This window comes from Pinus tabuliformis, chromosome 6 (assembly GCF_031772625.1).
Source record: "Pinus tabuliformis cultivar Carrire ecotype Pingquan chromosome 6, CPIR1, whole genome shotgun sequence".
Classification (NCBI taxonomy): Eukaryota; Viridiplantae; Streptophyta; class Pinopsida; order Pinales; family Pinaceae; genus Pinus; species Pinus tabuliformis.
In genome coordinates, this window is record NC_142292.1 from 73,257,609 (window position 1) to 73,329,697 (window position 72,089).

Sequence of the window (72,089 nt, forward strand, 5' to 3'; positions counted from 1 at the left end):
ATTAAAGGCAGCAAACGAGCAAATGATGAAAACAAAAGATGAGCAAATCGCTCAATTGTCATCGCAGCTCGAAAAGATAAAGGGCGCTCAACAGGTGGGTGAATTCAGAGCAGAAGCAGTGCAAATAAACAGTGCATTAATATCCCAAATTAGGCTCCTATGTCAACAAATCGCTCAGGCAGAGCCATTGTGTGAGCTAACAACATCCATAAATCAGCAGGTAGAAAAGGCCAGGAATGAATTAGACCAGGCTGAAGAGATCATAACCGGATATCTTGACTGGCAAGATTCTGATCAAGGAAGGGAAGCAAATTTGCCCAAGATTTCAGAAACATATAAAGACATACTTTTCACAGAATGGCACACTCAGGTGATGAAAGCAGAAAGGGCAGCTTCAAGATGTAAATCAACTTCCAGCAATCTGGTTGATCTAGTTAACAACACTCTCTACTTAGCAAATATGATTTCCCAATGTACACCAGGAAAGATAACAACAACAAATACATTGGAACAATCGTGCTATCTTGATTTAGAGGAGAAAGGGAGATTAATCGCTGGGATTAATAGTTTAACTATGGATGCATACTGGCTCTTCCTGGTAAAGCCGCATACACAGAGAGCCGCCCTTAAGTGTTTAACAGATGCAATCGGGTGTATAATTCCCGATATTCAGGATGCCACCTATGCCGCCCAGCTCAATTCGCGCCTCAAAAAACCTCCTGAAGTAGAGCCAATGCTTGCGATAAGTCAGCTTAGATTCAAAGGAAAGCAGCCGACTTGATGAATCATGCTCCCGCTTGCCAGATCGCATGGCAAAAATAGGATCAAAATTTATTGATGCCAATTAAGTAGGATTTCTGTTTATTAGATATTTAGATTAGTTTAGTATTTATAGACCCTTTCATTGTTTTGGAAAGGGTCGTAAAGTTTTGTAACAGACTTAAAAGACTGAAGTTTGCACTACTGTGCTTCAGTCAATATTCTTTTATGAAACCAGACCAGTTGTTCTTAATTTGACAAGGAAGCTTCTTTATGCAATTGTGCACTATTGTCTTTGTTAAGGATGTTTTTGCGTTGAAGGAAGAACTACAAATAACGATTGATATTTGGGAGTGTCAAAGCGGCTCATATGGTATTTCTATCTATGTCTGAATTCATTCCTGTTATGTGAATTGTTATTTGATTATTCTTGCTATTGTTGATTATATGCATGCGCTGTAACAACAGATCTTTATTCATTCCACTATTGGATGTTTTATGATGTGCCTTTTCTTTAAATCATGTATATGTCAATGATATAAATGATAAAGTGTGGTAATATCGCCTTAATTGCTTTGCTTAACTATTTAGGCATAGCAATCATGAACAGAATAACGTTCATGTCTGTCAAATGGAGTCATCTATATGCCCGTTTATAGATACGGATCATCAAGCGCTGCACTTTAAAAGCTCAATAAGTCCCCGGGATAGATCATAGTTATTATATTCTTGTCAATAGTTTTAGTTATTCGCTCATCGCTAGCGTAGTTTATAATCATCCATCCATCCCGTTTATCTATTTCTGGGAAACTGGTCCCATTATCCCCAGTCGGAGCCACTATTCCAAACGGAAAAGGAGCTGTACTAAGGTCCGGACCGGGTGGTTATCCCCGATGTTGTTGCAGCGATTTTCGAGGCATCAACATTTTTGGCGCTAGAAGGAGGGCCATCAACTGTGAATGGCACATAAGTCAAAACCTATAAGCCATTCTAAGAGTAATTCTCCCTCCGAATCCCCTCGATCTTCCCATTTGCATACTGGTTCGCCGGTATCCAAACAAGAAGAAGGGGAATCAACTACCACTGCTCAAACCCATCATACTCCAGAACAATTAAGTCTTGAATCACCTGAAGTCCAGTCTCTTATCCACAAACTTCAGAGCTTCTCGATTTCGCCACAGAAATCTGAGGTATCACAAAGCAGTGCGACTTCGCAGTTCAATTTAACTCATCCTCTCACCAGACTTCAGAGCGAAAAACTCGGTATTGAACCCACTGAGTTCCCTTTACCCAAAAGGAAAAAGGTGAAGAAAATTACTGAAGGATCTGATAGTGAAGAGCTTTCATCCACATCCTCCATTGCATCTTCCCCTCTGCAAAGTCAACCACCCACTCCCCCATTACATATTGTTGTTCACCAGGGATTAGAAGCCTCAACATCCCAACCTGCTCACTCCTCAGCATTATTTCCTTCCCATACATCTGGAATTCCAACAGTAGTATCAACCACTGTTGCTATTATAATGGCAGATCCATGGACAAGGCCAGGTGCAGTCAACATGCCTGCACCATTGCATCCTTTACCAGATGCTCCTGAAAAATGGCTACCTAAATTTAACCCAGATGACGGGACCCAGGCTGAAGAACACATTAATAATTTTATGCTAGCAATCAACTTGAAAGGAGTAACAGAACAAGATGTTGTTGTTAGACTCTTCCCTTACACCTTGCAAGGATCAGCAAGATCCTGGTATTTTTCTTTACCCTCTGGTTCCATTACCAGTTGGAACACTTTCCAAGAGCAGTTTCTTACCAAATATGGAGATGATAGGTCTTTGGCTACTTTAATAAACGACCTCTCCAATCTGAGAATAGAGCATAGGGAACCAATAAAGGAATTTAATGCTAGATTCAATAAACTCCTGAATAAAATCCCTACTGCCTCCAAACCAAGCGAACAAATTCGGAGCGAATGGTATATAACAGCTTCGCCTGCCAATATAGCCATCTTTGTAGATAGAGCAGGGAAACCTACCTTAGCCGAAAATATGAAAGAAGCGCTTGCTGTGGAAAAGCGCATAAATGCTCTAGAAAAGAAAGCTGCTTTGGAAGACAGAAAAGCCAAAAAAGTCTCATTCAAAGAGGATTCCAAGAAGAAAACCCCAAAAGACCCATATGACATGGAGGGTTTGCAAAAGGTCCTGAAAACTTTTTCTAACGAAATGGTTGAAATAAAGAAACAGGTGGCCGAAACCTCAAACAAAAGACCATTTAGGACTTATAAGAAAACTGAACCAAAGCCACCGAATGTCATATCTAACGCAGATTCAGAGCAAGAAGAAGAGGAAGAGGAAACAACCTCACAAACTGATGATGAAGAAGAAGTAGCTGAATGCCACGGAATGTGGGATTTTATACTCCCCAACTCTGATACCGATAATGAAGAAGAATCCTTCCCGGTTACTACTAGAAGTAAAAGTACTTCTGAACCTGCCCAGGCAACTTCAAAGAAAAGGAGTGCAGGTGCTACCACAACAAAGGAAAAATTTCCTCCAAAGAAATCACCTATAGTAGTTCCCCAAAACCAGCCTTCGACTTCTAATTCTCCTTCAACATCTAAAACATTAGTGGTATCCGATTCAATGGAAGACAACATTGTTGATGACATGAAGAAAACTAAAGCAAACATAACTATGTTTGAACTTAGTAAATTAAAGCATCAGCAAAAATTACTTCTTAAAGAATTGAATGATGTTCCCTCTACACCCCTTCCCAGTGCAAAAGCTGCTAATCATTTAGGCCAACCTCCTCCAGGTATGGTTGAAGCTACCGATTCAGTTCTGATTGGAGATAGATCAAATTCTCATACTCCACCCTTCCTTCTAACCTATGAGATCTATAACAGAAACCTACACAACTGTTTAATTGACTCAAGGGCATCATCTAACATAATGCCAGCTTCAGTTTGCTCTAAACTGAACATTGAACCCCAGAAGTCTACTATTCATATTGTACAGTTGGACAGGACCAAAGTGCAGGTTGTGGGAGAAATTAATTTCGTAACTATTAGGTTGTCTGTTGATCCCAGAGTAGTACAAAGGATTGACATCCTAATAGCCGATATACCTGAATTTTACGGTTTAATTCTGAGTAGGGATTGGTCCGAAAAATTGCATGGGTATATTTCCACTGATTGGTCACATATGTGGCTTCCCTACAAGGGCAAGCCAAATCAAATAAGGATCGATCGAGAGAAACACATGACCCACACAATTACTGAATTTGAGCAAGAAAACCAACCTGTAGCGTTCAACAACAACATTTTGGGGAATTATTCGTCAGAGTCATTCTTTGGCAACTTTGTTGCCCAACCATCTCCTTTTTCAGTCAATCATTTTACATCTCAGATTGAAAATTTTTCACAAACTGATAAGTCTAGATGTTTCAATGATGTTGAGAAAACTGTAAATACTTTTGTTAATACCTCTTTATTTTGGTCTTTATATTTTGATGGCTCTAAGTCCAGCGAGGGCTCAGGAGCAGGTTGCATTTTGGTTAGTCCACAAGGAGAAAATACAATGCTGTCTTGTAGGTTAGAATTTGAATGCACTAACAACACAGCCGAATATGAAGCTTTAGTCCAGGGATTATATAAAGCAATCGGCCTTAAAGTGCAATATCTAAAAGTATTCAGCGATTCTGAAATTATTTTTAAACAGGTGAGGAATGCAATTCATTGTCTTTCAAATCACCTCAAGCATTATCAATCGCTAGTACAAGATCTTACTTCACACTTTTCAGCATTTAACATTTCCTCCATTCCTAGGTCGCAAAACTCGGCAGCCGACCTACTAGCCAATGTAGCTTCCAAGCTTCTACCTTCTGAAGACTACAGCCTTGATAGATTTTCCGTAGAATTACTTTTTAGGCCTTCAATTCCTGACAATGTCACTAATTGGAGAGTATTTAACCATGATGAGGATATTTTACAATTTCTAACTTCTGAAAAGTCCTATGACGATCAAATTATTGAGGAAAATGACCATGTTCTACAAATGAAAGAAACACCTCAGGAAAATTCAATTCCTAAACCAGTGGTAAAGCTAGAAGATCTTTATGATATCAAAGACAGGTTTAAACCTATAATTAATGCAAAGCTCCAAAGTTCTACCCTTAGGTTTGAATTGATAAATCTAGGTACTGACCATGCTCCTCAAAATATTAATTTAGGATTAGGACTTTCCTTGGAAGAGAAGGAGGCATTCATTAAACTGTTAAGAAAAAACAAACAGGTCTTTGCTTGGAAGTATGATGATTTGAAGAAATATGATACATCCATTATCCAGCATACCATTCCTATGCTTCCTGATCAGAAACCGATTCAGCAGAAGTTAAGAAAAATACATCCAAATTTAGAGAGCCAGATAAAGTCGGAACTTAACAAACTCTTGAAAGCCAAGATTATTTTTCTTGTCCGACACTCAAACTGGGTCTCTAATATGGTGCCAGTCAGAAAGAAAAATGGCGACATTCGAATTTGTATTGATTTCAGAAATTTAAACAAAGCGAGCTTGAAAGACAATTTCCCATTACCTACTATGGAGCAAATACTCCAATCAGTAGCAGGCTCTGAATTGATGTCTTTTCTTGATGGATTCTCAGGATATAACCAAGTTCTGGTTCATCCTGATGACCAACTTAAAACCACATTCAGATTAAAATGGGGAACATATGCGTATTAGAAAATGCCTTTCGGACTTATAAATGCAGGAGCGACATTCCAAAGAGCTATGGATATAGCTTTTAGAGGGTTGATTAATAGAACAGTAGTCGTCTATCTAGACGATATTACTGTATTCTCTAAGAAGATGTATAATCATTTGCATGATCTAAATCAAATCTTTCAGCGTTGCAAAAGATATGGTATTTCTCTTAACCCTAAAAAGTCTTTCTTTGCTCTTGATCAAGGAAAACTCTTAGGTTTTATTGTATCCAAAGATGGCATTTATATCGATCCTGATCGGATCAAAGAAATCTCTGAAATCCCTTTCCCACACAATAAAAAGTCGATGCAGTCATTTTTAGGCCAGATCAATTTTGTTAAAAGATTTGTTCCAGATTTTTCTCAAATTATTTTGCCACTTCAAACAATGATCAAGAAGAATTCAGTCTTTAAGTGGGGATCAGCAGAAAAGCAAGCTTTTGATATAATCAAGCAATCAATAATCAATGCCCCAGCCTTGAATACTCCAAATTTTTCTAATCATTTTACATTGTATACCATTGCATCCGATGTGTCTTATGCTGCAGTACTCACGCAACTAAATGAACACAATTTGGAAGCACCCATTTCGTTCTTCAGCTCAAATCTTCAGGGTGCTGAATTGAATTACTCCGATGTAGAAAAACAAGCCTTTGCTGTATTTAAAGCAGTCAAGCATTATAGACCCTTCCTTTTGAAAACCCACACAAAAGTGATAGTTCCTTTCCCGGCAGTTAGGCAACTATTAATCCAAAAAGAGCTGGGTGAAAAAAGGGCAAATTGGGTCACAGCGCTTCAAGAGTATGACTTAGAAATTAGGCCAGCAAAGATTGTTAGGGGCCAAGGTTTTTGCAGGATATTGGCAGGAGCATCCAACATTCCAGAATCAAGCGATACAGATCAAACTCAAGAAATCAATCAGATAAGTGTTACTGATTCTGGATCTCAATATGCAGATTTAATCTTTTATTTAAAGAATGGTTATGCACCTCCAAATTTGTCTTACAAAAACAAAAGGGCCATTAGGTTAAAAGCGAAGAATTTTACAATTATTGATGATGTGCTTTTTAAAAAGAATTATGATTCTGTTTTATTAAGATGCCTTGAGAAACCTGAAGCCCAAAAGGTTTTGCAGGAGTTACATGATGGACCAGCAGGAGGACATTTTGGAGCTGACACAACAGCTCACAAGATTCTTCATGCTGGATATTATTGGCCCACTCTATTTAGAGATGCCCACGAGTATGTAAGGAAATGCCTCAATTGCCAAACTTCTAGTGGAAGACAACGAAAATTGGCTTTCCCTTTGCAACCAGTCAACATTGAACAACCATTTGAGCAATGGGGATTGGATATCATTGGGGAAATTAATCCACCTTCTTCCAAACAGCATAAGTATATCCTTACTGCTACCGATTATTTTACTAAGTGGGTGGAGGCAATCCCTTTGAAGGCAGCAAATTCTGAAGCAATCATTGAATTTATAGATCAATTCATCATTACCAAGTTTGGTGTCCCAAATGCTCTTGTTTTTTATAATGCTTCTTATTTCTCAGGCAATGTTATGTTCGATTTCGCTATTAAAAGAGGATTTAAGTTAAAGTATTCTGCTAATTACTATCCCCAAGGTAATGGTTTAGCGGAGTCTACTAATAAGAATCTGATCAAAATCATTAAGTGAACTATCGAACAAAATCATAAAAACTGGCACAAATCTTTAGTGTTTGCATTATGGGCTGATAGGATAACACAAAAGGCTTCTATTGGAACTTCTCTGTTTAATCTTGTATATGGAAGAGAAGCAATACTACCCACAAATCTTGTTATTCCTTCTTTAGCCCTAGTGCAGTTTATTGAGGAAAGTCCTTCCTCTTCTATTCAGTTTAGACATGACCAAATTCTAAAATTAGAGGAGGAAAGAGAAAAAGCCAAGGTTATCCATGCCAAACATCAGCAAGTCATCAAAGCAGCTTTTGATTCAGTCTCATCCAGTTCAAAACAATTCCAAGTCGGTGATTTAGTTCTGAAATGGGACAAAGCCCATGAGGACAAGGGCAAACACTCCAAGTTCCAGAAATTGTGGCTTGGACCATTTCAGATCTGTGAGAAGATAGGCCATTCAACCTTTATATTGCAATATTTATCAGGTTTGAGAGATTCTCTCCCTGTTAATGGCCTTATCTTGAAGAAATTCTTTAATTGAGGAGGTAACCCCTTCTCCTTTCATTTTGGTAGGATTTTATAGTTTGTAGGATTTTTAGAAAATAAGGTTGTGAGATATCTCCCATTGACCTTTTGCTGTGTTTGAAAAAGTTGTCCCACAGAACTAGTATGAATATTTGCTTTTAAATAAATAGAACTTTTAACCAAAAAGGATAATTTCTAGGAAATTAGATATCATTGTATTCTGAAACCACAGTTCAAGTTTTGTCAACTCCTCTCAAAGCATAGAAGTATTGTAAATCATTTTCTGTTTTCAAATTGGTCTCAAAAGGTTATCAATATCAAGATAGAAGTCAATCCAATTTCAGCATCTTCAACTCTTACCCTGTCATCCATTTACTCTTAAGGAGAAGATTGTTCATCCCATTCACTAAAGTTTATGATTATTCAGAGTGTAATTCTAAAATATAAGATATTAAAGATAAGAGGTCTTATCACAAACCTGCTTACTATATTCATAGGGAAATAGTTTATCTGACATTACCAATACTGCAAACCAAAACAGGGTAATGGCTTGAAATTACAAGACAAGGGGTCTCATCACGAGCCAGCTTGTTCAGTTAGACTACTACCAGTGAATGGCATTGTCAATAGCTGGCCACCAAACCAGGACAATGGCTTTTTATCTTATTAACAATAGAAAAGGAAATGAAATACAAAATATGAAAACATATTTTGAATTCATTCTGTTAATCACACTCTTAATTGGATGGGACAATGGACAATCACATGGTTAAAAGGTATCCCTGTCGAAACTATAGATGTTTGCTGGCAGGAGAGGCTCTACCTATGACAGATGAGTTTACTATAAAAGCTGATTTGGAAAGGTTTTCTATTTTATCATTATAAACCAATAAAGGCCTATTTTAAACTTAGAATGTATTTATTTTCTTAAAAAAGAGGAAGTCAACAAAATAGTTTCATTTTACTCAGAATGCATAGAAATCTAGTTATATTAGAATTTTCCCCTTTGATTGAAACTCTATTCTGAAAAAGCTTAAGTATTTCTATAATTTCCAGAGATAACTGGTTCTTCCAGCGAATCGCCAATTGTTGTGCTCTACAACAACCCCCCATGTCATATTATTATTCTTTTTATTTATTATCATATGAAATGGGTCCCTTTAGAAGTTAGTTGGTATCAATACTTCATTATTTCGAAAAAAACGATAATCAAATGAAATCATTATATAAAACCCATAAAATGGAATAAAGCAAATCTTTGTCATTGCGATAAAGCGATCGCAAGATCACATATCGCAATGACATAAGGAATGCAAGTAAGCGGCACATTAATCTCCGCCGATGCGATATCGCAATCGGCAATCGGCGATACTTTATGCAGGTTTTAAAGCACCCACATGCCATTAGTTCCGATGCGATATGCTATCGGCGATCGGTGTTCGGCGATATTCTATAAAACATTCTTGATGCGCCCAAAGTGATCCACCCCGATGCGATGCGATATCGCAATCAGGGATCGGCAATATCCAATGCACAATAAAAAAGGCGCTCAGGTCATACCCCCGACGCGATGCGATATCGCTATCGGCAATCGGAGGTTGTGAATAGTGTCAATACAAGAAGGTTTAAGGTTGTCCCAATGCCCGATTGCGATAAAGCACAGATTTCAATAAGAAGTCGTTAAGTGATGGGATATCACGGTTCATTCATATTTAAAGCTTGATCGGTTAAGCAATCATTCACCTGCGCTCAACCGCCAAAATTCCCACTGCACGCTTAAATGAATCATTCGGCCTATTAACGATATAATGGGCATTTAAGGGATGACAGGTTTTAAACGGCCAATTAATGTGATCATAAGTCCTAAAATCTTCCCATGGATTGTGTCCGCGCCCATTTTAAAGGCTAATCCCTTATTACGCATCTGTCCATGTTTTCTCATCACTTGTAAGTTTTCAAAGCTATTTCTCTGTATTACGTATATTTGCGCCGCTGTGCAGAATTCATCCATAGAAGGAAGCTCAAATAAGATGGGGAAGAAATCTAAGAAGACCGCAGGCGCTTTCACTACACCAGCAGCAGGACAAGCTCTTGTGGACAAGAAGAAGGGCTTAATATCCGATACTACATGCACGGGTCTCACTAGAGTTACTTGGCAAGGCACTTACAACCTAATTGAAGCCGAAGAACCAGAAAAGACAGTAACAGAAGCTACTGCAGATCCTACTCGGAAGTCTGACTGTACTCTCAAGGATTTAGCCGACTCTTTCCTTCACAGAATAGCGGCCAGGGAGCAAATTCTCCCATACACGGACGTAGTGCGGTGGGCGATTCAAGAAATCCCAATCTTGGATAGAACTTTCAGCACTAGAGATGGAAGAATCTTTGGATCGTTCAGGCCGGATGATCTAAGGCAAATGTATCATTTGCCCGAACCGGAGAAGATATATAATAAAGCATTCCTGGAGAAGTTTGCAAGCGAAAATGAAGTTGAATCCGAACCCATCCGGGATTGGAGACAAAACCCAGCCAAACACAAACACGAATCTTCCGGTAAGTACTCGGTTGATTCTCTTGCTTCTCCTTATTGCTACGCGGGAATAATGATGTGTAGATTATGGGGATTGCATGACTCTGCTAATTTTACCATAGAGATGGTTCCTATAATGGAGGCAGCTGTAAACGGTATAATTATGGATTGGGCCACCATCCTTTCTGACAAATTAGCACAAGTTGTGCGTGATTTTAGACATCAGACTATCGTCACTGAAAGGAAAATTCCCCCATTCTATTACAGTGCATATATCTTAGATACACTATGTTTCAATTCTGAATTCCCCGTGCTCGGCTGGAGGTGGACGCCACAAGATCCCATGGCTATCCACATATACCATCAGAAACTATGGAAGTCCTCTTACAAGCATCATCTGTACCAAATCTGCAATGGCTTTATGGTGCCTATTCATTATTCTATTTTTGACAAACCCATTCCCAAGATTTCCTATCAAGCGTCGTTTGATATAACAACGGTAGCGAGTTGTTTTGGAGAGGAGAGATTTACCTACATAAGAGTTTTCGGCAGCCAAGCCGACCCACATGTTCTCCCTTTGTATATACCAGATAAGCTGCTAGCAAGAGAAATCGCCTATCAGATTATGGCTGAAAGTGTTACACAAACTCTCAAGAAAGAAAAGAAGAGGGGCTAGCCCTCTTTTCCCTTCAGGTGTGGTGTCTATACTCTGCATGATCTCAAACATGCAGAAAAGGAAGCCACAAAGCTTCAATATTTAACTCTGGCGACTATCCCAAACAGGCCATATGATCCAAGCAAAGTTGCCTACAATGCACTAGAACAGGCCAAATTGACAAAATTTGAGCACAAAGAAGATTTGTTTGACGACCTATTCGTTGCAGCCGAAACAATAGGTCAAGCTAAAGAACTCGCTCGATTGAAATATAATGATGAAGGGCTGACTGAGTTTAATAAGCTTAGAGAACAGAGGTTGCAAACTCTGCCTCTAGATTTACTAGCAACAACCCCGGCGACATCATCAAGCGAGCCTGTTCGGCAACAATCAAAGGAACCTCCGGTGGTAACAAAGGATCATAAAAAGGAACAGGAGGAAAGGCAGAGAAAAGAAAAAGAAGATAGGCAGAAGAAATCACACGAGGAGAAACAGAGGAGAGAAAAAGAGGAACAACAGAGGAAAAAGCAAGAGGAACAACAAAAGAAAGAACAAGAGGAACAGCAGAAAAGAGAGCAGGAAAAAATGCGGAAGGAGTCCCAAGCCCAAGCCGAAAAGAAAAAACAAACCACCACTGATGTCAATACAGATACTACTATTGACCCTAATTTGCTTCAAGTGTGGAGGCAATTTGACTCTATCATCAGTGGATTGGAATGTTCGAAAGATGGGGACACTTCCAAGACAAATGATACACAGGACATCACTTCACCTCAGGTTCTAAGTGGAACCAGCGGCCCACCCATTTCCAAGGATATTGAGATAATACCAAAAGATCCCTCCGACCAAATCATTCTCTAGGTAGAAGATATTCCTCCTCTGGATGTTTTCTACAGCCCGAGGCATAAGGCAGTGTTGAAAAGACAAAGGAAAAGGAGGAAGATTGATCAACCTCTCCTTTTTCCAGAACAAACTGTAACGGGCAGCGTGGTTTGGAAGGAGGAATTCGACCCCTCCAATGACCTAACAAAACTGTGACAGTATGCGGGAGCCTATTCGGCAGCAACAATCGATAAGGCATCGGAGGTAAGTCTTTTACTGAAGACTAAGGACCAAGAAATTTTTGCATTACAGACAGAGTTGGCTGAATCAAAGCAGAAGGCAGAGCAGGCGGAGCAGCAGTTGTCGGCACAACAACAATTGAACAGTCAATTAAATCAGCAATTGCAAGCAGAAAAGCAAAGGGTCGACCAAAACGCAATCCAGAAACAGAAGGAATTATCGGAGGCAGTGGCACAATTAAAGGCAGCAAACGAGCAAATGATGAAAACGAAAGATGCGCAAATCGCTCAATTGTCATCGCAGCTCGAAAAGATAAAGGGTGCTCAACAGGTGGGTGAATTCAGAGCAGAAGCAGTGCAAATAAACACTGCATTAATATCCCAAATTAGGCTCCTATGTCAACAAATCGCTCAGGCAGAGCCATTGTGTGAGCTAACGACATCCATAAATCAGCAGGTAGAAAAGGCCAGGAATGAATTAGACCAGGCCGAAGAGATCATAACCGGATATCTTGACTGGCAAGATTCTGATCAAGGAAGGGAAGCAAATTTTCCCAAGATTTCAGAAACATATAAAGACATACTTTTCACAGAATGGCACACTCATGTGATGAAAGCAGAAAGGGCAGCTTCAAGATGTAAATCAACTTCAGCAATCTGGTTGATCTAGTTAACAACACTCTCTACTTAGCAAATATGATTTCCCAATGTACACCAGGAAAGATAACAACAACAAATACATTTGAACAATCGTGCTATGCTGATTTAGAGGAGAAAGGGAGATTAATCGCTGGGATTAATAGTTTAACTATGGATGCATACTGGCTCTTCCTGGTAAAGCCGCATACACAGAGAGCCGCCCTTAAGTGTTTAACAGATGCAATCGGGTGTATAATTCCCGATATTCAGGATGCCACCTATGCCGCCCAGCTCAGTTCGCGCCTCAAAAAACCTCCTGAAGTAGAGCCAATGCTTGCGATAAGTCAGCTTAGATTCAAAGGAAAGCAGCCGACTTGATGAATCATGCTCCCGCTTGCCAGATCGCATGGCAAAAATAGGATCAAAAGTTATTGATGCAAATTAAGTAGGATTTATGTTTATTAGATATTTAGATTAGTTTAGTATTTATAGACCCTTTCGTTGTTTTGGAAAGGGTCGTAAAGTTTTGTAACGGTCTTAAAAGACTGAAGTTTGCACTACTGTGCTTCAGCCAATATTCTTTTATGAAACCAGACTAGTTGTTCTTAATTTGACAAGGAAGCTTCTTTATGCAATTGTGCACTATTGTCTTTGTTAAGGATGTTTTTGCGTTGAAGGAAGAACTACAAATAACGATTGATATTTGGGAGTGTCAAAGCGGCTCATATGGTATTTCTATCTATGTCTAAATTCATTCCTGTTATGTGAATTGTTATTTGATTATTCTTGCTATTGTTGATTATATGCATGCGCTGTAACAACAGATCTTTATTCATTCCACTATTGGATGTTTTATGATGTGCCTTTTCTTTAAATCATGTATATGTCAATGATATAAATGATAAAGTGTGGTAATATCGCCTTAATCGCTTTGCTTAACTATTTAGGCATAGCAATCATGAACAGAATAACATCCATGTCTGTCAAATGGAGTCATCTATATGCCCGTTTATAGATACGGATCATCAAGCGCTGCACTTTAAAAGCTCAATAAGTCCCCGGGATAGATCATAGTTATTATATTCTTGTCAATAGTTTTAGTTATTCGCTCATCGCTAGCGTAGTTTATAATCATCCATCCATCCCGTTTATCTATTTCTGGGAAACTAGTCCCATTATCCCCAGTCGGAGCCACTATTCCAAACGGAAAAGGAGCTATACTAAGGTCCGGACCGGGTGGTTATCCCCGATGTTGTTGCAGCGATTTTTGAGGCATCAACAAGGCTATACAAAAAGTCTCAGGACCACATCCAACTCTTCTACATTTGGTTCTCAACAAAAGCACAAAACTTCTGAATGTATCTCTAAGCAGAATTATCATCTTCCCCATTAAACCTAGGAAAAAAATTAAAGTAGTCCCAGGGCATAGCACTTAAGGGCTGAGGTAGGTCAAGAGGCACATACTTGTTAAGTAAAAATCCTGGAAGAACCATCTGGATTGGTGGAGGAGGATTAAAATTTGCTTGAGGAACTGAGGTCAAGACCATAGGGGTTGAAGGGGAAGGAGGGTATGTTAGGGTCTTAGGAGAAAGTCCCAAATTTTAAGCAACATTGAGATGAGAACTGGAGGAGGAAACTTCAAAGGCTGGTGAGATGGTAGAACAGTCAGGGGGAGTTTCCTCCTTCTATATTTTCTTGGAAATTAACTTTTTAGGGTCAGAAACAAATGTGGCTTTCTGTTGTGAGGTGTCTAAGTGAGTACGAGGCCTTCTAAAGGCCGGGGTGATGAATGATAATGAGGGGGGTGTGGAGTCACCAAGGTGATGTGAACACAATCAGAATTGACTTCGCTCACCTACACGAAGGGTGCTCAATTTTCCTATCCCAAGGGAAAAATCCTTCAATACATTCCCCGACAACGACGCCCGAAGATGTTGTCGCTCCTAGAGACAACCTTGGATTTCTTACAAGACCAGTGCCTGGGTAAATCTAAATCGATGTGCCTCAAGTGATTCTCAAGCAAGAGGAGACATCACCCGTTTTCTATACATATATATCAGAGAGTTGGTTCTTTCATCCAAAGATAAAAGCTGTATGTTTCAATATTTCTACACACACATAGTTCCCAGAAATATAACAAAAATAATGAAGACCAAGCACTTCAAAGACTTACAGTTTAACCAACTTTATAAGATGAATGAGAAGAGACAAATAAAAGGGACATCTCAAGATATAGAGGTCAGAGTACCAAGAATTCTATATATAAAATATAGAGTTTGAAACCATAAGATTTACTATAACTATCTGAGTGACAGGAAGATATAATGGAAAGAGTAGAAATGAAAGGTATGCTTCATGCAATACAATTTTGGAAATATTATTTCAACCCCTCACAATGGCATATGCATTAACACTTTAACGTAGATGAATGTGTAGACAAGTTTGAAATATTAGAGTATCTATTATCGCATGAATTCAAAGAGGAAAACATACAAGTTGAATGAAATAGTGTAACAAATTGTAATACATCAAAGGAGGAATCACCACTACTCCTATAATATTCTGCAATGTCTATGTGACTAAGTGATACAATTTTCAAAAAAATATCTGACTTTCTTTTATATTTGAGAACTTGTTTTTAGTGTTGCGGCCCCCTATTTATAAGAAGAGGGGGTGCGTTTAATCATGGTTCACTACATAAAATCTTGGGCTGAGTTTTCAGCTATCAATTCAGCTTGCTCTCTCGGCTAGGGGAATTTCTGTATCCAAGGAACATTAAAAACAATAGTAATGGCCTCCTAGAGGAAAGCACATCACAGAATCATAGAATAGGTGAGACATTAATGCAAAATCCCAGTGCCCCATCCCTGTAATCACTTTTGTTTCATGGCTGCATTTAGTTCACGACATATGCTCCTATGCTACTCATCTAACTCTCATCATTTCATCTTTAAGACATTTGACACCGACGTTGAGAATGGGTTATGAAGAGCCTCTTCTGGGGGGTGCCCATACTAAGTTTCAAATGCTCCCTCTCATGATTGATTGCTACAGCCACCTCTAGGACCGACTCTATCACTTCGGCCTTAAATGTTATACTGAATCCCTCGGTGCTCTGCTCTACCTGGTCTCAAAGGCTTGATCTACTATATCTTCCTTTATAGCTTCTTTTGGCACCGACCTCGTCGATTTTTGCCATAAAAACCTTATGAGCACAATCAATGCCTTGATCCGGCCTGGGGGTGCATTCTCAGTTTAATGATAGAAGTCTCAAGGGGAACGAGCATTCACCTCTTCATACAGGCGAAAGGGCACATGCTTATACCTCTGGAACGGGCGAAAGGGAACCTTTGGATTTCCCCCTTAGCCTCTCTTTATTATAGCCCCTTTATTGAAATTCCTTATACGACCAGGGCTGGAACCAAAGGCCCATGTGTTTGGCGCTAAAGCTCACAATAACTACGAGGGGGGGCCTTTTCTTTGTATTGCAGAAGTCCCTCATCGACCAATTTCCCGGACCCAAACTTTTTATAAATCATAGCTCATAACTTATCGCATCTAGGGGGAGGAGTCCCGCATATCGCAATCGCACTGCACCGTTGTCTTAAGCCTATACCCCTTAACTATTGCGATTGCCGATTTGCGGGGTGATGTCATTACTGCCATGTGTCACCCTATGAGTGGTGACATGTGGCACCTGGAAATGGTCTCAAGTCACCCCCCGAAAACACTGAAATCGAGTGACACGTGTCCTCTGCCATGTCATCAACTATACTACCACATCATTGCTGATATCAGCTACCCTATCAGCTCTGAAGACCAAGCACGTGCCACCACATGGCCTCATGAGGAGAGAGAAAGTGGCCCGTCAGGCCTTTGTTTTTTCATGAATGCCTTTGTTAGCGAATTTTCGGCCTTTCCCCGGTGGAGTGACAATATATGGAAAATCGGTGCTCCCGCATGTTTTGGAGTATGTCATAACTGATGGAGTGTTGGATTTGCGGGATGCAATATCAATGCTCGAGACTACGACGTGCCGATAACCTTAGCTTTGTTCCCCAAGGATCATGTAGATGGTTGATTGCGATAAATGCTCCGCCCGGACCTACCGACTGCCGATATGCAATATCAACGATCGACGGATCGTTGTTTCTCATTCCGTTAGTGTTCCATACCCGTCTAAATGCTGATATGTGATGAGCCTCCTGGGTCTCGATTGCGATTGTTTCTCCATACTTAGCCATTTTCCTCAATCAGCTGGGCTTTTCAGGGGAAATCTTCTACATGCTCTAACTTTTGATCCGGGAACCCTTTTTTGGACTTCTATATACCACTGGAAATATTTTTTCGAGCATTATGCAATGGATAGGATCTCATCAAGCTCATATAACTTCTATGGCTCAGGAAATGGATTCAACTTCATTTTTCTCATGTATCTTGGACCACTGATCATTTGCAAAGCAGCGAGTGAGCAATAAATGACAAAATTTCCCATTGATGCCATTTATCATAATGTTTCCCATGGAGAACCCAAGGAGGAAATCCATCAGGGAATCCATTGGAAAGGCATTGGAAATCAAGAACAAGAGCAGTCAAAGAGGAACACATCATCAAAAGAAGAGTTATCGGAAGAGCGGAAGAGTGAAGAGAAGTCACATGAGCTAAGAACCCAACTGTGCTATCAATAGTTATAGGAGTGAGGAGAAGCCACAGGAGCGAGAATCCAATAGTAAGGGTCAGAAGGAAGAAAAAAATGATATCAGAGGAAGGAATAAACCATGGAAACCCTTTAAAAGAAAATTTCATGATAGCGGGAAAGATGAAACAGATTGGTGTGCTAGCCAAAAACCTATATGCACTTGAGGTACAAGATGCATGCAAGGCCTTGAGGAGCAAGGAAAAGGTTAGATACTTGGTGGTTGAGAAGGAGAGTAAATTACCTCTCAACCTGCAGTCCCAGAAGAAGTCTCAGACAATTGTGGAGGAGCCACAATTGGAGATGCTCAGAGGAGACTGAGTGGAGGCATTCACTCATCCAGAGACCTCAAGTAGGGGGAAATTTCAAGCCAAGTGGGCAGAGGAATCACATGCAGCCATACCTCTAGGTGTGAGGTGGGGCGATGTGAAGTGATAGTCCCAAGAAGGCTGAAATTGAGGAGGGTCCATTGAGAGGTTTTATCTCATGGATCATACCTTGCTACAGGAGCCCAAAATACATAGTAGCAGGAGGAATCATTGGGATTGATGTAGTTAGAGATAAAAGTGACAAAGGCTAGAGCAGTCAGAACTGAAGAATGCAGAGAAGGATTGAAAATAGTGCAAAAAGGCTGAGTCAGCAAAAGCACAATGTTTGCAGTTGATAGAGGCAATAGCAGTCAGAGACTTTGATGATAGAGGCATCATTCTGATTCAGGTTGGATGTTTCTTTTTTTTTTTTTCTAGAGTTGCTAGAGCAACAACACTAGAGAGAAGTGTTGCATGAAGAACATTCCAAAGGTTCAGGATCAGGATCGAGTTGATTTCCTTTCTTGTTGATAGAGAGTGTTGAAAATAGCAACAAGAAATTATAAAAATAGAATATAGAATATTCCAATTTTAATTTGTCCTTGAATTAAAATTCATGTTTAGTGTCACCAGTTGCTGAAAAATAATTAATTAATTCATCTTGAGTTAATTAGTTGGAGAAATTCAATCTAGAAGTCTTTCTGAAGTCATGCAACAGTTATCCCTTAAATTAAGGAGATTATCCCTTAATTAAGGAGATAAGGATGAGTTGTGATTAGTTAGCTCAGTTAACTGAGTTAAGTCCAGTTAAATTAGTTCCAAATAGTTTGAGGAACTAATTGTGAGTTCAGTCAGTTAATGCATGCATGCATGAAACTAGTGTACTCCAGATAACTGAATATTATCTCATAAATAACTCATGCATGTTAGTTCAGACAAAGACCCAGTTGAGATTAAAGGCATGGACAATGTACTATCAGTTGCAAGAATTTTCCTATAAGAAAATCTCTTGCATGCAGAAGGAATTCATTCCTTGAGGATTGCGTTGTTTTACAGCATGTGAAATCAATGTCACACAAGGTTACAACTGGAGCACCTAGGGAAAAATGTGTAAGGAAATAGAAGGCTTGGAGGACAGAGGAGAAGGCATATGTGTTGTCTATTCTGTGTATGAGAAGTAGTGAGGGATTGTACTAAGAGCTGCATAGTTGTGAGAGCTAAAGCTTGTGTAATCTTGAGATATTTCCACTTGTATGATAATACAGATAGCGACGTTTTTAGCTAAGACTTCCCCAGCGTATTCTTCTATGTTTCATGTGTGATTGATTCTTCTTCTCTGTTATATGTGTTCTGTTTGATCTTGTTCAAAATCGATAAAGCTTCCGCAAGTTTGATTGTAGAAGTAGATTAAGTATATTGCTTTAGTACATTGCATAATCATATTAATCTACAGTGATATTTTCTACATAATATCAGAAGCAGGTTTATAAGAGCCAAGTTTATCGGAGCAAATTTTGTCAGAGTAGTGAACAGTATATGAAGAAGAGAATTCGAAGTAAAAAAAAAGGTCGCGAGTTTGCAGAGAAGATATGAAATTTTTTGTGCAAAAATTTCAAAAACAAATAGCAGATTTGGATTCCTTGAGAAAAAATACCCAAATTCAAAAAAACAATCGACTGAATCGGAGTTCGAATGATGGAGATATCGCTGATTTAAAATCAGCTATTTTTCTAGAAAATTTCGTGATGGTGGGAAAGATGAAACAGATTGGTGTGCTAGCCAAGAATCTGTATGCACTTTAGGCACAAGATGCATGCAAAGCCTTAAGGAGCAAGGAAAATTTTAGATACTTGGTGGTTGAGAGGGAGAGTAAATTACCTCTCAACCTGTAGTCCTAGAAGAAGTCTCAGACAATTGTGGAGGAGACACAATTGGAGATGCTGAGAGGAGACCGAGTGGAGGCATCCACTCATGTAGAGACCTCTAGTAGGGGGAAATTTCGAGCCAAGTGGGCAGAGGGATCACATGCAACCATACCTCTAGGTTTGAGGTGGGGCGATGTGAAGTGATAATCCCAAGAAGGCTGAAATTGGGCAGGGTCCATTGAGAGGTTTTATCTCATGAATTGTACCTTGCTATGGAAGCCCAAAGTACATAGTAGTGGGAGGAATTAATGGGATTGATGCAGTCAAAGATCAAAGTGACAGAGGCTAGAGTAGTCAGATACTGAAGAGCGCAGAGAAGGATTGACAACAGTGCAAAATGGTTGAGTCAGCAGAAGCACAAAGTTTTCAGTTGATAGAGGCAATAGCAGTGAGAGACTTTGATGACAGAGGCATCATTTTGATTCAGGTTGGATGTTTTTTTTGTTTTTCGAGTTGCTGGAGCAACAACACTAGAGAGAAGTGTTGCATGCAAAACATTCCAAAGGTTCAGGATCGGGATCGAGTTGAATTCCTTTCTTATTGAGAGGGAGTGTTGAAAATAGCAACAAGAAATGACAAAAATAGAATCCAGAATATTCCAATTTTAATTTGTCCTTGAATTAAAATTGAGAATAAAAATTCGAATTTAGTCTCACTAGTAGCGTGAAAAATAATTAATTAATTCATCTTGAGTTAATTAGTTGGAGAAATTCAAGCTAGAAATCTTTCTAAAGTCATGCAACAATTATCCCTTAAATTAAGGAGATTATCCCTTAATTAAGGAGATAAGGATGAGTTATAATTGAGTTGTAATTAGTTAGCTCAATTAACTGAGTTTAGTCTAGTTAAATTAGTTCCAAACAGTTTGAGGAACTAATTGTGAGTTTAGTCAGTTAATGCATGCATGCATGAAACTAGTGTACTCTAGATAACTGAATATTCTCTCATAAATAACTCATGCATGTCAGTTCAGACAAAGACCCGGTTGAAATTAAAGGCAAGGATAATGTACTATCAGTTGCAAGATTTTTCCTATAAGAAAATCTCTTGCATGCAGAAGGAATTCATTCCTTGAGGATTGTGCAGTTTTACAGTGTGTGAGAGTAGTGTGTAAGATCAATGTCACACAAGGTTACAACTGGAGCACCCAGGGAAAACTATGCAAGGAAATAGGAGGCTTGGAGGACAGAGGAGAAGGCATATGTGTTGTCTATTTTGTCTATGAGCAGTAGTGAGGGATTGTACTGAAGCTGGATAGCTTGTGAGCTAAAGCTTGTGTAATCCTAAGATATTTCCACTTGTATGATAATACAGATAGCGGGGGTTTTAGCTGAGGCTTTCCCCTGAGTATTCTTCTATGTTTCATGTGTGATTGATTCTTCTTCTCTGTTATATGTGTTCGGTTTGATCTTGCTCAAAATCGATTAAGCTTCTGCAAGTTTGATTGTAGAAGTAGATTAAGTATTTTGCTTTAGTACATTGCATAATCAGATTAATCTACAGTGAGAATAGCAACAAGAAATGCTAAAAATAGCATTCAGAATATTCCAATTTTAATTTGTCCTTGAATTAAACTTGAGAATTAAAATTCGAATTTAGTCTCACGAGCTGCTTGAAAAATAATTAATTAATTCAGCTTGAGTTAATTAGTTGGAGAAATTCAAACATGAAGTCTTTGTGAAGTCATGCAACAGTTATCCCTTTGATTGAGGAAGTTATCCCTTAATTAAGGAGATAAGGATGAGTTGTATTTGAGTTGTAATTAATTAGCTCAGTTAACTGAGTTATGTACAGTTAAATTATTTCCAAACAATTTTAGGAACTAATTGTGAGTTTAGTTAGTTAATGCATGCATGCATGAAACTAATGTACTCCAGATAACTAAATATTCTCTCATAAATAACTCATGCATGTCAGTTCAGACAAAGACCTAGTTCAGATTAAAGACAGCGACATTGTACTATCTGTTGGAGGAATTTTCCTATAAAGGAAACTCATCCATGCAGAAGGAATAAGGTTCCTTGAGGATTGCGCAGTTCTGATAGTGTGTTAGAACAGTGTGTGAGAGCAGTGTTACACTGGGTGAAGGAGATCATCCCTGAGGTAACTGCGCAAGAAAATAGGAGGCTTGGAGGGTAGAGGAGAAGGTTTGTGAGAAGCCTTGATTGCTTGTGAGCATCTAGGAGGATTGTACTAAGAGCTGGCTAGCTGTGAGAGCTAAGGCTTTGTATAATTCTGATGTATTTCCACCTTGTATGATAATACAGATAGTTGGGTTTTTAGCTGAGACTTTTCCAAGAGTATTCTTCTGTGTTTCATGTGTATTGATTCTGCTTTTGGTTATATGTGTTCTGCTTGATCTTGCTCAATTTTAAGCTTCCACAAGTTTGATAGTAGAGGTAGATTATAGTATTTTTCTTTAGTAGATTGCATAATCAGATTAATCTACAATGAGAATTTCTACATGGTATCAAAGCTAATTTTATTGGAGCAGTGAACAGTATATGAAGAAGAGAATTCGAAATAAATAAATAAATTGGGATGCCAGTTTGCAAAGAAGATATGAATTTTTTGTAAAAAATTTCAAAAAAAAATAGCAGATTTGGATTCATTGCGAAAAATACCCAAATTCAAAAAAAAAATCAGCTGAATCGGAGTTCGAATGAGGGAGATATCGTTGTTTTAAAATCAGTTTTTTTTCCAGAAAATTTCGTGATGGCGGGAAAGATGAAATAGATTGGTGTGCTAGCCAAGAACCTATATGCACTTGAGGTACAAGATACATGCAAAGCCTTGAGGAGCAAGGCAAAGGTTAGATACTTGGTGGTTGAGAGGGAGATTAAATTATCTCTCAACCTGCAGTCCTAGAAGAAGTCTCAGAAAATTGTGGAGGAGCCACAATTGGAGATGCTGAGAGGATACCGAGTGGAGACATCCACTCATGCAAAAACCTTTAGTAGGGGGAAATTTTGAGCCAAGTCAACAGAGGGATTACATGTAGCCATAACTCCAGGTGTGAGATGGGGCAATGTGAAATGATAGTCTCAAGAAGGTTGAAATTGGGCAGGGTCCATTGAGAGGTTTTATCTCATGGATCGTACCTTGCTATGGGAGCCCAAAGTACATAGTAGTGGGAGGAATCAATGGGATTGATGTAGTTAGAGATCAAAGTGATAGAGGCTAGAGCAGTCAGATACTGAAGAGCGCAAAGAAGGATTGACAACATTGCAGAAAGGCTGAGTCAACAGAAGCACAGAGTTTTTTAGTCGACATAGGCAATAGTAGTCAAAGACTTTGATGATAGAGGCATCACACTGATTCATATTGGATATTTTTTTTGTTTTTGGAGTTGCTAGAGCAACAACACCTGAGAGAATTGTTGCATGCAGAACATTCCAAAGGTCCAGGATCGAGATTGAGTTGAATTCCTTTCTTGTTGAGAGGGAGTGTTGAGAATAGCAACAAGAAATGCTAAAAATAGCATTCAGAATATTCCAATTTTAATTTGTCCTTGAATTAAAATTGAGAATTAAAATTCGAATTTAGTCTCATGAGTTGTTTGAAAAATAATTAATTAATTCATCTTGAGTTAATTAGTTGGAGAAATTCAAACATGAAGTATTTGGGAAGTCATGCAACAGTTATCCATTTGATTGAGGAAGTTATCCCTTAATTAAGGAGATAAGGATGAGTTGTATTTGAGTTGTAATTAGTTAGCTCAGTTAACTGAGTTATGTCCAGTTAAATTAGTTCCAAAAAGTTTAAGGAACTAATTGTGAGTTTAGTCAGTTAATGCATGCATGCATGAAACTAGTGTACTCCAAATAACTGAATATTCTCTCATAAATAACTCATGCATGTCAGTTCAGACAAAGACCCAGTTGAGATTAAAGATAGGGACATTGTACTATCTGTTGGAGGAATTTTCCTATAAAGGAAACTCATCCATACAAAAGGAATAAGGTTCCTTGAGGATTGCGCAGTTCTGACAGTGTGTTAGAGCAGTGTGTGAGAGTAGTGTTATATTGGTGAAGGAGATCATCCCAGAGGTAACTGCGCAAGGAAATAGGAGGCTTGGAGGGCAGAGGAGAAGGTTTGTGAGAAGCCTTGATTGCCTGTGAGCATCTAGGAGGATTGTACTGAGAGCTGGCTAGCTGTGAGAGCTAAGGCTTTATATAATTATGATGTATTTATACCTTGTATGATAATACAAATAGCGAGGTTTTTAGCTGAGGCTTTCCCCAGAGTATTCTTTTGTGTTTCATGTGTATTGATTCTGCTTCTGGTTATATGTGTTCTGCTTGATCTTGCTCAATGTTAAGCTTCTGCAAGTTTGATAGTAGAAGTAGATTATAGTATTTTGCTTTGGTATATTGCATTATCGAGTTAATCTACAGTCAGATTTTCTATACAAGTGAAAATATCTCAGGATTACACAAGATTTAGCTCTCACAGCTATCCAACTCTCAGTACAATCCCTCACTGTTGCTCATAGACAGAATAGAAAACACATATGCCTTCTCCTCTGTCCTCCAAGACTCTTATTTCCTTGCACAGTTTTCCCTGGGTGCTCCAGTGGTAACCTTGTGTGACACTAATCTCACACACTACTCTCACACACTGTAAAACTACACAATCCTCAAGGAATGAATTCCTTCTACATGCAAGAGATTTTCTTACGGGAAAATTCTTGCAACAGATGATACATTGTCCCTGCCTTTAATCTCAATTGGGTCTTTGTCTGAACTGATATGCATGAGTTATTTACGAGAGAATATTCAGTTATCTAGAGTACACTGGTTTCATGCATGCATGCATTAACTGACTTAACTCACAATTAGTTCCTCAAACTGTTTGGAATAATTTAATTTCACTTAACTCAATTAACTGAGCTAACTAATTACAACTCATTATTATCTCCTTAATTAAGTGATAACTTCCTCAATCAAAGGGATAATTGTTACATGACTTCACAAAGAGTTCATGTTTGAATTTCTCCAACTAATTAACTCAAGATGAATTAATTATTTATTTTTTAAACAACTGGTGAGACTAAATTTAAATTTTAATTCAAGGACAAATCAAAATTGGAATATTTTGAAATGCTATTTTTAGAAATGTTATTTTTAGCATTTCTTGTTACTATTTTCAACACTCCCTCTCAACAAGAAAGGGATTATCTGCCACCTCGGTCCTGTCTCTATGGAACTTGAATTTACACTTTGACAATGCCTTAGTCAAAATGTCAACATCTTGCTCCTCGGTCAAAACACACTGCAACAACATGATCCTCCTCACCACACAGTCTCTGAGATGATGATACCGAATGTTGATGTGCTTGGACCTGTCATGAAATACTGGATTCTCAGAGAGTTTGATACAACTCTGATTATCACAATAGATCACAGTTGGATCCATCCTCTGATCAAACAAGCCAGCTAGAATTTTCAGCATCCAAACGGCTTCACATGCTGCCTGACTTGCAGGCATGTATTCAGCCTCTGTTGAGCTGAGTGCAACTGACCTCTGTTTCCTGTTGTACCAAGAAACTGCAGCTGAACCAAGGTTGAAAATTCCTCGTGATGTGCTCTTCTGAGCTGATGGACACCCTGCCCAATCTACATCTGTGAAGCCTTGTAGCTTCACTCCCTTTGACTGTCTGTACCATAATCCATATTGAGATGTGCCTCTGAGGTATCTCAAAACATGCTTAGCTACCTTCCAAAATAGCTTGGTAGGCCGAACTATAGCTTGACTCAGCTGGTTCACCGCATAGCACCAATCTAGTCATGTGTTCACTAAGTACATCAGTGAACTCACAAGCTGCTGATACACAGTAGCTTCTACTACTTCTCTTGAAGTAGCATCCTCCTTCCTCTAGTTACCTACTAGAGGAGTCTGCATGGGCTTGCACTTCTCCATGTGGAATCTCCTGAGTATCTCATTGGCATACTTGCTTTAAGACATAAACACTTCCCCATCCTTCTACCACACTTCCATGCCTAGAAAGTAGTGCATGAGACCCACATCTTTCATCTTGAATTCTCTTGCAAGAGCCTCCTTGCAAGACATGATCAACTAATAATCACCTATCAATATCAGATCATCAACATAAAGACTAATCAATTGCTTACCTTCTACCATAATGTGGTACAGGTTCGCATCCGCTTCACTCTTTGTGAAGCCCAACCCAGTGAAGTAGTTGTTGATTTTAGTGTACCAAGCACGAGGTGCTTGCTTCAGCCCATACAAAGCTCTCTTGAGTCGGCACACATGCGACTCACAATTGAAGGTATCAAAACCTTCCAGCTACTCTATGTACACATGTTCCTCAATCTTGCCATTGAGGAATGCAGTCTTCACATGCATCTCATGGATCTTCCAACCCATCTGTGTTGATAGTGCTAACATCGATCTGATAGATGAGTACCTTTCTACAGGGGAAAAAGTCTCATCATAGTCAATCCCCTCGACCTGTGAGAAACCACGGGCAACAAACCTTGCCATATGTTTCTCCACACTACCATCAACAGCTTGCTTTACCTTCTAAAGCCAGCGGGAACTCACAACTGACTTGTTCTCCGGTCTTGGAACCACATCCCAAACATTGTTCTGAACTATGGAGTCATACTCCTCCACCATAGCATCAACCCAAATCGACTGTTACACTGCTTCCTCAAAGGAAGATGGCTCGGTCTCAACACATTCCCCAACAAGGGACATGTATCCAGTGTACCTATCAGGTGACCTCCTCTGTCTGCGCTGAGAAGATGGTTCTCCCACATTCTCTCTTGCATCTGATAACAATATGTCAGCTTCTCTCATGCACTTCCGCTCATCTCTGGAAGACTCTGCTTGAGTGGATGTCTCCACTCCTGGAACCTCTACATGTGGCGGCTCCGTATCAGTCTGAGGCTCCTCCTCCTTAGGAACCAAAAGTTCCTCCATAGCCTGTAGTTGGAGCTCCCTCTCAAGCGAAACTCACATGGCCTTCTTATCATCAAACTTAAGATATCTACGAACCACTGTCCTCAGACTGGTAGGCAAATACACCCGATAGTTGTGGGTTGTATCAATGTACCCCATAAGTATCCCCAACTCTGTTATCGGCTCAAGTTTCTTCCGGGCATCCATGGTCACATGGCAATATACCGATGAGCCAAAGATCCTGAAGTGACCCACATCTGGTGTCTTCCCGGAGAAAGCTTCCACTGGTGTCTTCATCCCAAGTATGTGATGCGGGCTTCTATTTTTCAAATGAAGTGTTAGGCCTTGGTTATGCAGCGTCGCCTGAGCTGCCCCCACAATCGTTATGTTCTTCCTCTCGGCCACCCCATTATACTATGGGTTATGAGGTGCAGTCAATTCCTGTTTAATTCCTTCTGCAGCACAGAAGTCCTTAAACTCTTAAGAGACATACTCTCCACCATTGTCGCTTCTTAAGGCCCTAATATTCTTTCTTGATTCTTTCTCAACCAAAGCTTTGAACTCACAAAACTTTGAGAAGGTTTGATCCTTCTTTTGCATGAAATAGATCCAGCATTTATGAGAAAAATCATCAACGAAAATCACATAATACCTTTGTTTCGCAGTGGAGGTTGTTGAGAATGGTCCACACACCTCTGTATGAACTCGCTCGAAGATTGCTTCAGCTCGACTATCTCAATCATGAAAGGAAGACTTGGCATACTTTCCCAAGGTACAACCTTTGCATGTGTCTACATGCTCAAGTTTACCTTTGGGAAGTCTGGTAGAAATCTCCTGCATTATCTTCAAGGCCCCATGATGCAAGTGGCCCAATCGCCTATGCCATAACTCACCAATGTCTTGACTTTGCACCAATTCTGCTTTCAAACTCAACGCAGCACAATCATCTACCTCCAGCTTGTAGAGATTCTTCACTCAAATCCCAATCCTCTTGGTCTAACCCATGGCTATGTGTCTCCGGAATACCTTTCCTTTACTGAAGACTACATGATAGCTTTGTCTTCCAACATCACGACTGATACCAAGTTCTTCTTCAGTCCAGGCACATACTTTACATTAGTCAAGGTGAGAGGAGCTCCATGTTCCCTCTGAAAAACAACCATACCTTCACCTGAAACATGGTACTTTCCATCATCGCCCATCTTTATGCGCATCTTGAGGTCTTTCTCCTCCAAGGTACTAAATAAACTTTTATCGTCGGTCATGTGGAATGAGACTCCACTGTCCAGATACCAAACACAACCCACAATCGATGAAACCATGCATGTGATGAGGGTAAAATCCAGTTCGAACTGAGAGGCCAGTGCCTCACCTTCTGATCCTTTCAAGGATCCCTTCTTGGATTTCTTCAATGGACAATTTGTTGCATAATGGCCCACCTCATGACAATTAAAGCATCTCACTTTAGATTTGTTAATCTTCTTCCCTCCATGGGAAGAACTCAATTTGGAATGGGAAGCCTTCCCTTTCCCTTTCCTTGCCTTACTGGCTAAGGCTAGATTTTCTTTATCATCATGCTTAGATGAATAACCATCTCCAATGCTTCTCTCATTCTCCTCCTGCATCAGATCCGACCACAGTCATTCCCAATCCGGCAGCTTCTCTCTTTCATTCACTGAGTCCTAGTAGCTATTCCAGCTCTTTGGAAGACCAAGGAGAGAAAGGCTCACCATATCATCATCGGTTGTCGTTATTCCTACACTACCAAGCTCATCTCTGCAGGTGGTGAGCTTGTTCAAATATGTAGAAATAGTGTTGCCCTTTTCACACTTGATTTTTCGAAGCTTGTCCTTGAGTGCTAGCTTCCTCTGGTCACTGTCGTTCTGATATAGGTCCTTCAATGTCTTCCACATTGAAAATGGAGTCTCCTTCCCATGGAGACTCGAGACAATACGGTCTCGAACTCCCTCTAGAAGAATCCTCCTCGCTTTCACCACACACTTCCTCCATTCATCCAATTCTTGTGCATTAGCTGCAGCTGGCTTGGGGATTTCTTGATCAATGAAATCCTTCAAAACATTGTCTTCTAATACCTATTCCATGCGATCCTTACATGCTATGTAATTCGAGCTGCCATCTAGGGCATACTCGAGTCTCAAGCCATTGAACGCCATTGATGAACTTTGAGGTGTGATTAGAAATCGATTTTGTACCTGCAATCAAGAACTTCAAACTTCGAATATTCTCTTCTTAGTTATGATGTTCACAACTCTGATAACCTTTTCTCTGATACCATGTAGAATTTCCTGCAAATTCTCTACAAATCTACCTCTGAGATCTATGTATAAAATCTAACTATAGATTAACTCGATAATGCAATATACTAAAGCAAAATACTATAATCTACTTCTACTATCAAACTTACAGAAGCTTAAAGATCAAGTTGAATCAAAGCTAAACACATATAAACATAAGAAGAAGAATCAATACACATGAAACGTAGAAGAATACTCAGGGGAAAGCCTCAGCTAAAAACCTCGCTACTTCTATTATCATACAAGTGGAAATATCTCAAGATTACACAAGCTTTAGCTCTCACAACTATCCAGCTCTTAGTACAATCCCTCACTGCTGCTCATAAACAGAATAGACAACACATATACCTTCTCCTCTCTCCTCCAAGCCTCCTATTTCCTTGCGTAGTTTTCCTTGGGTGCTCCAGCTGTAACCTTGTGTGGCACTGATCTCACACATTGTTCCCACACACTGTAAAACTGCGCAATCCTCAAGGAATGAATTCCTTCTGCATGCAAGAGATTTTCTTATAGGAAAATTATTGCAACTGATAGTACATTGTCCCTGCCTTTAATCTCAATTGGGTCTTTGTTTGAACTGACATGCATGAGTTATTTATGAGAGAATATTCAATTATCTGGAGTACACTAGTTTCATGCATGCATGCATTAACTGACTAAACTCACAATTAGTTCCTCAAACTGTTTGGGACTAATTTAGTTGGACTTAACTAAGCTAACTAATTACAACTCAAATACAACTCATCCTTATCTCCTTAATTAAGGGATAACTTCCTCAATCAAAGGGATAATTGTTGCATGACTTCAAAAAGACTTCATGTTTGAATTTCTCCAACTAATTAACTCAAGATGAATTAATTAATTATTTTTCAAACAGCTCATGAGACTAAATTCGAATTTTAATTCTCAATTTTAATTAAGGACAAATCAAAATTTGAATATTCTAAAATTCTATTTTTAGCATTTCTTGTTGCTATTTTCAACAACAATAAGGGTCAGAAGGAAGAAAACAATGATATCAGAGGAATGAATAAACCATGGAAACCCTTTAAAAGTTCACATGGCATGGAATTAAAAAACCAGAGGAGTTAACATATCAACATATATAATATCAGCGGGTTCTATTATATACCACTGCACAAAACCCACAATTGCGATATAATATGCGAACCCAAAACAGTTTATGGTAACAACCCTAATGCAATATTGCACCCGCTCGAAAGTTACGTATCGTAAATAATGTTACACTCATAAAACCTCCGATTGTGATAATATTGCGGACCTGCTACACCATTTTAACATAACACAATATGATATCGCATCCATTGAATCGCAAGTTTCTAAGGGATGTCACGATGGCAAACCGCCGTTTGCGATAGAGTTGATCCGACAGACAACCGATTGCGATAAGACTTGTGGACCTGACGAACTGCTGATTGTGATAAAGGTGTGGACTTGAAGATTTATTAAAAACAACTTATTGAATATCGAATCCTCTCCATTGGCAATAGGGGTATCGAAAATGTTATATCGTAAAGCCAAAGCGTTACGATTGTGGGATTTTCATGAAGTTGTGATTGCAGGATTTAAGCAGTGACGTGGCATGTAGGACCTCCCTGTGGGTATATCCCCTCTTATATGGTTACCGTGAATAATCAAGTCTATGGATGAAAGACTCTCCGATATATATTTTTAATATACAAGTCGACCTCCCTCCAATAGATGTGTTTTTTGGTAATTTGTGGAACAAATATAAATAAAAGTTGAACGTTTCACTGTAAACATTGATCTCGGGCATTGAACATAGAAACAAAGTAACAGTTCACAACTCATGAACTCAAAGAAGCCAAAGGATGAGAGAAAAGAAGAAACAAAGGAAAGGAAGCCAAAGGTTGATCAGACAAGAAATACGCAGGAGCATTAAAATTTGAAGAACGAAGAAAGCTGAGACTGACTGTGCATAGGGTCATTCATACAGCTCAGACCTATGTTTGATAGTGATTTAGATAACAGTTCAAAAAAGGACATTTTGTGGATCTAAGAAGATTATATGAGTGTGAACAAGGTTGTCTCTAATTGAACGCACAACCTGAAGTCACGACAGTCACTCCTTTGAAGCAGTTACTCCTGAAGCGTCACTCCTGAAGAAGTTATTAGAACAGAGGGTTGAAATAGAGAGTTGTTTTTGTGCATAACTCAATGCAGTTCATTATAGACACATTAAAGTTATGTGAAGACTATTGAGGACCATGATGTATGTTAAGTTATGGTATGTTCTATGCTTATAACAGTTTACTTCTTTTTCTTATTATATTCCACAGATTAGCAATCACATGTACATAAAGTAAAGTGCAGATAGAACATTAAATGATCAACAAAAAACAAGGCAAGACAAGAGACACAAGATGTGGCGGCTAGCCAGGGACAAACCCCACAATGTGTAGGGAAACCCTTCGATCAAATCTTCTTTTATCTTCAATAATTCAGCAGAGAGAAATAGTACAATAAATCTGATTCATATCAACAGTAGCAAACCCTAGATCAACAGCATCAGCATTAGTGACTTCTATATCAAACTAGGGCAGACGATATCTCACAAACCGACCGTCAGATTGACTTCATTCCACCACCAAAAGTTGCGGCTTCTAGAGGAAGTTTAGATGAACCTACAGTGCAGTTTAGATGAGGATATATTCTAGGCCACGCAGGTCAATCTTTGGGTCTGCAGTTGCAGCTTCAGGTTCAACAGCTTTTGGTTTCACATGTGTGAGAGAGAGACCCATTTCTGCGCAGTAGAGAAGAGACTCATTTCTGCACAGTAGAGAGAGAGAGATGTGATGAGAAGAGTGATTGCAAATGAGGAACATTCCTCTTATATTTATACACAACGTTGGTGTTTGAATATATGTGACTGTTCGGCTTCTGAGCCTACATGAGTTTTAGGTCGTCTTGATAATAATTCCATAATCAAAATAAATTCATATCTCCATGAATACTTATTGGAATCGGATGATATTTATATCAATCCTACACCTCTCGACGAGAGGAATCTAATAAAAATATTATCAGCCATGAATAAGATGACCCACATGAACTTTTGCCCTGGTTTCCAATTTTAACACTCCCTCTCAACCAGGGAGAACTTCATCTGCAATCTGTTTATCGGTCGTTACTATTCATCCATCAAATGCACTGCCCTGTACAACCTGACCCTTGCCCTGCTCTACCCTATTCTGCATGTTCTGCTTTGTCTTGTTCTACCCTATACTGATCGGTATTGTTTTTCTTTGTTCTGCTCTGATCTTGCATTGTTCTGTTATACTCTGCTTTTGTCCGAATTATGAAGAAGAAGAAATGATCGAGGATGTATCATAATGACTCAAAGTCAGTCTCAGAGTATGTACCACTGGTCCTAGACCAGTCTCAACCAACTCGAAGTCAGCATCATAGTGAGTACAACTACACTGATCCTAGACCAGTATCATCCTCCACTGACTCAAATTCAGTCTCAGAGTGCGTACCACTGGTCCCAGACCAGTCTCAGTCGACCCAAAGTCAGCTTCATAGTAAGTACCACTCCTACCACTGGTCCCAAACCAGTATCGCAGTCTCAGAGAGTGTACCACTGGCACCAGACCAGTCTCAACCAACCTGAAGTTAGCGTCATAGTATGTACCACTCTCACTGGTCCCAGACTAGCACTGCACTGACATGAAGTCAGTCTCGGAGTATGTACCACTGGTCCCAGACCAGTCTCAACTGACCCAAAGTTAGCGTCATAGTATGGTACAACTCCTACCACTGGTCCCAGACCAGTATCGCAGTCTCAGAGAGTGTACCACTGGTCCCAGACCAGTCTCAACCGCCCCGAAGTCAACGTCATAGTATGTACCACTCACTGGTCCCAGACCAGTACTGCACTGACATGAAGTCAGTCTCAGAGTATGTACCACTGGTCCCAGACCAGTCTCAACCGACTCGAAGTTAGCGTCATATTATGGTACAACTCCTACCACTGGTCCCAGACCAGTATCATTAATCCCAGATCAATGGAGGTCATCCTAGCTATTGTGGAGGTAAATCCTCTATGCGGACAGAGACGATCCCTACTAGCCCAGACTGGGTCTAGCAACAATCACACAATGCTATCACGCAAGTTCCTAATTGCAAATAAAAAGTATATGGTGAGAACCTACTTGGATTCCAACGCTAGTGTTCGTCGAAGAGATGTCACCCTCGTTCCTTTGCCTTCGCCGGTCACAATCCCCACGATCTCCGTGATTGGACACCTGCACATGCAAAGAACAACACGAAAACAAGCATAAAATCTAGTCGATGCAATTATATATCAGTCAGAAAAGATATAACTCAACATCAAACATAAGACAATGAGAGTGGAACCATAATGATAGTCATCTATTATTAATAAATAACAAAGAAGAATACAACCATTGTTCTGACGTCAAATCCTCCTTTGGCTGGGTAGTCAGCTACACAAGTCTTGCAAAGCTTGTTGGGATGAGGAACAAGCCTCTCTCTCTTTGGGTGACAAGAATCTCCTTACTTAGATTTGGCCTTATGGGTGCAAAGAAGGCTCTTGCAGCTTCAAACTCTTGAACTCCTGGAACTACTGACTATTATGACCAGCTTGCTCAAGGCATAGAGGCAAGCTTTTATAGATAGAGAAGAAAGAGATAGGATCAACCACATTATTCATGGGATTGGCTTTATCACTTGGAAACTTCCATGAAAGGTGGCAAACCACTTTCCCTTCTATGGAGATTCGAAGCCAAACCATCCTAGCTCAACATAGATTCAGTTGGTGAATGGGTCGAAGAGAACCTTCGGGAGTTTGTTGGTTAAAAAATTTACTCAATTCGGTTGGCGCGAGTGCGACTCTGGGATAGAGCGCCAATGGCACGCCCTTTTTAGAGGATTTCCCTCATTGGCGCGGGCAGTGAACTATGGACCCGCGCTAATGCAAAAAGAGCTGTTTTCATGGGTATTTTGCAGGAGATGTCTACAGGTCAAATGAAGCTCATACTTAGAGGAATATGATGCAAGTGGTTTCAGGTCATGTCACTTCTCACAAGTCCCGGAATGAGTCCTCTAGTGTGCGGGTGAGGGGTAGCAGGGACGGTAACAAACGGTGACAAATCGCTGTGTAACACTAGCGTAGGGAGTATGGTAGATACAACGATGCGTCCATCGATACTACTATGGTCCCTAACTTCATTTCCCTGCTCATTGATCAGATGAGAGGTACTTCCCATGAGTTCCAGACTGCATGGGTAGGATGCCTCGATAGGTGAACTAATCAATCCTGTCCTCACAGGAGAACACATCAATCCTGCTACAATCGCCATGGAGAACACATCAATCCAGGCCTCACAGGAGAACACATCAATCCTGCTACACAGGAGAGCGAATCATCCTGTTCCACAAGAGAGCGAATCATCTTGTCCCACAAGAGAGTGAGTCATCTTATTCCAGTGCATACCACCAGGGGAGGGTGAGTCACCCTGTGGTCGTATGTTGCTCCAGTGAGAACCGCAAGCCCTTAGAGCTCCCAGAGCTCAATGTATGCAACATGTAGGACCCTTGTACAAGGGTTTCTTGACGACTCCAAGTCATTTGGGAAAATCACAGATTAGATCTTTTCTCGAGACTTTGACAAGGTGTATCAACCTGTACATCATCTTAATGCGATGGAGCCTCCTTGCTCATCGACTTACCATATCCCAGATGATGTCTATTTGCTGGAGCAATTGACGAATACGGGATTCAATACAGGATTCCTCAACAATCGAATCCCACCTCTGGTTGTTACAGAGAATCACAATGGTATGTTTTCAAACAGCTCATTGAAGAGCTTCCCCAACCAGGCAGCTTCATACGAGATCATACTCGTAGATATGTATCCGGTCTTGGTGGTGCTTATGGTGATTGACTTCTACTTCCTGCTCATCCATTATATTGACAACACTAAAAAGTGCTCCAGTGATCCTCCACACTACCTACCTAATCAACATTCGAATAATCATGCAGTTTCATATTTCCGGTAGTGTGTCTCAATCCATTAGTAATTGTGCCATGAAGATATCTAAGAAGATTCTTGGCATCAATGCAATGAGGCTCAACCAAATATGAGCTCACAGTGCTAAATGCAAAACATATGTTCAGATGGAGGTTCACTAAGAACATCAACGTGAATGAGTTTTTGAAACTCAGACGCATTTCCCAAATCTGGTCCGACATCACTACCATATAACTTCTAAAAGTTAAGATCCTCGAGGTAGTCACAGGCTTGCAGTCCATCATACCAAATCTTTCCAATATCTTTACCACATATTTTCCTTGAGATAGGAAAATTTCCCTTGGCTTCTACCATACTTCAAGTCCTTGGTCCTTCATTTCAAATTCAGAAGCCAACTCCCTCTTACATTTGTGAATGAGAGGGTCTGCACCTGTTAGAAAGAGGTCATCCACATACAGCACCAGTATGAGAGGCTTGTCATCTTCAACCTTAAAGTAAAGGTTAGGATCAGCTTCACTCCTAGTGAATCCCAGCTTCATCAAGTAGTTGTCAATCCTCTCATACCATGCTTGGGGTGCTTGCTTCAGCCCATAGAGCGCCTTCTTCAACCTGCATACATGAGATTTTCGATCATAAATTTCAAATCCTTCGAGTTGCTCCATATAGACCTCTTCTTTGATCGATCCGTGTAAGAACACAGTCTTGACATCCATTTGATGTAGGTTCCATCCTTGTGAAGTGGCAAGGGCTATGATCGAGCGGATGGTCATATATCTGGCAAACAAGTGCAAATATCACATCATAGTCTATACCTTCCTTCTGGGAGAAACCACGAGCAACAAAACGAGCCTTATACTTTTCCATTGTAAAGTTATTTGGAAGTAACAACTGTCTTTCCCTGGGGTTTGGGAACTACTTCCCAGACATCATTCTTCATGATAGACTCATATTCTTCGGTCATAGCATCCTTCCATACTTGATGCTTGATGGTGTCTGAGAATGATGAAGGCTTATTTTGTATGATCGTGATCATGATGGTCAGGTATCCCTGATACCTATTAGCTTTCTTACTTTCACAAAAGGTTCCTCGAGGTGCAGCATGTCCTTCAGCATCATCAAGTAGCCCCCTAAGCCATGAAGGCCTCGTCCTACAAGAGGAAGGCTCATGTGGAGGAGGATCAATCAGATCCATGGGTTCTTCTACATCAGGCATTGATTCACCATCCTTTTCTTTTGGTTCCCATTGATTCATCATCTTCGTCAAAGGTGACATCATGACTAATTACGACTTCCCATTGACCGGCTACATAGATTCTATAGCCTTTAGTATTTTCACCATAGCCCACAAAATTCCCTTCTTTTCAAATGCACCCAATTTATTTCTTTTCTCTTTCGGCACATGAAAATATACAGGGCTTCCAAAAATTATAAAATGAGAAACATCAAGTTTCTTACCGGTGAAATTTTCTTCAGGAGTCTTGGAACCCAATGCTTGACGAGGGCATCGATTTTGTACATATACGGCAGCGTTTGTAGTTTCAGCCCACAGAAACTTCAGAAGTCTTTGATCATGTAGCATCGTCTGGACAGCTTCCACAATCGTGCGGTTCTTCCTTCCCGCCACACCATTCTGCTCAGGAGTATGTGGTGTAGTAGTCTCCCTCTTAATGTCAGCCTCAGATATGCCTAAGTGAACCAACTGTAATATATCAGAGGTCTTGCTTTGGCTTGAGGGGAATGGTCCCCTTTTGAGCTTTCCTTCGGCACATCTCGGACATACACCTTCTTTCTCTACTTGGAATTCGGGCATCCCTATTACCATATGTCTTACATCAGGTAGATCTTTGTAATGAAGGTGGGCAAACCTCCGATGCCAAAGTTCGGATTGAAGAGTTGTGTCACAAGACATGACACCTAGTGGACTTCCATCGACCTTGTAGCCTTTTTCTTCCATTGCCGAGATGGAAACTAGGTTCTTTTTGAGGTCAGGTGCATTTAATACATCTTGGAATTTCTAGCCTTCTTGAATGGTTGTCCTCTTCCTCGATCCCTAGCTCTCCTCTTACCTTTGTTGTTGAATTTGTCATTCCTTTGATTTTCCATCAGAGGGATTTTGATCATCGTCCTGGTGTGAGTCCTTTCTATCAAGGCACTCCCTTGCATAGTGACCTGCTTTATTGCAAATGTAACATCGTCCTTTTCTTCCACCCTTAGGTCCAGCCTTTCCTTTTGATTTAGTCCCGGAATTATTTCTTTTCTTAGCATAAGAAGAAAAGGCAGCATGAGGACCTTTAGGCATGGGCATGTCTTGCTCTTCTTCCCTTATTTCTTCTTGAATGCATCTAGCCATTAATTCCTCGAAACCAGGAATTACATTATAGTTCAGAAGAGTAGTCTTGAACACGTACCATTCAGATGGTAATCCTCCAAGAGTCGTGAGTTCCATTTCCCAGTCTATTGTAGATTTCCTTGGAGGTGTCTAGTTCAGAGATGTAGGCCACCAAGTGCCAGTCGATAGAGTCCCGGATGATCTTCTATTTTGACTTCTTCGGTTTTCCATTTGTTCCATGCAGCAGTGGATGCATTTGATGGAGGCTCAACAATATTGCCTCTTACATGGTCCAGCACTCCTGGATCTTCTAGGGTTAGATCGATAGACATCTTCCATGCGTGATAGTCATCCTTCTTATGAAGCTTGCCTTTGGCAAAGTGTTGAGGACCCCATAGTTCTTTTAGGATAGCCTCGCCAATCTTCTCTTCGGTGATTGCTCTTGCTCTTGCTTGGGCTTTGTCTTCACCTCAGCTCTGATACCATGTTAAGTTATGGTATGTTCTATGCTTATAACAGATTACTTCTTTTTCTTATTATATTCCACAGATTAGCAATCACATGTACATAAAGTAAAGTGCAGATAGAACATTAAATGATCGATAGAAAACAAGCCAAGACAAGAGACACAAGATGTGGCGGCTAGCCAGGGACAAACCCCACTATGTGTGGGGAAACCCTTTGATCAAATCTTCTTTTATCTTCAATAATTAAGCAGAGAGAAATAGTACAATAAATCTGATTCATATCAACAGTAGCAAACCCTAGATCAGCAACATCAGCATTAGCAGCTTCTTTATCAAACTAGGGCAGATGATATCTCACAAACCAACCGTTGGATTGACTTCATTCCACCACCAAAAGTTGCAGCTTCCAGAGGAGGTTTAGATGAACCTATGGCGCAATTCATATGAGTAAATATTCTAGGTCGCGTAGGTCAATCTTTGGATCTATAGTTGCAGCTTCAGGTTCAACAGCTTCCGGCTTCACATGTGTGAGAGAGACCCATTTCTACGCAGTAGAGAAGAGACTCATTTCTGCACAGTAGAGAGAGAGATGTGATGAGAAGAGTGAGTGAAAATGAGGAAAATTCCTCTTATATTTATACACAACGTTGGTGTTTGAATAGATGCGACAGTTAGACTTCTGAGCCTACATGAGTTGTAGGTCGGCTTGATAATAATTCCATAATCAAAATAAATTCATATCTCCATGAATACTTATCAGAATCGGATGATATTTATATCAATCCTACACCTCTCGACGAGAGGAATCTAATAAAAATATTATCATCCATGAATAAGATGACCCACATGAAGTTTTTCCTTGGTTTCCAATTTTAACAATGTATTATTCACCATGATGTGACTTGGAAATTTTGTTTGGGTAAATATGAAGAGCAATGGTGACACCTTCTATGAAACAAGGTTGTCATTGATGATATAGCATGGAGACTACATTGAAACTGTAGATTGAAAAAAATTCAGTGAAGAAGATTTTGGGAGCAGAGAATTACTATCAAACATATCCAGACAAAATATAACAGTGGGTTGGAGCCCAGAGGGTTGGTGCCCGGAAGGTTGGAGCCTCGAACAAACAAGGTAGGTCCCTTAAAGGATAGGGTTGGAGCCCTAGAGGATTGGTGTCCTCACAAAACCAGGTCAAATCCTGTACCAGAGAAGGGTTGGAGCCCTAGGGGTTGGAACCTATAAACACAAAGTTGTTTCCTTGAGAATATAGGGTTAGTGCCCTAGAGGTTGGAGCCTCACAAAAGACCAAGTTGGTGCTTGGCAATAGGTTGGAGCCTAGGGGATTGAAGATCGGTGTCTCCATCAAGGGTTGGAGCCCTATATATTGTACTTGATTCATTATAAAGATTATATTAATAAAATAATTTATTCCTATTGCTCATTTTGTGTTCTAAATATAATTTATTTAACTAGTAAAAGTAACAATTGAAAATAAATATTGATTCACCCCCCCAGTATTTCCAACATTTGGAATCAAAACTAGTACCTTCACGCAAAGCCTAACAGCTTGAAGGTTGATCAATTAGAACAAAAATGGTGAAGCCAAGGAAGAAAGTATCGAATCCTCCCAAAGATGTGTCTCTCTCAATCACCAAAGTTGAAATCAATCAATTTGTGAAGGCTCCATTGTTCAATGGAAACTTTGATATATGGGAAGCAAGAATGAGGAATTTCTTAAAGACTCAAGGAATTGAAGTCTGTAAATTAGTGATTGTTGATAACATGATGAATGAAGAATCCAAGGAGTACAATGCAAAAGCGAGGAAGACAATCTTGAATGGTCTACCAGATTCTATAAAGGACAATTTAGAAAAGTGTTTGTGAGCAAAGGGTATATGGGACAAATTTCATGACCTTCACTCAAAAGGATCATTGACCATGACCACTAGTCAAGAAGATGATGGAAAGCAAGAAGGAAATGCAGAACCCATCATGGAAGCTGAAAATAAGAATGATGACATCAAGGCTAAAGAAGACCTAGAATATGAAGAGAATGAAAAATGTTTTGAAGAATATCTCCTCACTAAACTTATGGCTGCCATGGAAGAGATTATCAGTTTGAAAAAGGAAAATGAGGAACTTAAGAAGAAATCACTAGCTGGTGACTAAGGCCAAATAAGGAATGAAATTGACCTTGTCAAGCTTCAAGTACAAGAAAGGGATGAAGAGATTTCCAAGCTTAAGGAGGAATTTCATCAAAACAAAAGAAAGCATCATGCAGAAGTCATATCCATGACAAATCAATTGGATAAGGCAAAGAAACGGTAAGATAACTTGTCAAGCCACCTTGAACAAAGGCACAAGATCTTGAACAAACTTGAAGCAGAGATTGGTCAATACAAGGAAGAGGTCTCCTCCCTTAGATCACAACTAGAAGAAGCAAGGAAACAAGCACAAGGAACTAAGAAGACAATGGAAGCATTGGTAATCATAAAAGGACATGTTGATGAAGCAAAAAAGGAGAGAAACACCATGATATGCCAACTAAAAGCAAAGGATGAAGAAATATTCAAACTAAAATCCGACCTCAACCTTCTCAAGGCCGAAACATGTAAAGATATAAGGATCATGGAAGAAATGGAGATAATTCTAGCTAAGAAAAATGAAGAAATCTTTAGAATGAAATCAGATATCATCTCCCTTAAAATAGAAGAAAATGAAATAACTTGTATCAAGGAAGAGATTGAGAAACAACTTTATAAGAAGAATAAAGGTTGTGAAAGATTGGAAGAAGAGATTGTCTCCCTCAGGAAAAAGGTTGAAGGGATGGACAAAATCTTGAAGATATCCCAAGCCTTGGATGACATGCCCAACCATCAAAGATCTCCATTTTATAAATCAGGTCTTGGGTATGCAGGTGAATCCTCAAGCAAGAATGATAATGCTTCAAACAAAAGGGATATGAGGAAGCAAGAAAGAAATGTTGATGCTCCCAGATCCAGCAAAAGCAAGGATGAGAGTCAAGACAACTATGGAAGAAATCCTACTCCAAGAATAAATGTAGATGGTGTCAAGGATGCAAGAAGTAATGGTTATCATCAAAGGATCTCAAGGCAAAAAGACTTCAGAAGTACATAAAGTAAATCTCCATCTCCCAGGTACCAAAGTTTATTTCTTGGTTATTGTTATTCTTGTACAAACTTTGGACACATAGAAAAAGATTGTAGGGCATATCACAAAGATAAATATTATGGTCCCCGTCAATCTCTGAGAAGAAAATTTGCAAGAAATCATGAATTCCTTTTCATGAACAACATAGAATGCTTCAAGTGTCTTAACATTGGTCATACGGCACGTGATTGTAACTTGACTTGGGCTCCTACACAAGCTAGAACCATGCCATAGAAGAAATATACACAAGTATGGAGAAGGAAGAAAATACAATTCGAAAATATTTTGAACTCTCTAGCCAACAACACATGTTGTTGACCTAATCTTCGACAATCTAAGCATTTGATGGGAGGACTCTACATACAGTTAGGGGGATCTTATGATCTCTACATTCGTTAGATGGTGGACCCTCTGAAGTCATGGAGTTACAAGTTTAGAGGAGGATGGGAGAAGAAGGAAGATCTTCGTTCATGGGACAGTCAATTAACTTCCAAAATGAGAAGGGAAAGGCGATAATCAACGAAATAGGTGGCTTCGATGAAATAAATGGTCAAAAAGTTGCAACTGTGGAGAGTTTAGAAGCAGAAAATTCACATACTACACAAAGTAGTAATTTTCAAATTAAGAGGTTGAGAGAGATACAATTAGTTGAAGTATATGAAGCTATCGAATGTGAATATTGCTTTTGGGAATATCAAATTGAAAATATTGTACGGTGTCAAAATGGACATTGGGATTAGGCATTTTTGTAGAAGCTATTCATGGATGGATCCTATGAAAACCTTGATGAGTCATATCTGTATATTCATAGATAATATCCGAGAAACACTCCATTGAAGAACATGATCTCCTATCTATCCAATAAACTATTGTTGAATACTTCTTCCACTTGTTTACATGACGACAAGTTTTCATGAGCTAGAAGAATTTATGCAGGCACGAGGAGTTGGTTCATTACATGATTGAATGTAAGCACATCTATCATGAACCTCATTGTTAGAAAGAAGAACACCATGATAGGGGGAGTAACATATCTATGAAGAAAAGGAGAAACTTGACAAGGGGAGTACTTGGGCACCTCGTTTGCCATTGATGTCAAGGGGGGAGAGAATGTTGAAAGGACAAGAATATTGCCAACAATATCAAAGGGGGATATTGTTAATATAGGTTGTCATTGATGTCAATATGGCAGTGTTTGTGATGGAAAATTCTTGTGATACGTGATGTTTCCCATTGATGCCCATTGATCATAATGTTTCCCATGGAGGACCCAAGGAGGAAAGCCATCAGGGAAGCCAATGGAAAGACATCGGAAGTCAAGAATAGGATCAGTCAAAGAGGAACACATCATCGGAAGAAGAGCTATCAGAAGAGTGGAAGGGTGAAGAGAAGTCCCACGAGCTAAGAACCAAAAAGCTCTATCAGAAGTCATAGGAGTGAAGAGAAGCCACGTGAGTGAGAACCCAATAGTAAGGGCCAGAAGGAAGAAAACAGTGATATCAAAGGAAGGAATAAACAATGGAAACCCTTTAAAAGTTCACAGCACATGGAATAAAACAAACTGGAGGAGTTAACATATCGACATATATAATATCAACAGGTTCTATTAAAAACCACCACACAAAACCCCTAATTGTGATATAATATGTGGACCTGAAATAGTTTATGGTAACAACCCTAATGAAATATTGCATCTGCTTGAAAGTTACGTATCGCAAAGAACGTTACACTCATAAAACCTCCAATTGCGATAATAATGTGGACCTGCTGCACCATTGTAACATAACACAATATGATATCGTATCCGTTGAATCGCAAGTTTCTAAGGGATGTCATGATGGCAAACCACCGATTGCGATGGAGTTGATTCGACAGACCACCGATTGCGATAGAGTTGATTCGACAGACCACCGATTCCGATAAGACTTGTGGACCCAACGAACCACTGACTGCGATAAATATGTGGACTCAAAGATTTATTAAAAATATCTTATTGAATATCGTATCCGCTCCATCAATAGTAGGGGTATCAAAAATGTTATATTGTAAAGTTAAATGGTTGCGATTGCGAGATTTAAGAAATGACGTGGCATGTGGGACCTCCCTATGGGTATAGCCCCTCTTATATGGTTTCTGTGAATAATCAAGTCTATGGATGAAAGACTCTCCAATATATATTTTTAATATACAAGTCAACCTCCCTCCAATAGACGTGTCTTTTTGGTCATTGGTGGAACATATATAAATGCAAGTTAAATGTTTCACCTTAAGCATTGATCTCGGGCATTGAACATAGAAAGGAAGTAACATTTCACAACTCATGAAATCAAAGAAGCCAAAGGACGAGCCAAAGAAGAAACAGAGGAAAGGAAGCCGGAGGTCAATCAGAAGAGAAATACACAGGAGCATTAAGAGTTGAATAACGATGAAAGTCGAGACTTACTGCACATAGGGTCATTCATATAGCTCAGACTTGTGTTTTACAGTAATTCAGATAACAGTTCAAAAAGGATGTTTTGTGGATCTAAGAAGATTATCTGAGTGTGAACAGGGTTGTCTCTAATTGAACGCACAACCTGAAGTCGCAACAGCCACTCCTCTGAAGCTGTTACTCCTGAAGCGTCACTCTTGAAGAAGTTACTAGAATAGAGGGTTGAAACAAAGATTTGTTTTTGTGCAGAGCTCAGTGCAGTTCATTGTAGACACATTAAAGTTATGTGAAGACTATTGAGGACCATGATGTATTATTCATCATGATGTGACTTGGAAATTTTGTTTGGGTAAATATGAAGAGCAATGGTGACACCTTCTATGAAACAAGGTTGTCATTGATGATGTAGCATGGAGACTAGAGTGAAACTCTAGATTGAGAGAATTCAATGAAGAAGATTTTGGGAGCAGAGAATTACTATCAAACATATCTAGACAAAATATAGCAGTCGGTTGGAGCCCAGAGGGTTGGTGCCCGAAGGTTGGAGCCTCGAACAAACAAGGTAGGTGCCTTGAAGGATAGGCTTGGAGCCCTAGAGGATCGATGTCCTCAAGAAATTAGGTTGGAGCCTGTACCAAAGAAGGGTTTGAGCCTCTAAACATACGGTTGGTGCCTTGAGAAGATAGGGTCAATGCCCTAGAGGTTGGAGACTCACAAAAGACCAAGTTGGTGCTTGGAAACAAGTTGGAGCCTGGGGGATTGAATATCGATGTCTTCATCAAGGGTTGGAGCCCTATATATTGTACTTGATTCATTATAAATATTATATTAACAAAAGCCTTTATTCATATTGCTCATTTTGTGTTCTAAATATAATTGATTTAACTAGTAAAAGTAACAATTGAAAAGAAATACTAATTCACCCCCCTCTCAGTATTTCCATCATGATTTTGTCCTCAACAAAGACATTTAGAATATTGTTGGCATCAATATCAAAGCACACAGTGATTTGGGGAACTCCTCTAGGAGTAGGGGGTTTACGAGAAAGCTCAAATTTACCCAACAAGTTATTGTCCCAGGTTCGAGTTCGCTCACCCTCGTAAACTTGAATTAACACACCAGGCTAGTTGTCTGAGTAAGTTGAAAAGACTTGCTCCTTCTTGGTGGGGATGGTAGTGTTCCTCGAGATGAGAACAGTCATAATCTCACTTGCAATTTCAAGCCCTAAAGAAAGGGGGATAACATCCAAAAGCAACAGGTCTTACACCTCCTCATTGCCCTTGCCACTCAAAATAGTAGCTTGCACTACAACTCCATTTCTTGCTTTCTTATCATCACTGGTCTATGAAAGACTCTCAAGTGATGCCCCAATGAAATGTTTCCCTCCATGTTCACTAACTCCCTCCAATGTGGAATCCAGAATTCCTTTCTTCTCTTCCAACATAATGTTCTTGCAAGACATATTTTCATCACGCTTCTCTACATTACACTGACCAATTTCAGCCCTCGTCAAATACAGTATTTGTTCTAGTTGTCCAATATTTTTTTGGTTAACTGTTTCAATATCAGCATGACCCCCAATCTTACTATTTTTTGTACTATGCAATGGATTTGGCATGTCTTGGATTTTGTCTAGCATATCAACCTCCATCAAAGTGTTTGCAACATTTTCTTTAACAACTTCTCCTAAGCTTTGGGTGTCATATTTATAATTTCCATTTGACTCATCATCTTGATCTACATCAACTTCATCAGAATCATCATCTTGATCTATATCAACCTCATCCAAATCAAGATCAAGTTTATCTGGATCATCATCTTGATTATTTTCTACAACACCTTCATCTTCAACATTATCATCATTATTATCAAGATCTTCTTCTCCTGCTTCACCTTTTTTCATTTCTTCATTGTTGCTTTATTATCTATTTCCTTTCGACATGCTTTAACTTATGCATACGATTTTTCTAAACGCTGAAATGATTTTTTAGTTTTACTAAACTTCTCAACGCATTCAAGACGTAAATGTGAAGACATATTGTGTGACGAACAATGTTCAAAGACTCGCATGATTATATTGTGCGCCATGGCTCTAATACAAATGAAGCAACAAAATTGATAGCTTGTTGGCTTCAATGTAAAAATACAAAAGAGGTATTTTGTAATAATAATTTATTATATATAAAAATGTACAAGTGATGAATGTTACAATGAGGACCCACATATATATACCTAAGCAGGTGTCCTTTCGTGACTGGGCATGTCTTTTAGACATACCTTTTCACTTAATGACTATTTAACATAATCAATATTTGATTATTTATTATTTAAATTATTTATATTCATTTTATTTTAGGCATATTCGTAACAAAATACCTTCTAAAATATCCATATCATCACTTTCCTTCTCAGGAGGAGGAGGCAGATGAAGGTCCCTTTCTTTTCCAAGGGAAGCATCTTCATCAAATGTTACATTCTTACTATTTTCAACCTTCCTTTGACCAATAATATATATTATAAATGCTTTGGAATATTCACAATACCCAACAAATTTACATTTTCTTGTAGTGGCTTCCAGCTTGTTTCTTTTGTCTTTCGGCACATGGAAATATATGAGGTAGCCAAATATACGTAGGTGACCAATTTTGGGTTTGAAACTTGTGAATAATTCTTCGAGAGTCTTGTTGTCCAATGTTTGATGAGGTATCTTATTTTGAACATATAACGTTGTATGTTTTGCTTCACCTCAAAGGCACTTCGATAGCTTTTGATCATGGAACATGGCTTGAAAAAATTCCACAGTAGACCTCTTCTTTCTCTCAATGAATCCATTCTATTCGGTATTATAGGGCACAATCATCTCCTTCTTGATACCTTTCTTTTTGCAAAAAGATATGAATTCATTTGAAATGTACTCTCCATTATTGTCAAAAATGAAGATCTTAATTTTCTTCCCTGTTTGATTTAAGACCAAAGCCTTGAATTCCTTGAACAAATCAAAGGCCTCATCCTTATGCTTCAAGTAATATATCCATGTCTTCCTTGAGAAATCATTGATGAAGGTAATGTAGTAGATATGGCCACCAAGAGGATGTACAGGCATTGGACCACATATTTCAGAATGAATGAGTTGGAGGATGTCATTAGTCTTGTTCTCGCTAGAGGGAAATGGTCCCCTTATCTTCTTTCAACTGGCACATGCTAGAAATACTCCATCATGTTGAGATTGAACATTATGAATCCTAGAGACTAATTTATTTAACTTTGGAAGAGCTTCATAGTGTATATGATCCAATCATCGGTGCCACGGCTCGCTTTGATGATTCGTATCATGGACCATTGCTAGAATGGGTCTTGCAGTGACTCTATAGAGTCCTTCAAATATCGATCCCAATGTGAAAGCATCTCTAATAGGGGATCCCACAGGAAAAGTGAGTACTTTTCCCTTGATGAAGGAGAATCTCATTCCTTTGTCCTCCAAAGCAGATATAGATACCAATTTCTTCTTCAATCGTGGCACATACATCACACCATGAAGCAAAACAAATTCCCCAAACTCGAAATGAAACTTAATAGAACCAAATCCCTTTACGGGAAGAGTGCAGTTGTCTCCAAGAATAATCTTCAAATTTGACTCCCTCTCTACCAAATTAGAGAGAACCTCCTTATGACTAGAGAAATGATGAGAGGATCAACTATCAACCAACCAACTATCCCAACTATCAGAGGAAGAGGAACTAGAAAGTGTAGAAATAAGGATATATTAAAATTGATTAGTAGTAGTGTTACTTTCATACTTGGTATTCCTTGACTTCTTTTGAGGAAAATGGTCTTCATCGCGATCATTCAGAGCATCTCTTCTTCGTCTTTCATCTCTTCCATTACAATCATTCCTTTAGCCATCTCCTCTTCTTTGATTATTAAACCTGTTATTGTTGCGTCTAGTGTTGTATCGTGGAGCATTGTTCTTCTCAGGGTAGTTGTTTGGTCAATTTAGTGTGTTCTAAATTGTTATTTAAAATGTCAATCCGGGATTCGTAAACTGATGAAGTGAAGTGTACTATATGTACAAGATAACCATTTCCTTAGTATTTTGTCGTTTTTGAGTTTTTTATTTTGTTTTTGGATTTATCTTTCCCTAATGTGTGATGGCGAAAATGAAAGTTAAGTATGGATGGTAATGGTGATTTCTACAGTGATTTTCCCAAACTTAAAAGTGTTCAAAAAGAAAGCTTTAAAACAACTGTAATGAAATCAATTCTTAAGAGGAAGTAAATGTATCAAACAGTGAACTAATGCCAATGGCCCAGTATCCTTGCTGCTGAATGAAAAAGAAAGTAAAAACTCAACTTAAAGCAACTCAAACTAAAAGCAAAGCAGCTAATTCACACTACTTCAACTCTTCTGATCCTTTACCCTTCATCTCAATCTACCTTGTGGGAAGCAATCATGAACAAGTTAAGCGATATGATATCTAAATGGCAAGAAATTAAATTGCGTAAAGGAAACTAATCACACTACTTCAACTTTTCTGATCCTTTACCCTTCAGCTCAATCTACCTTATGGGAAGCAATCATGAATAAGTTAAGAAATATGATAACTAAATCACACTACAATAAATAATATTATGATTCCTTACTAATAGAGTCACTTGACTATAGAAAGAAACCATAAACAAATCAGTAGTATGATGTCTAAGTAGCAGAAAATAAATAAGCAAAACACAATTTGAAAAAGGAGAGTGCTGGAATTAAACTTCAGAAAATGAAAATTAGCAGGAAGGACAAGATGATCTCATATGTCAATAGTTATCAAAAAGATGAAAATTCGCCTGGGCTGCCTAAGAAAACCTGTAGAAAAGCATTGATCAGCTGACAGCTATAAGAAAACAGAAGTGAAAATGTAAACAACAGTGAATTAAAAACATCAAAACAACATGTTATATACAAGCTAATGATTATGAAAACAGAAACATAATAAAATCAAATGAAAACTATACAGGGCTTTAGTGCGTAGGGGCCCTCTGCCACCTCAGCCAGTCAACGAACAGTCACAAGAATGAACTCAGGAAAGTAGTCTTCTCATGTATTAAAGCAGCAGCAAAATATATAAAACAGAGTACAGTGGGGTGATAATAGCAACAGTTCAAAAATTACATCGCAAAAAGCTTCTACACAGCGTTCATCAACGCGTTATTTATAATGAAAAAGTGCTGAAACTAACTAATTGAATCTTATGCTATTAACTGCGTTGCCAGAGAAACATAGATCTCCTCAGCCGAGATCTAGCGTAACGGTCATCATGTCTATTAAATCTTCGGAGTGGTAGCTGTTGGATTCAGGTTACGGGGATGATCTCCAGGTGTGCCGATGTCTCTGTGGGCTGAGGACTGTGCCACGTAAACTTTCACGTGCTCAAAACAGAGACGTGCCACCGCTAAATTCCTTGGTTGGCTTTGCCTTTGACCCTTGTTGACCGTGACCTTCTATGGATGATTTGGCTGATCTGAAGGGACACGTTCCATGTACCCATCACCTGTAGCTTGCCCATGTGGCTCGTTTCTTCATAGGACACCTGTAGCATAGCCTTTAACAAAATGGTTGCAGAATCCTGTGCTGGCTGCGGAAATTGACAAGTTTCCGCAGCTGCCTGAACAAAAATCCAAACCAAACAACAGTCATAAGCATAGTTAGAAAACCATGTCAGAAGCTCTTTTTAGACTATAATGCAATGATTTAACAACTTGATGGATGAACTAAGTGGAAAAAGAAGGCTGAGAGGGTGTATAGGAAGGTGCAGGTTTGAGGCTCAACATACCCCCACTATGAAGGTGTTGCATGTCCTCATGCATCCAAAATTTAGTTATTTCCCTCTAATCCATATGTTCTGAGGCTTCTGCTAGGACATCTAGCACTCTTTTCTTCTTCTTTGATGCTAACATCATCCTGGGTTTCCTGACTAGACATTTGAACTTGAGATTAATCAATGCTCTGCTTAACTTTTTGCACTTTTTCTTTAGTTTCCTGTTTTTCTTTTACCACAGTCCTAAATGGAGCATAGTGTTATCATGGACAATCTTGTCTACCTTGCTCTGCTCTTTGAGTGCTTCATTTTCCTGTTTGATATGCCTATTTAGGACTTCTAATTCAAATACTTCCTGTTTCAAAGACTGAACTTGTGCATCTAGTGGCAGAGTGGTACTCGGTCCTGCAGCTGATTGTTCTAGGGATTCCAGGTAGTTATATACCTCTTGCTGATTAGGATCTACCTCAGGTGTCTTTCTCGGACTAAGCTCAAAATCTGGTGGAGGAGGAGGACTGCTCTCTCTTTCCGGCCGAAAAGGGCTTTCATCATGTGGAGGACTTGGTTCAATGCTTGGCCGAGCTGGAGATTTCTCAAGTGTCTCTTCACCTAAATCAATAAAGTGAGGTTGTTTTCCTTGGGTTTTATTCACCTTTCCTTTTAGCCTAGTGCTCCTCCTTAAGTATGGACTAGTACTCTTTTCTTGTGCACTCTGTTTTCCTTTTTACTTTTTCTTTGCTATAGCAACAGCCTAAAGATGTACTAGTCTTTCTCACAATGGTTGATAATCCTCCTCTATGGATTGCTCAGGGGATGGATAGACTTCTTGAATGGTTCTTTTGCCTTTTTCTTTCTTCTGTTTCTTATTTTTAGCTCTATCTTCTTCTTCTTTTTGGACAGTTTCTTGAGTTTCTATTGTAGGGGAGTCTTGGACTGTAATGTTCTTTTCTTTCCTCCTACTTTTCCTTGGAATCTTTGGTGGACTGCTTCCAGAGGCCTCAGATGGCTCTTGGAAGTAGTTTCTTGTCAAGAATTTCTCCCAAGTATCTTTAGTTTTCTTCAACTGGTCCTCAATAAGAATTTTTATGAGTCCATGATGGTAGAGATGAGGTTCAATGTTGCCTACGTGTTTTTGAACTGTAACACTCATCTTTTTCAGACTCAATAGCAGAAAATGAGGCAAATTAAGAATGTGACCCTCTAGGAAATTCATCATCAGTCTAGCATGATACATATACATAGAACCAAAACGACCTTCACACGTGATAAATTTCTGGATGACTAACAGTAGACTAGACCATTCCTCTTTTAGTGCATGAATAGGGATGCCTCTTGTAAATACGGTGGTATCCATACCTTGGTTTTGTAGCATGATTCTCCATATCTGATCATCCACACTTCTAATTTTAAACCACCTTTCACCTTCTTGAGGTAGGCCTATGGTAGCTACTACGGTGGCCTCAGTCACTGTGAACTTCAAGTCTCCAATCTCCACTGTTTTTCCATCAAAAGACCGTGCAAAAGCTTTGGTCACCTCCTTGTTATGGCCTTTAAACTTTTGGATAAATCGTAGCCATCTGGCTTTCTTCAGCAATTCCTTAGTTTGAGGATAACCTTCCAAGTATTTCGGTCCTTCCGGCTCGACTCTCAGTAATTTTCCCATCCTCTGTTTTAAATTCCAACTGAGAGTTCTTCTGCGTGTGAGGGTTCAGAAAAAAATGGCTCGGTTACAGGATTTAGGATAGACTGTAGTGGCTACAATCGGGGTTTAGAACAACTGTAGTGGCTGCAGTCGGGGTTTAGGATAACTGTAGTGACTGCAGTTGGGGTTTAGAACAAACTGTAGTGGCTAAAGTCGAAAATGTAGAATAGGGAATGGAATACCTGAATTACCGGAGGAACAGAGGGTGAGCAGCAGTAAACAAGTTCAAAATAAAATGTGGATGCATGCGAGGAGTATGGTATTAGTGGAGTGGTAAACGAATGGAGTAACGTCGGGGTTCTTTTGAATCGAATGACTGTGTATGAAATTTTTACACGTCTCAACAGACGGCTGCAGAAATTACGGCTAAGAAGAACCGTAACACAATAGGTCACGTCTCAAGAGTACGAGTAATAAATGGAAGTGTAGTCAGTCTTGAGTTTAAACTCGAAATAATCATGAGACCGTTGGAGAAATGAATGCAAGGTGTGTGGAGTGATATCGTGGAATAGGAGTGGTAGTGGAGCTATCGTATCAAATCATTGCACATAGTAGAACTTGTTATGGTTTGATAACTATGCGTAATTATGACTTGAATTGTTATTTGATAAGGATTTTTTATCATACCTTTGGAAACTTTGTCATTTCTTGCTCAAGGCTTCTAACCAATTGCTCTTCCTTGATGTCTTGGAGATGTCCCATGTCTTTAGCTCAATTACACCTGCATTTCATGATTATTGTACTAACAGTTGACTGTAAATTTGAAAACAGAGTGATGCTGGCTGCGGAAATCGTTTCTGGCTGCGGAAACTGCTTCTGGCTGCGGAAACGGTTTCCAGCTGCGGAAACTGAGACAGCACCCCCTTAACTGCACAAAGATAGTTAGAGAAGAACTAACTGAATGAAAATAGTCCTGAAAGGGACTTTTATTGATGAAATGAAATGGAATGAGTGGAATGAAATGAAAATGAAGTGGAGTGAAGTGAAATGGAAATGAGAATGAGATGGAGGTGAAGTGAAATGGCAAATGAGATGGAGTGAAGATGGAAAGAGAAGGAGAGGAGATTTTTTTTTTTGGAAAATATAGAGTGTCAGGTGTCCCTGATTTTCACTCTACATTTTCTGTATAAGACCGCCAATCTATGATTGATTTTCAGGCTTATACAATTTTTTTTCTTTTTCTTTTTTCTTTTTTTTTTTTCCTTTTTTTTTTCCTTTTTTTTTTTCACTGAAAGAAACAAAGGCTAGGCTGATGGGGGAGAAGGATTCTTCTCCACCAGCCTTATTGTAGAATTCTCGTGGAACATTTTGACAAATTCCTCTTTTGAAAGTGGCTTATGATAAATTTTCAATCGGTGGCCATTCACGATGAGAGGAGTTTGAAATTCATCAATAATCTTGATTCTTACCTCTCCATTGTTAAAGACTTTGTCAATCTCATATGGCCCAAGCCAATGAGTCTGAAATTTTCCTTTGAAGTCTTTAAACTTGGAATCAAACAGTAACGCCCAATCTCCCTCTTGAAACTTTCTCTCTTTGATGTATTTGTCATGCCACTTAGCTCTTTGATGTTGAACTAGATCAGTCCTTAAAATTGCATCTTGTCTGATCTCATCTAGCTCATTCAGCTGCTCAATTCTGTGCTTTTGGGCTTCTGATAGATTCATCCCCAACTGGACTGCCATCTTGAAAGTCTTGACTTGAAACTCAATGGGGAGCAGGACCTCTTTCCCATAAACAAGTTCATAGGGAGAATGTCCTGTTGTGTTCCTCCATGTAGTTTTGTAGGCCCATAAGGCTTCAGGAAGCCTTTATGCCCAATCTTTTCTGTGTAGATGAACAGTTTTTGTGATGATGCTTTCAAGAACTTTGTTTGTAGACTCCACTTGGCCATTTTCTTGCGGATGGTAAGGAGTAGATTTTCTGTGCTTGATTTTATATTCTTCCATCAGCTTTTCCATCAAGTTAGATGTAAATTGACTTCCCCGATCTGTCACAATTTCTCTTGGGACACCAAAACAAGTAAAAATATCCTCAAAAAGAAATTGAACAACTGAATTTTCAGTGGCAGAAGGCAATGCTTTGGCTTCTACCCATTTAGTGACATAATCAGTGCATACCAATATATACTTCTTTTGTTTAGATGGTGGATTAATGGGTCCAATGAAATCTAAAGCCCATTTTTCAAAGGGTTCGATGAGTACCTGTGGTTGTAATGGCATTTCATTTGAAAGAGTCGGTCTCCCAACTCTTTGGCAGCTGTCACACCTTCTGACATATTGTTTTGCATCTTTGAAAAGGGAAGGCCAATAATATCCTAAAGAAAGGATTTTATAGGCCGTCCTTTTGTCAGCAAAGTGTCCACCGCATGGTTCATCATGACATGCCTTGAGGATGTCAGGCATTTCATCTTCCCAAACACATCTTCTGATCACACAATCTAGCCCTGTTTTAAACAATTCATTAGAAATCCATGAATAACTTGAACTCTCCTGAATAATTTTTCTTTTTTCACCAGGAAATAGATGTGGAGGTAGCTTCCCTGTAACCAAATAGTTAGCAATATCTGCATACCAAGGAGTCTTAGTAGTTACTGCAAACAAATATTCATCTGGAAACTTATCCTCTACAGGAGAATCTTCGTTAGTATTTTGGATTCTAGACAAAAAATCAGCTACTGTATTTTGTTTCCCTGGTCTATCCAACACAGTAATATTGAATTCTTGTAAAAGTAAGAGCCATCTTGTAACTCTGCCATTAGTAACAGGTTTATTCATGAGATATCTAATTGCAGAATGATCAGTATGGACAAAAGTTTCATAGCCGGTTATATAGTGTCTAAACTTATTGATTTCATGAACAACAGCTAAGAACTCTTTCTCAGTCACAGTATAGTTTAACCTAGTGGGAGTCAAATTTTTACTGGTGTAGTAAATGGCATAAGGAACTAAATCCTTTTGTCCCAACACAGCTCCTAGAGCTATATCTGAAGCATCTGTGGAAATATGGAAAGGAAGTTTCCAATTTGGACCTCTCAAAATGGGTGCTTCAGATATTCTTGTTTTCAAAGTTTCAAATGCAGATTGACAATCAAGATCCCATTTGAATTCACAATATTTTGTAAGTAATTTGAAGAGTGGAGATGCTATTTTGGTGAAGTTTTCAATAAATCTTCTATAGTATCCAGTAAATCCAAGAAAACTTCTAACATCTTTTTGACAATTTGGAATAGGCAACTTGGAGATGACTTCAACTTTTGATCTATCAACTTTAATCCCATCTCTTGAAATATGATGTCCTAAAACAATCCCTTCAGTAAACATCATAAAGAATTTTTCATGACTTAATGATAGGTTTGTTTCTTTATATCTTAGAAGGACTTTTTCCAAATTCTCTAATGCATCTTCAAACGAATTACCATAAACTGTAAAATCATCCATTTAAACCTCTACACAATCATGGATTAGATCGGAAAAGATTCCTAGTACTACCCTTTGAAATGTTGCGGGTGCATTACATAATCCAAAAGGAAGTACTCGATAAGCAAAAGTTCCCCATGGACAGGTAAATGTGGTCTTGTCCTGATCTTCAGGTGCTACCTGAATCTGATTGTAACCACTAAAACCATCCAAAAATGAAAAATACTTTTTGCCTGCTAAAGTATCTAATACCTGATCGATGAAGGGTAAAGGAAAGTGATCCTTCAAAGTTGCTTTGTTCAATTCTCTGTAATCAATGCATACCCTCCATTTACCATTCTTTTTAGGTACTATAACCAAAGGAGAAACCCATCGGCTATCTAAAATTGGATAAATGAAGTTTACATTAAGTAACTTTTGGAGTTCTTCTTTCACTATCTCCCTAAGGTTTGGATTCATCCTTCTCTGAGGTTGTCTGATTGGTCTACTGTTTTCCTCAATGTAGATGTGATGAATGCAAGTCTTAGGGTCAATACCTTTCATATCAGTATACTCCCATGCAAATGCAGTAGAATGTTTTTGCAAGATTTTGGTTAGTTCTTCCTATTGTGATCTTTCCAAATTTTTGTGATATTCAATGTTTTTCCTGGAAAGATTTCAATGGCGGAACTACAAAATTCTTCCATAGAGAAAAGAGACATTTGTCTAGATGATAGATACTCAATGTCGGAATCTAACTGAAATTGTGTGTGGTCATATTCTGAAGATGTTTCAAAATTTTCTAATGTGTTCAGAATTTTACTATCTTCCCTAACTTTAGAAATGGTAAAGACAGGTTGTATAGTATCTTCATCATCAATCCACTCATTATCTCCTATTTCTGTAATTGCTTTTGCTGGAGGATACAGATTGAATTTCTATATCGAATTACCATCAAAAATATACATATCCCCAGACCTACAACTGATGAAAGCATCGGCTGTGGCTAGCCAAGGTCTTCCTAAGATGAGAGGGTGTCCTCCTAAATTACTCTTGGGAGTTAAAATCATGAAATCCACTGGATATTCCCAAGAGTCTAAGGAGACTGAAATGTCTTCTAATACACCATCTGGTTTAATAATTGATCGATCTGCAAGTTGCAGTAAAGTAGGTGTAAAGAGAAGATTAGGAAGTATCAACTGTTCCATAGTCTGTCTACTCATAATGTTGATAGCAGCCCCTAAATCAATCAAAGTATTTGGAATTTCAACCCCATTGATATGTGTTTTGACAATTGGACTACCGGGATCTACATACTTCTGCATAGTAATTTTTCCCATCATGATGTCTGCAATTTTCCCTACCAGGTGGATTCTTCTTGTGTCTCTAGGTTTCCTTCTTGGTCTTTTAAGACTCAACTCCTTTATTGTTTTTGCTAGAATAGGAATATCTTTAATGGCTTGTAACAAGGGAATCTTGATACAGACATTCTTCAATTCAACTAGAAAATCATAGTCAGGCAACAAGATTTGTTTTTCCACCCCTTTGTCAATTTGTAATCTTTCAGGAAAAGGAGGTGTGGATGAAGATGCAGGTTGCTCAACTATAGGAGTTGTAGGGGTTATTTCTTTTTCTTTTTCTTTCTGAGTGTTTGGGTTTTGAAGAGATGCTTCAGAACCCTTATTGGCTTCAAGAGATTCTTCCTCAAAAATGCTTTGATTTTGGGCATCTATAGAAGGTTTATCTAGAACACTACCAGATCTGAGTTGAACATCATTGAGAGGAACAATCATATAGGCAGGAAATTGTTGACCTTCTATCATGTAAGCATTTTGAGGGTTTTTATTATTGGGGTTTGGCAATGGCTGAGAAGGAAGTTGATTTGACTTCTGTTGGAATGGAAGCAAGAGTTGAGAATTTGGGTTTTGTTGAGAGGGTTGTTGTTGAAATGGAAATGATAGTTGTGGGTTTTGATTTGGAAGTTGTGGAGCTTGTTGGTTTTGAAAAGATGGAGGATATTGATAAAATTGAGCAAATCTCCCATAAGGATTTTGCATACCTTGTCCCCATGATTGAAAAGGATTTTGAGGTTGGGACCAAGGTTGTTGCCAAGGATTCCAATTTGGTGGGGGTTGAAAGTTCATAGAGTTGTTAAACCCTTGATTTTGTTGCCCCTGTCAAGGTCTCCTTGCAACAAAACAGAGAGACTCAATTGTGTTTGGATCTTCTTGAAAGACAGCTTTGAGCCCAGGAATTGAAGGACAATCCTTGGTCTCATGATTCTCTGAACAAATCGCACATGTTTCTACAACTTTTGCATCCAAGGGACATTCCCTGAGAGCATGTTTTTTTCTACATTTTGGGAAAAAGATGGCTAAAGCTTCAGCTTCTGCTTTCTGCTTATTGTGGATCTTAAGAGTGTCTAGTTGCTCACTAAGACTCCCTAAGATATCATTTTTGAATTCATCAAACATATTTCCAATCTCAGCCCTACTTACTGATCCAGTTGCAGATTTGTTTGCTCTGATGAGAGAAGGATCTCTAGGCCCTTTTCCAGTTTTAGATTTCCCTCTTGAGAGATGGACATACAGTTCTGCTATGTCATGAAGTGGAAGTTGAGATATGTCTCCTTTTCCCATCATGTTCAAAATATCTATCCATTCATCTCTAATGGCTTTTAATAGAAGGGCTTTCAAGGTCTCCTCATCTAAGATACTCATTTTTTCTCTTTTCAGATTGTATTGGAATCTTTCAAGTAAATCCTCCAAGTTTTCATCCTCTTTTTGTACCATTTTAAATACTTCATCCTTGTGGTTGGTAGGCATACAATAATCCATGTATCTATCCAAAAATGTTTGTTTCATATCATTCCAAGTCCTAATGGATTGAGTGAGTAATCCCACGAACCATTTCAAAGCAGCTCCTTTCAATGTTGAAGGAAACAGTTTGAGTTTTTTAAAGTCTTCCAGATAATCATAGGTTCAACACACGACCTCAAACTCAAATAGAAATGTTTCAAGATCTTCATTTCTTAACCCATGAAATTTTGGGAGGATAGACGGTGAAATATTTTTCATTGTTGCTCGAGAATCCTCATCGACTATAGGAAATCCAAATGAGTTATCTCCATCCCTATTTCCCCCATTGTTACCTCTACCTCCTCCATTATTTCCTCCTCGCCCTCCTCTACCTCTACCTCTACCAAATCCGTTAACTCCCTCTTCTGTCATGGTACTTTTCTCAGAGATTTCAGAGTCCTCTGGTTCCTCTACTAATGGCGAACGAGGAGGAATTTCTCCCTCTTCTTCCTCAGATGATTCTACTTCTTCAATTACAATGTGTCTCCCTGTAGAAGAAAAGAAAGGATCTTTTCCTAATTCAGATTCGATGGATGGTGAGGAAGAGTCTCCTAACTCAACTACTGTCTCTTGAATTCCAGGAATCCTAGGGCTAGGAGTGTAGGTTGGAGATGATGGAGGTGTCTCTTGTCTATTCCTTGAGGTAGAAGGAGATGTAAAAATCGAACTCTTGGCTCTAGCTAAAAACCTTCCCCTAGAATCTCTTGCTCTATGCATGTCATTTTTTTATTTTTCTTCAAGTCGGGCTAATAATTCTCTTTCTGATCTTCCAGATCACTCTAGGTGCAAGAAGAGAGCATACTCAAGAAACTATTAAACCAATAACTTTCTCTTTTCTAATCCTCCAGATCACACTAAGTGCAAGAGGAGAGCATACTTTGAGAGGTTATCAATTTTCCTTCCTTGAAATTTTCTTGTTTTTTTTTTAAGAAATTGGCTACCTAATTTCACTTCCCCGGCAACGGTGCCAAAATGTTTGGTCAATTTAGTGTGTTCTAAATTTCTATTTAAAATGTCAATCCGAGATTCGTAAACTGACGAAGTGAAGTGTACTATATGTACAAGATAACCATTTCCTTAGTCTTTTGTCATTTTTGAGTTTTTTTGTTTGTTTTTGGATTTATCTTTCCCTAATGTGTGATGGCGAAAATGAAAGTTAAGTATGGATGGTAATGGTGATTTCTACAGTGATTTTCCCAAACTTAAAAGTGTTCAAAAAGAAAGCTTTAAAACAACTGTAATGAAATCAATTCTTAAGAGGAAGTAAATGTATCAAACAGTGAACTAATGACAATGGCCCAGTATCCTTGCTGCTGAATGAAAAAGAAAGTAAAAACTCAACTTAAAGCAACTCAAACTAAAAGCAAAGCAACTAATTCACACTACTTCAACTCTTCTGATCCTTTACCCTTCAGCTCAATCTACCTTGTGGGAAGCAATCATGAACAAGTTAAGCAATATGATATCTAAATGGAAAGAAATTAAATTGCATAAAGGAAACTAATCACACTACTTCAACTCTTCTGATCCTTTACCTTTCAGCTCAATCTACCTTATGGGAAGCAATCATGAATAAGTTAAGCAATATGATAACTAAATCACACTACAATAAATAATACTCTGATTCCTTACTAATAGTGTCACTTGACTATAGAAAGAAACCATAAACAAATGAGTAGTATGATGTCTAAGTAGCAGAAAATAAATAAACAAAACACAATTTGAAAAAGGACAGTGCTGGAATTAAACTTCAGAAAATGAAAATTAGCAGGAAGGACAAGATGACCTCATATGTCAATAGTTATCAAAAAGATGAAAATTTTCCCGGGCTGCCTAAGAAAACCTGTAGAAAAGCATTGATCAGCTGACAGCTATAAGAAAACAGAAGTGAAAATGTAAACAGCAGTGAATTAAAAACATCAAAACAGCATGTTATATACAAGCTAATGATTATGAAAACAGAAACATAATAAAATCAAATGAAAACTATACAGGGCTGTAGTGTGCAGGGGCCCTCTGCCACCTCAGCCAGTCAACGAACAGTCACAAGAATGAACTCAGGAAAGTAGTCTTCTCATGTATTAAAGCAGCAACAAAATATATAAAATAGAGTACAGTGGGGTGATAATAGCAACAGTTCAAAAATTACATCGCAAAAAGCTTCTACACAGCGTTCATCAACGCGTTATCTATAATGAAAAAGTGCTGAAACTAACTAACTGAATCATATGCTATTAACTGCGTTGCCAGAGACACGTAGATCTCCTCAGCCGAGATCTAGCGTAACGGTCATCATGTCTATTAAATCTTCGAAGTGGTAGCTGTTGGATTTAGGTTACGGGGATGATCTCTAGGTGTGTCGATGTCTCCGTGGGCTGAGGACTGTGCCACGTAAACTTTCACGTGCTCAAAACAGAGACGTGCCACCGCTAAATTCCTTGGTTGGCTTTGCCTTTGACCCTTGTTGACCGTGACCTTCTATGGATGATTTGGTTGATCTGAAGGGACACGTTCCATGTACCCGTCACCTGTAGATTGCCCATGTGGCTCATTTCTTCATAGGACACCTGTAGCATAGCCTTTAACAAAATGGCTGCGGAATCCTATGCTGGCTGCGGAAACCTGTGCTGGCTGCGGAAACTGACAAGTTTCCGCAGCTGCCTGCACAAAAATCTAAACCAAACAACAGTCATAAGCATAGTTAGAAAACCATGTCAGAAGCTCTTTTTAGACTATAATGCAATGATTTAACAGCTTGATGGATGAAGTAAGTGGAAAAAGAAGGCTGAGAGGGTGTATAGGAAGGTGCAGGTTTGAGGCTCAACAGTAGTCTTGAGCATAGTGACCTTTCTTATGACAATTATAGCATTCAATGTGCGACGATTCCTTCTCTCTTCTATTTTCTCTATTTTAATTTCGAGGAGTAGGCTTTATTGAACTTGATGAACCTTGTTTTCCTTTATTTTTCTTGTTATGAGCAACAAAAGCAACAAGTTCTCCTTCTTCATGTTTTTGTATCCTATCTTGAGTGAGTTTTCCAACGAGCTCATCAAAGGATGGGAAACTATTGTTATTTCTTAAGGTGGTAATGAATGTTTCCCAAAATAGGATGGATGCCTCTAAGTGCTACCAACACCAACTCGCTATCAGGCATAGGTTCCCCAACTCTCTACTATTAATCCTTGAGATGAGATATCCTCATGATGTAGGATTGCACAAATTATCCTTTATTCATCTTCATATTTTTGTCTTTCAAGGATAAGATTAGTTCAAATTCTTGATTTCATACATGTTGGTCAGCTTATCATACATATCTTTATACTTCTTGTAAACCATCAACTACAACTTTGTTTGCTTTTAACTCAACTTTCTTGTACTTGCTCTTGGTAACAGGGGGAGCATTTTCTAGAGTCTCAGGAAATTTTCCTTGAATGTACTCCAAGACATCATTGTAATTGATATGATTTCAAACATGATCTTCCAAGAAACAAAGTTAGATGAGTCACCCCTTCTCATTTTCCTTGAAGTAAGAGAGGTAGACATCTTGACTTGATTAGATAAGCTCCTTGAACCTTTACAAAGATGATTGCTTCAGCTCATGTCTCCTTTGGGCTTGTCCTTCACCTTAGCTCTAATACCATGTTAATTTTTCCACTGCTCTATGTTATTTCAATTAATTTAGCCAATTCACTTCTTCAATAAACAATTCAATAACAAATAATCTTTTGAATTCAATTCAGTAATTGAATGTAGAACAATAAATGTAATGACAATAGAACACATCAATAAGAGACACTAATTTGGTCAAAGACTAGGGAAAAACCCCCACAAGGGGGAAAACCCTTTGAAATTCTTCTTTTATTACATTGTCTTCATTGAATGTTCAACAGAGAGTACAATGAGCCCAAATCCATAAACAATAATGAAAGTCAAATATTGACTTATCCAATAATACAACCAGCCAAACTCCAAAATATGAGCCAATAGTCAAATCAAGTCAAAATCAATAGTTTCAAAAAAAACAAATGGTCAATGGTCAACAATCAATAGTCCTTCAAATGAACTCAGTTGAAGGATAAAAAAATAAACACACATAAATTATCAGAGACATAAACATGGCGAAAAAGGCCTGAGATCACTATATATCTCTCTCATTATAAAATAATGTGTATAATACAAATATAAATACAAGAGGATATCTGTCTCAAGATAGTGCATCTATCTTGGACACTTTGGTTGAGAAAATATCTCAACCATACACTAATCTAGGAGCCAAACTAGTTGGAGAGAATCTCTCAACCAACTAAACCTAAACTGACTCCTATCTATGATGAACAAACCCAATCTAGAAAAATAGGATTAAATCCAACTTTCATGATTTTAATTAATTTAATTATTTCAGACTTAGAATTGTTTTCATCACATAAGAATGAGGCTAACATTCCCCCCCTCAATCATAAGTCCAAAATAAGAACCAGGAACCATCTTCCAATTTCTCATGCTAAAACTGTTGATCCTCAAAAAACACTGCCTGAAAAAACCGCCAAACTTGGATGCTGAAAAAACTTCAATCTGAAGAGAACATGAATCAGCTGCAAGTTTGATACATCTCTGAAAATTGCTTGACAACTCCATTAGGTGCCAAGATGCAAAAGGATCCATATGTCGGTTGCTTTCAATCAACATCCCAATTGCTTGTCCACTGAAAAAATGTTGATAACGCCCACTGGCGAATTTGTTGATGTTGAAACTACCCACTGGCTACTTTGATGTTGACTGCCCATTGGCAAATTTTTTTATGAGCACTGCCCATTGATTGCTTTGATGTTGACTTCCCACTGGCTAATTTGACGATGCCCACTGGTTGATTTGTTGATGATGCCCACTAGTTGATTTGAAGATGCCCACTGGTTGCTTTGATGATGCCCATTGGCTGCTTTTGTTGATGTTGTCAAGACTTTCAGTCTGGAAACTGCCCTTAATTCCATTATCATTTTCCCCATTTGTCAGCTGAAAGGAGAGACAATCATCTTCATTTGATTCTGAATTTTGAACTCCCCCCTCCCCCTCCCTTCAGGGTAGGAGAGTGTCATTGTTGTACTCTCGCTTTTAGGTGCATGAGAGTACCATTTGTTCACTATTGGTTGCAACAGTTGTCTTCATGTGAGATTGAATTCTTCGGTAACACATAGACAATTGTTTGACTGTAGATGACCACCACCAAGTATCAATCCATGCATAATTAATATTCACTCTGGGTGGTTGATTTCTCTTGCAACATCTTTTAGATGAATTATTTTTCTTGCCACAATGGTGACAAGGATGGAGGTCAAACCATTTAGTCTCCATATGGCCATTTCGCTTACAATGGTTACACTTAACCATATGTTGGCATTATGATACAGGTGTTGTCCTTGATGGAAATTCACTCAGATGATAGATCACAATACTGCAGTTTAACAGCACAGAGTTACAGATCAGACTACACAGAATGAAGAAAGAGAGGTATACGCAGGTTCACCATTGACCAAGCTGCATATACACGCAGGTTCACTGTATACAAGTTGCGTATACGTACACATGTACTTTCACAAAAGGAAAAGCGTGTATACCTTGGAAAACTAAGTGTTTGGTCGGAAGTATTGGGTCTATGGTATTTTGATCCATGGTATTGGTCCAAGGTATCAGGTTCAAGGTATTGACCCTAGGTATTTGATCCAAGGTATTGGTCCTAAGTGGTTTTGGTCCATGGTATTGAGAAAGGCCTACAAACTATAAAAGGAGGAAAAGATCATTAGGCCAAGGTGTGCAAGTATTGAATATCTGATGAAGTGTGAGATCTAATATGCAGGTTATTGGCTTATGGTGCTATGCGTGATCTGAACCAAGGATGAACCTTAGCGTTTGATGAAGGATAAGATCTAATGATGTATCAGGAGCTTAAGGCTTGAATTGAATTATCTTTATGTGGTTTGATCATGTATCTGAATAACTGGCACATGTTGTAGTTTGTAAATATGATGATCTGGGTATGACTGAAGTCTGGAATAGTTGTAATGTTTAAATCATCATTTACAGATCTGTACGCAGGTTCACTTTAGAAAAGGAGCGTATACACATTGGTTCTGCATATCAAAGCAGTGTATACATCATAAATTTGATTTGTAGATCTGGACACTGGTTTGCTTAGAGGAAAGCGCGTATGCATGCAAGTTCGACACATGGAAGTAGCGTATACCTTATAAAATATGTTTTAGTTGCTTCTGTTTTCTGTTGCAGTGTTCTGGGTTCTGGCTTGGGTTCTGGTGACAACATTCTGAATGATCAGAGTAATGGGTTGTCAAAGTGATTGATCAATTCGGTTATGGTTGGTTCAAAAGGAAATTGGTTGATGCAGATATATTTGATGATTGAATGATGTTGTTGATGGATCCAGTGCGAAAAATTATGAAACGTGGTCCCTGGAAGAAAAGAGAAGGTTGTAGCCTTCAGTAGGCCGACACATACGTACTAGTAAACATATCAGCTAGTACAAGAGCTAGGGGGTTGTAGCTCCCTTCCAGTAGAAGCAGGAGAACGAGAGAAGGTTGTAGCCTTCTACAGGTAGAAGCATGCATACTGGTATAAGGCTGCACTAGTACAAAAATTGTAAACATAATTTTCTTATTATTAAAAGAAGACAGAGACGACAGCAACAGGTGGTTTTCACCCACATTGGGTTTCCACCTTATATCTTGGTGTTCATGTGTGTTGCTTATGTGTGATGCTTTACTCTATTTTTACTGCACTGTATAATGAATTCCTGATATACTGGTTAAAGTTTAATGCATGATAATTTGGGTAAATCAAAATATCTCTACATATACGTTGGTTGCATTAAGTACAGTTGCGTATACACGCTAGTTCACTAAGCTGAAGTAGAGTATACAAATCAGTTTTGAAAATTAAATAATCGATCTGATAATACTGATTCACCCCCCCTCTCAGTATTACTTCAAACAATTGGTATCAGAGCAGGTCTTTTATAAGAAGCTTGATCGCTTGAAGGAAGATCCATCATCATGAGTAATCAAGAAAGCGGGGGATCCATCAGACCGCAAATATTTGATGGGAGCAACTTTGTTTATTCGAAGGTAAGAACCACATCCTACCTTCAATCTCTTGGAACAGATGTCTAGGAAATCGTGGAAGGAGGATATACATTTCCATCAGCAATTCCTACAGATACAGCAGGTAAAAAGAAATATGAAACCAATACCAAGGCTATCAATACATTATTAGGAATTTTGTCACAATCAGAGTTTTCCAAAGTCATGCAGCTCAAATCAGCCAAAGAAATATGGGACAAAATCATTCTAGGCTACGGAGGAGACTCTCAGGTAAAACGTGCTAAACTGCAAACTCTCAAAATTCAATATGAAACTCTCAAGATGCACAATGATGAAAGTATAGCTAGTTAATTCTTACGTATAGATGAGATTATTATTCACATGAAGAATTTGGGTGAAGAGATAAAGGAAGTTACCTTAGTTGAAAAAGTTTTAAGATCCTTATCTGCTAAATTTGAATCAAAAGTATCTGCCATAGAAGAAAAGCAGGATCTACAGACTATTACTATGACACAGCTTCACGAAATCTTAACTGCCTTTGAGATGAGAAAAGGAGGTCCATCAGATATGAGAGAAGACGCATTTAAAGCTTCAGCAAAAGGAAAATAAGAACTCAATGAATCAGGACATATTTCAGAAGAAGAAGAGGAAGTAAACTTTGTCAAGAAGCTTCAACGGGGTTTCGGAAGATTCAGAGGTAAACTACCTTTCAAATGTTTTGCCTGTGGTAGAGTCGGTCATTATGCTGCCAAATGTCCTCATAAAGATAAAAATGATAAAGGGAAGGAATCTGAAAAATGGAATAGAAAACAAAGTGTAAGTAAAAAGAGCTACTATACTCATGAAGATAGCGATGGTTTATCAAATAGTGATGAAGATGAAAATAGTAATGACTATAGACTTCTGATGGCTTATGAAGATGATGATTTCTTGGATGCTTTAGACGAAGATGACATTTATGAAGAAATCTCTAAACTCAAAATTTGTTTAGAAGAAAAGAATATGATTATAGATACCTTGACATACCAACTTGCTAAAAGAGAAAAACACAATGAAAAACTAGAATGTGAAATTGTGTGTCTAAGAAAGGATCTTGAGAAAACAAAAGCTCTTAATCTTAGATTTGCTAAAGGATCAGAAAACTTAAATGGAATTATCAAAGTGTAGTGTTCTCCTCTGATAAAGACAGGACTTGGATATACTAAAGAAGCATTTCAATCACAGAAGTCGTCGACCTCCACTAAAAGCTATCTTGATGCAACAAAGAGCGGTGGACAGTTTGACAATCGTCAGCAAAGGCATAAAGCAGATCACTAGGTAAATCAGGCTCAATTTACTTCAAGGATGAACAAAAGCCACAACCAACCTCAGGTAAATCATACTCAATTTACTTCAAAGATGAATATCAATAGAAACTACAATCACCAGGTCAATAGATTTGATAATCGCATAAACTTCTTTAATGGTCAATGTTTCTCATGTCATAATTTTGGACACAAAGTTGCTCAATTTGTTGCTTACAAAACCATCATGACTAGAGAAGCACGAAATCAAAGGAATATGACAAGGATCAAGAAAAGTTCCTATAATAACTTTTCTCTTCTTGAAAATGAAATAGAATGCTCAATTTGTAACAACTTTAGCCATGAAGAATCTGAATGCAGAAGTAAATTTTGGAAAATATCTCAAAAGGAGAAAACTCCATTAAATCCCAAAATATGGAGAAAGAAGGAACCGCAAACAGAAAGATGTGGTATAGCCTTGTATGCAGAAGGACAAGAAAACCAGTGTTACATCGACAGTGGATGCTCAAAACACATGACAGGTGACAAAGAAAAACTACACTCATATAATGCCTTAGAAAAGGAAAAGAGTGCCTCATTTGGAAACGACACTCCTGCTATCATAAAAGGTAAAGGCTCTATTTTCTTGAAAGAGAAAGTTAAAGCTGGGAATGTTATGTATGTTGATGGCTTAAAGCATAACCCGTTGAGTGTGAATCAAATGTGTGATCAAGGAAATGAAGTAGTGTTTCGATCAAATGGATGTGTTGTTCGTGAGCTTGATATAGGAGAAACCGTGATCAAAGGTACAAGAACTCCAAACAACCTATACATACTCAAGGGAGGACAACAACAATGCTATCTAAGCAAAAATGATGAAAACTGGCTATGGCACAAAAGATTGGGACATCTAAGCTTTTCTCAAATAAGAAAAGCATGCAGATTCCAGGTTGTTCGTGATCTTCCAGATATCAACATTCCTGAAAATACTATATGCAAATCATGTCAATTCGGTAAGCAAACCAGATCTCACTTCATCGAAAAGGAAGGATCAGCTAGTAAGCCTCTTGAACTTGTTCATACTAATTTATGTGGACCATCAAGGGAAAAGTCACCTTGTGGAGAAGAATACTTTATATTGTTCATTGATGATTTTTCCATAATGTGTTGGATAGGTCTTCTAAAGCATAAAGATGAAGCATTTGAAAAGTTTAAAGCCTTCAAAGCTTTGGTTGAAAATGAATCAGATCGCAAAATCAAATGCCTCAGATCTGATCGAGGAGGGGAATTTACCTCGGATGAATTCTTTGACTTTTGTGAAAAACATGGAATAAAAAGGCAGTTCTCCACCACAAGGACTCCTCAGCAAAATGGAGTGGTAGAAAAGATGAAGAGAACTGTTCAACAAATGGCTCGTGCTATGCTAGATGAATCTAAGACTCTTGCAACCTTCTGGGTTGAAGTTGCATTCGCTGCCGTCATTATTCTCAACCAAGCAAATGTTCGGGTAAACAACAATCAAACTCCACATGAACTTTGGTATGGTAAGACTCCTACTGTAAAATACTTCAAAGTTTTTGGAAGAAAATGTTACATCAAAAGGACTGATGAAAAACTTGGTAAGTTTGAACCCAAAGCAGATGAAGGTATTCTTCTTGGCTACTCTTCCCGAAGTAAAGGATATAAATGTTATAATAAAAGACTTGGGAAAATTATTGAAATTATTGATGTTGTGGTTGATGAAGCATGCAAAAATCCAAAACAGATAAAAACTGAAGATTATGACAATGAAGAAGATGAGGATCATTTTCCCACATCAAATCACACTGATTTTGAAGAAGAAACCAATGAAGCAACAGAAGAAGAGATAAAAATAGAAGAAAAGACTTCGTCCTGGTATGTTCAGAAAAATCATTCAAAAACTCAAATTTTAGGGGAAAAAGGAGCAGGTGTGCAGACAAGAAGAACCATTGCTGAAGCCTCAAGCTATCTAGCATTACTATCTTCCACTGAACCTCAAAATGTAAATGAAGCATGTAGAGTTGAATGTTGGGTCAAGGCCATGAATGAAGAACTGGAGCAAATTGAAAAGAATAATACTGGGGAATTAGTTCCTAGACCTCATGATAAGAATATCATAGGAACCAAATGGATATTAAAAAACAAGCTGAACAAAAATGGAGAAGTTATCAGAAACAAGGCCAGACTTGTTTGCAAAGGATATGCTCAACAAGAAGGTATAGATTTTGAAGAGACTTTTGCACATGTTGCTAGACTTGAAGCAATAAGAATGTTTCTTGCTCTTTCTAGTTTTTTGAAATTCAAAGTATACCAAATGGATGTGAAATCTGCCTTTCTTAATGGAGACTTAGAAGAAGAAGTCTGAACAACCAGAAAGATTCATTATTGGAAATGATGCAAAACTTGTATGCAAACTCAGAAAGGCTCTCTATGGTCTAAAACAGGCTCCAAGGGCCTGGTATTACCGTCTTGATAAATATCTCCACCAACAGGGCTTTTCAAAGGGGTCAACAGATAACAATCTATATATAAAGATGGACACTGATAAATTGCTAATAATTGTTGTGTATGTTGATGATATCATTTTTGGTAGCAATGAAGAATCTATGAGTCGGAATTTTGCTTCGGTAATGTAGCAAGAATTTGAAATTTCCTTGCTTGGTGAGCTTACCTATTTTCTTGGTCTACAAGTTCAACAAAATAAAGATGGTATTTTTCTCTCACAAACCAAATATCTCAAACAGATCCTTAAAAAGTACAACATGGAAGATTCTAAACCAGTATGTACCCCAATGGTAACAAGATGCAGTCTTAGCTCAAATGATGAATCAACAATAGTACATCAACCAACTTACAGATCCATGATTGGCAGTCTACTTTATCTAATAGGTACTCGACCAGACATCATGCATGCAGTGGGAATAGTTGGAAGATTCCAAGAAAATCCAAAGGAATCACACCTTTAGGCAGTCAAAAGGATTTTCAAATATCTTCAAGGAATACAGAACTTTGGTTTATGGTATCCTAGAGATACAGATCTTACACTTCATGCATATACAGATGCAGATTGGGTAGGAAGTGTTGATGACAGAAAAAGCACTAGTGGTGGTGCATTCTATATGGGTTCTAGGTTAGTGTCTTAGTTCAGCAAGAAACAAAGTTCAATTGCATTATCTACAGCTGAAGTAGAATACGTGGTTGTTGCATCTTGCTACACACAACTACTTTGGATGATGCAAACCTTGCAAGATATTCAGATCACATGTACTCCACCCATCTCCATTCTATGTGATAATACAAGTGCCATCAGTATTTCAAAGAATCCAGTCATGCACTCCAAGACCAAGCACATACCCATCAAATATCATTTTCTATGACAATAAGTGCTTGAACAAAAGGTCAAATTGGAGTACGTTCCCTCCAAAGAACAGGTTCCTGATATATTAACTAAACCAAAGAGACATTTGAATATCTCAAACAAAAGCTGGGAGTAGTTTCTGCATCATCCTGTTGTTAAATCCTATTTTTCAGAGAAAGGTGGTTATACGCAAGTTTCATGAAGCGTAGTCACATACATACGCGAGTTTCTGTGGGCATAGTCGCGTATATGTTGGTTTAAAGAAAAGCAGTGGGCCAGACTCAGGAAAAAGGGGTCTGCTATGGTTCTGTCAATTATCTGCTCTGCTTGATGATGGTTACAATCTGCTGATGACATATGGAAATATCTTGATCCTCATAAAGTTGTTGATAACCTGATGTATATCTGATTGATGATGATTCTTTGATATCTCTTACTGACATATACAATGATCAGATCTGACAGTGAATAAGTGGAACAGGTTCAGGGAGAGAACATGGTTGATGATATTTCGGGAACTAATGATGGACATATACAGGTTGCTGGTCTGGATGCTGTTGACAGATGTTGCTGATGATAGTTGCTGATGACTATCATGGTCTTGTTTAAGATATTTGGTCTCTGTTATATATGTCATGCATATCTTTTAATGTAAAGGTCATGAAAAGACCTAATTTGTAACCCCATTATGCATGGGATGAATGATGTAATGTTTCTTGTTTTTATCATGTATAAACAATTGGTATATCCCCACTTGGTTGGATGGATGAGTCAAATTTGGTATATCCCCACTTGGTTGGGAGATGGATGTATGTATGAGTCATTGGTGATGCATGCATAGAGTCATGTTTTTGCAGACCTTGCTTGTGCTCAAGGGGAGCATGGACTCGATCATGGGAGCTCAATCAACACCCTCTAGCATATCAGAGAATTCAGCATGTACTCAAGGGGAGCATGACCCTTTGCCCTTGATGTCAAAGGGGGAGAGTGACTTGGTGTTGCCATCAAGTCTAAAGGGGGAGATTGTCAGCATTATGATACAAGTGTTGTCCTTGATGGCAACTCACTCAGATGACAAATCATAGTACTACAGGTTAACAGCACAGAGTTACAGATCAGACTACACAGAATGAAGAAAGAGAGGTATACGCAGGTTCACCATTGACCAAGCCGTGTATACACGCAAGTTCACTATATACAAGTCGTGTATACGTACACACGCACTTTCACAAAAGGAAAAGCGCGTATACCTTGGAAAAATAAGTGTTTGGTCTGAAGTATTTGGTCCATGGTATTTTAATCCATGGTATTGGTCCAAGGTATCGGGTCTGAGGTATTGACCCTAGGTATTTGGTACAAGGTATTAGTCCTAAGTGGTTTTGGTCCATGGTATTGAGAAAGGCTTGCAAACTATAAAAGGAGGAAAAGATCATTAGGCCAAGGTGTGCAAGTATCGAATATCTGATGAAGTGTGAGATCTAATATGCAGGTTATTGGCTTATGGTGTTGTTCTTGATCTGAACCAAGGATGAACCTTAGCCTTTGATGAAGGATAAAATCTAATGATGTATCAGGAGCTTAAGGCTTGAAGTGAATTATCTTTATATGGTTTAATCACGTATCTAAATAACTGGCACATGTTGTAGTCTATAAATATGATGATCTGGGTATCACTGAAGTCTAGAATAGTTGTAATGTTTAAATCATCATTTACAGATCTGTACGCAGGTTCACTTTAGAAAAGGAGCGTATACACGCTGGTTTTGCATACCAAAGCAGCGTATACATCATAAATTTGATTTGCAGATCTGTACGCTGGTTCGCTTTGAGGAAAGCGCGTATGCATGCAGGTTCGACACATGGAAGTAGCGTATACCTTATAAAATATGTTTTAGTTGCTTCTGTTTGTTGTTGCAGTGTTCTAGGTTCTGGCTTGGGTTCTGGTTACTGTATTCTAGTGACAACATTCTAAATGATCAGATTGATGGGTTGTCAAAGTGATTGATCGATTCGGTTATGGTTGGTTCAAAAGGAAGTTGGTTAATGCAGATATATTTGATGATTGAATGATGTTATTGATGGATCCAGTCTGAAAATTTATGAAACGTGGTCCCTGAAAGAAAAGAGAAGGTTGTAGCCTTCTATAGGACGACACCTACGTACTAGTAAACATATCAACTAGTACAAGAGCTAGGGGGTTGTAGCTCTCTTCCAGTAGAAGCTCGAGAACGAGAGAAGGTTGTAGCCTTTTGTAGGTAGAAGCATGTGTACTAGTATAAAACTGCACCAGTACAAAAATTGTAAACAGAATTTCCTTATTATTAAAATAAGACAAAGACGACAGTAGCAGGTGGTTTTCACCCACATTGGGTTTCCACCTTATATCTTGGTGTTCATGTGTGTTGCTTATGTGTGATGCTTTATTATGTTTTTACTGCATTGTATAATGAATTCATGATATACTGGTTAAAGTTCAATGCATGATAATTTGGGTAAATCAAAAGATCTTTGCATATACGTTGGTTGCATTAAGTACAGTTGCGTATACACGCTAGTTCACTGAGCTGAGGTAGCGTATACAAATCAGTTTTGAAAATTAAATAATTGATCTGATAATATTGATTCACCCCCCTTCTCAGTATTATTTCCAACACCATATTCTTAGCACTGTCTAGAAAACTAGCACTTACAAATTGAACTGGTTTTGAGAAATCTGGAACAAACAAAGTGTTTTCTTTGTTGTATCCTAGGTCATGTCGATCTTTGTTGAAAGATATTTGTTCCCAAGGTCTGATCACCTTCTTGGAAAGACTATCCTACTGTTGTTCTTCATACTTGTTGTTGTTGCTAACATTTTGTCCTTGATTTATTAAATCTTTTGTATCACACTGGGTATCAATCATTAACAGTTCATCGGTTTGACATGCTACATCAAACTGATCAATTTGATCTTTGGTACTACTCATTGCATCATTAAGTAGTACAACTGGCTAGATAAGATCATTTATGTCGCAATTGGCATCTAACTTCTCTGTAAATTGCACATCTAGTAAATCTTGCTTTTCACTTAACTTAATTTGGAGTGCATTGATGAGTTTTTCTTTTATTTCTAGCTCAATTTGAAAATATTTTGCTGCTTCTAATGTGTTGGTCATTTGATTGATTAAGTTTTGATTTTTCTTTAACTTCCATTCCAATAATTCAATTGTATTATGTAACTCATGATTGCACTCTTTCAACTCTTTAATTTCCAGTGCTGCACTTTGAAGACGTTTTCCTCCTTTACCCATATTGATCTTTGACACACTCGCTTGTACTGACTTGCTTAATTATTGTGCTCCAACTTGCTTTTAGT